This window comes from Desmodus rotundus, chromosome 3 (genome assembly GCF_022682495.2).
Source record: "Desmodus rotundus isolate HL8 chromosome 3, HLdesRot8A.1, whole genome shotgun sequence".
NCBI classification, from domain to species: Eukaryota; Metazoa; Chordata; class Mammalia; order Chiroptera; family Phyllostomidae; genus Desmodus; species Desmodus rotundus.
This window is the reverse complement of record NC_071389.1, coordinates 65,797,462-65,869,550: the sequence shown is the minus strand read 5'-3', so window position 1 is coordinate 65,869,550 and position 72,089 is coordinate 65,797,462. Positions and strand designations below refer to the sequence as shown.

At 38.4% G+C, this 72,089-nt stretch overlaps 1 protein-coding gene and 1 pseudogene across 3 annotated transcripts; one reads left to right on the top strand and one right to left on the bottom strand.

The window, feature by feature from the left end:
- Window positions 1–19,497: 19,497 nt before the first annotated feature.
- ZNF326 (zinc finger protein 326) lies at window positions 19,498–63,106 on the bottom strand. Of its 3 annotated transcripts, XM_024565403.3 has the most exons (12): window positions 62,943–63,106; window positions 60,632–60,679; window positions 55,596–55,631; window positions 55,389–55,500; window positions 52,831–53,236; window positions 50,306–50,504; window positions 41,295–41,406; window positions 37,355–37,502; window positions 36,152–36,251; window positions 33,108–33,238; window positions 31,476–31,571; window positions 19,498–22,090 (listed from the first exon to the last, which is right to left on the bottom strand). In XM_024565403.3, exons 1-12 carry the CDS (start codon window positions 62,956–62,958, stop codon window positions 21,734–21,736), a joined length of 1,761 nt encoding a protein of 586 aa, XP_024421171.2. In that variant the 5' UTR covers window positions 62,959–63,106; the 3' UTR covers window positions 19,498–21,733. The 3 variants fall into 3 exon arrangements, with proteins under 3 accessions (XP_024421171.2, XP_024421173.2, XP_045055416.2); XM_024565405.3 differs by lacking the exons at window positions 52,831–53,236; window positions 55,389–55,500 and having other exon boundaries at window positions 55,542–55,631; window positions 62,943–63,101; XM_045199481.2 differs by lacking the exons at window positions 52,831–53,236; window positions 55,596–55,631; window positions 60,632–60,679; window positions 62,943–63,106.
- Window positions 40,665–40,842, top strand: LOC112309437 (U2 spliceosomal RNA; annotated as a pseudogene).
- Window positions 63,107–72,089: the final 8,983 nt, after the last annotated feature.

Below are 72,089 nucleotides of genomic sequence, written 5' to 3'. Positions count from 1 at the left end.
TTCGAAGCCATACTCTAGGTGCTTGGGATGGATGAGTGAACAAGTGCAGACCCCTGCGCTCACAGAGCTGATACCCTACTAGGAGGCGGGAGAGCAGGCAACATAGTAAACTACATAACTTGATAGAAAGTGACAAATGCTATGAGGGAAAAAGAAAAAGTATGGCAGGAGAAAGAAGTTCACTAAACTGAACTAAAAAGGGAAATAGAGACAGACTCAAAGAGCAGGATGACAGCTAAAGTGGGGGGAGGGGGAGATTAGAGGGTGGAGGGATTGAGCAAAAACCAAAGACTCACGGACATGGACAACAGTGTGGGGATTGCTGCCGGAGGAGGGTGTAAGGGGATTAAATAGTAATGGAAAAATACAATTGAAGAACAAGTACTTAAAAAAAAAAAAATTAGAAAGAAAGAGAGAGAGAGAGAGAGAGAGAGGGAGGGAGGGAGGAAGGAAGGAAGGAAGGAAGGAAGGAAGGAAAAACGGAAGGAAGGCAGGCAGGCAGAAAGGAAGGGAGAAAGGAAGAAAGAAACTTAGTTCATGAGCCAGAAAAGAAGGATATCCAAAGGCTGGAAAACAGTATGAAAAAATGCCTGGAGGCTTAAGGAGAAGGGCACAATAAAAGATGGAATCTCACCTTTAAGTGGAACCTAATCAACAAAACAAACAAGCAAGCAAAATAGAACCAGGGACATTGAAATGAAGAACAATCTGACAGTAACCAGAGGGGAGATAGGAGGGGATAATGAGGGGAAAAAGGGGAAGGGTTTTCAGCAGCAACTATAAAGGACACATGGGCAAAACCAAGGGGGGCCAGGTTCAGGGGAGGGAGGTGGGGACGGCTAGGGGGTGGGGGAGGAATGCAGACAAATATACTCAGACAACAACAAAATTAAAAAGTAGTAATAAAGAAAGAAAGAAAGATGGCCTAACAGTGCGGTGTGACCAGAGCACAGAGCAGTATCAGAGGCGCGTAGCTGGTCCCTGCCCTGGGCCCATCCCGAGTCACACACGGGCACTGAGCGCCCAGCTGTCTGCACACCGCCCCGCCCTGCTCCTGGGACCTATGAGAGTTTGCCTTTTGTGTATATCCTCGTGGACACATATCAAGCAGTGAGAAAGGGCAGAAGTACAAGTAAAAGAGCTGAAAAAAAAAAACTGTATTGGTTTTTTTTTAACACTTAGTTAAAATTCCATAAGACATTGAGCTGACCAGTCTCTGGTGCTTATTCAAAAACGATCCAAAAAATGATCAAGCACCTGTTCCACATCAGGCACCGTGCTGGTGCTGTGGGTACAGTAACGCGCAGGTGGACGTGGCCCCTGTCCACACACCGAAGCCAGCGTAGCACAGAGAAGCAAGTCCCATGCTCTGCACAGGCCCAGCGTGACCGGTACACTGAAGGGCAGCGGTGACATTACCCAGAGGAAGACAGCACAGCCCCTCACTGGGGACAGAAATGACAAGGGCAGCCCAGACAGTAGATGGAGGCCGAGAGGTAGAAGGTCAGACTGGAAAGGACGGGAGGCACTGCAGTAGTGAGTTAGGTTAAAAACCGGAGAAATACAGGTTATATTTGTGAGCATGGCTTCCTTACCCACCCTTACCCCGGCTCGGCCTGACTTGAGGAAACCCAGCCAATAGCAGCAAGGGCTGAAAGCTGTACTCACCACGGCTGTAACTATACGGAACACCAAATGTATCTTAAAAGACGGGCCTAAATTTCTCTCTCTTTAAATAAAAAACAGTCTTCAGAATGGAGTTAGCCCTCAGGCTACAAACTGCCCCTTGCAAGCCTAACCCCACACCTTCCATCACCAGGAAAGAAGTTCTCAACTCCTTTCTGTGAAAGAGTTTGACATCATCAGCTTGGAGACAGACTCCCCCAAAGTAAACCTTAGATCCTCATGCTGCACCCAAAGACAGCAACTTAAAAAACAAATTTTGTTCTCCCACTTTAAATGGGGATTCGGTTTCATTAACAAAAAGATGCGGGGGAGGAATAAAACAACAACAAAACCTTTCTTGTGAAGTAGTGACTTGAATCTCCTTCGAAATGTGGGACTCTGCTGCCCTCTACCTTCCACCATAAAAACTGCTCAGGAGAGAACTGGAAAGCACGAAATCACTGAAGGGCCGTACCTTTCTCTCAGACACCCCCACACACATACATACCCCCCAAAATTAAACAGTTCCAAAACATCCTCTGTCATATCAACCCCGACATTACCTAAACACACACTAAACCCCGGCTACAAGACACAGCAACAAGCCCCGTGAGGCCCCACATGCAGGCCACACACACAAGGGCCCTGTGGATCTGACTCCCAGAACCGCGGGCAGAATCACCCTCAGACCTCGGCCATCACTTCATGCACGTGGAGAACTGCCAACCCTCACCACCCCCTCTCTCTCCTACCCGGATATCTAACAATGCCTTCAAACTCAGAACCATCAAAACCAAAGAGCATTTTCCCTCACAAACCAGTCAATAGAATTTCTTTCAGTGAGCTTGACTTCTTTTAACAGCACTACTATTCTCTAATCACTCAAGTTAAAAAAAAAATTATACCATGTTTGATTCTTTGTTTCCCTCTCATTGGTCCCCTGCATCAAATGAATCGCAGGTACTGCCTTCTCCTCTTAACATTTTTTCAGGTCTATTCATTGCCTTCCCTCTATTGTCACCCTGGGTTAGGCCTTCATGGGCCCTGCTATTTCTACCTGGAATGTTACACTAACCTTCTAACTGCAGTCTCCACCTCCTACCACAGTTTCTTCACTCCAGCACATCTTAAAATTGCTGGCGGATTTATCTGCCTGAAGTATACCTCTGTTCATGTCACTCCACTGTCTCCCTCTTGCCTCCGAATAAAATACAAACCCTTTACTCTAGCATTCAAGGCCTTCCTTGATCTGCCACCAGCCAATTCCACAACCATATTCAAGGGCCCTACACTGCAGCCACAAGGAAGCACTCGCTGTTCCTGGAGCAGCAGCCCCCAACATTTTGGGCACCAGGGATTGGTTTCATGGGAGACGATTTTTCCACGAACAGGGGGATGGGGGGGTGGCTTTATAGCCTGCCACCAGATGCAGCTTGTCACTTGCCCCTCACTGATACGGTTTTGATGTGACTGTGGAAGCAGTTGATTTATCAGGGTCTCTGTGCAGTCAAACCTCTCTACTAATGATAATCTGTAGTTGCAGCTGCTCCCCAGCGCTAGCATCACCACGTCAGCTCCACCTCAGATCATCAGGCGTTAGGTTCTCCTAAGGAGCGCACAGCCTAGACCCCTCGCATGCACAGTTCACGGTAGGGTCTGCGCTTCTATGAATCTAATGCTGCCGCTGATCTGACAGAGGGCAGAGCTCAGGCGGTTATGTGAGCGATGGGCAGTGGCTGTAAATACAGAGGAGGCTTCGCTCGCTCTCCTGCCACGCACCTCCTGCTGTGTGGCCAGTTCCGAACAGACCATGGACTTGTACAGGTAGATCCATGGCCCAGGGGTTGGGGACCCCTGCACTAGAGAGTCTCTTCTTTGCTTTTGTGCCTTGTTTCTATGGATATTTTTTCTTGAATACTTTCCCCCCACCATCTTCACTATCTGCAGTTCCTGTCCAAATCATTTGCATCTTTCAAGTTCTAGGTAAAATGCCACTTATCCCACAAAGCCTTCCCTCAATGCTCCAAGTGGAATAAATCTTTCTTTTTCTGAAGTCCAGTCACATTCTGTTTATATCTTCAGTTTAAATGAGCAAATGCTTACTGAATTACTGTGTACAAAAATATTATAGGTCTGGGCACACTGGGGCAAAAAAAAACAGACACAATGTCTAAACTTGTGTATCTTACAGTCCAATATTTATCATTTCTAACTTGTATTCTCTTTCTATGCATATATATACTTTCCCTTCTAGACTGAAAATTTCAAGTTTGGTGTCAGTGTTTCAATGTTTCACTCACTATTTATGCCTCTCTTATACATGGTGCCTGGCAGAGTACATTGTATATGTATATGTTATTCAATAATTATTTGAATAAATTAATAAAACCATGAAATGTTACTAGAGGTTTGAAATTGACTTCCAGTCAAGATGGTGGCATAGGGAGATATGGCTCACCTCTCCACACAGCCATATCAAAATTACAACTAAAATATAGAACAACCATCACTCAGAACCATCAGAAATGGAGTTGAATGTGGAAGTCTGACAATTATGGAATTAAAGAAACCACATCCATCCGGACTGGTAGGAGGGGTACAGACGTGGAACAGGCTAGTCCCACATCCACGTGTGATAGATAAAATCTGGGAGGGATATCTTGGGAGCGAGGAGTCACAGCCCAACACCAGGCCCCCCAGCCCAGGTACAATTTCTGGCTGCAAAAATGAACAGAGATTGAGTCAGGAAATGAAACTGCTGGAGCACCAAGCAGTTCTTCTTAAAGAACCCACACAGACTCACCCACTCAGACTCCCTCTGAGCTCCAGCACCACGGTAGCAGCTTGAAAGGCACCAGTGGTACACAGGGAGAAACTGAAGTGTCTGGATCAAGGTGAGCAGAGGCCATTGTCCCTTTTGTAAACCCTCCAACCACAGGGCTGGCAAGCCAATACCATATCCATCAACCTGGCTAACACTGTTCACCCTGCCTTAGAGATAACCTGAGACTCTGCCCCACCCAACTTACTGGCCCACCTAAGCTGCTTTTCCATATGAATGGCTGGTCTTGGCTCAGGTTTCACAACTTCCTAAATCCTCTCAAACAAGCAACAGCTGGCCTCAGTGAGCCTCAGGCCCATCACTAGCAGCAGCCAGCCTGGATTCACAGTTTGGCTTCTCCTAGGAATCTCTAAGCCCAGCAACAAGTAGCAGCCAATTCAAATTGCTTTATAGTTCAGGCAGGGTAGCCCAAGATAGAACACAGGTGGGGGTTGACCTTGGCTAGCGCCACCCAGGAAACCCCAAAGCAGCACAACCAGTGGACAGCTACAGACCATGTTAGAACACCACCAACCTGCCCTTGCACAGCTGATCCTCCATGGACGGTGAAGGTTGGTGATCAGTGGTCATAACCAGTCCATGCAACTGACTGGCCTGGGAAATTCCTCCCATTGATCTGCCAACAGCAACCAAGGCTCAACTACAAGAGGAAGGTGTATGCAGCCCATGTGGAGAGCACACTTCGAGTACCTAGCTTGGATGATAGGACAGGCTGTGCCACTGGACCCCACAGGACACCTACTACATTCGGCCACACCACCAAGATACTGAATCAAAGCAGCTCTACCTAATACATAGAAACAAACACAGGGAGGCTGCCAAAACGTGGAGACAAAGAAACATGGCCCAAAGGAAAGAACAGATCAAAACTCCAGAAAAAGAGCTAAACGAAAAGGAGATAAGCAATCTATTAGGGCAGAGTTCAAAGCACTGGTTATAAGGATGCTCAAAAACTTAGTGAGAACCTGGATTTGCAAGCTGGCACTCAACCACTGAGCCACACCAGCCAGGGCCAAGCGAGGACCTTAACAGCATAAAAAAGACCCAATCAGATATGAAGGATACACTAATTGAAATAAAGAACAATTTTCAGTAGAGTGGATGAAGCTGAGAATCAAATTAATGATTTGGCACATAAGAAAGCAAAAAAAAACCAATCAGAACAAGAAGAAAAAAGAATCCAAAAAAATGAGAATAGTGTAAGAAGCCTCTGGGAAAAGTTCAAGAGGTCCAATATTTGCATCATAGGGATGCCAGAGGAGAATAGAAAGAGCAAGAATTTGGAAATCTATTTGAAAAAAATAATGAAAGAAAACTTCCCTAATTTGGTGAAATAAATAGATATGTAGGTCCAGGAAGCACAGAGTCCCAAACAAGATGGATACAAAGAGGCCCATGACATGACATCATAATTAAAATGCCAAAGGTTAAAGATAAAGAGAGAATCTTAAAAGCAGCAAGAGAAAACCAGTTAGTTACCTACAGGGGAGTTCCCATAAGACTGTCAGCTGATTTCTCAAAAGAAATTTTGCAGGCTAGAAGGGATTGTCAAGAAATATTCCAAGTCATGAAAAGTAGGGACCTACAGCCAAGACTGCTCTACCCAGCAAAAATATCATTTAGAATCAAAGGGCAGATAAAGACCTTCCAAGACAAAAAAAAACTAAAGGACTTCATCATCACCAAACCATTATTATATGAAATGTTAAAGGGACTTATTTAAGAAAAAGAAGATCAAAACTGTGAAGAATAATGGCAAAAAATACATGTCTATCAACAATTAAATCTTAAAAAAAAAAAACTAAACAAACAAGAACAGAGATGGAATCACAGATACAGAGAGTGCTTTGATGGTTGCCAGATGGGAAGTGGGTGTGGGGGAACCGGTGAAGAGGTGAAGGATTAAGAAGTACAAACAGGATACTTATCTGGCATGGGAAGCACCATGATCAAGTACAAATAGGTAGTTAGAGAATAGCCATGGGGCTGTAAAGTACTTAGGAAATACTTACATGCATGACCCATGGACATGAACAATAGTGGGGGTATTGCCTGAGGGAGTGGTGTGTGCTGTGTGGAGGTGAACAAAGGGGGGAAATCAGGACAACTATAATAGCATAATCAATAAAATACAATTTTTGAAAATGTTACTAGATAGCTGAATTTCAGGGTTATTACTCACTTCCCTAGCTCAAGTAATTAATTAATTTTGAGAGTCTAACAACTTCTGTGGATTCCATGATTTTAAAAGTTCTTCCTCACTTAATCTCTACTCATAACAGAGTTAAAGTACACCAGTTTGGAATCAAATAGAACTAGGAATTCCAGGTCTGCTGTTTACCAGCTATGTGAACTGGGGTGTGAGAGGTCCAGAAAAAACCTGCAAGGACCCATTAAGAAAACCTTAATTGCCAAGGAAGATTTCAGTGTGGGTATCATTCAGATATGTCTCTATGGGTTTTATGAGGTCCATCCAGAAAAAGTCCAGCCATTCTTACTATAAGAAGAAAGATTTGCACAACATTGATGTAATGTGACAGCCAAGGAGAGTGGACTGGAATGCACATGTGTGAACATTGACAACTTCACTGTACTAGTCAGTGGGAGCGGTAGATGCCAGAGTGAGCACATGTACTGTGTGGCCATCTCATTCAAAATGACTGAGTAGAGGAATAAGTCGCATCAAATTTTGCATTAAGCTTAAACATTACTCTGCATAAACTATTTGGATGATTCAGAAGCTTACAGCTATGGGCAACTGGTGATTGGCAGCTTCATCACAACAACATGCCACTCATGCACCATGTCTTGTGCAGAGTTTTTTGGCAAACCATCAAATCACCCAGGTGACTCAGCCCCCTACAGTCCAGATTTGGTGCCCTGCAACTTCTGGCTTTCCCCAAAACTAAAATTACCTTTGAAAGGGAAGAGATGTCAGCCATTGATGAGGTTCAGGAAAATACAACAAGATAGCTGATAGCAATCGGGAGAATTGTGTGAGGTCCCAAGGCGCCTACTTTGAAGAGGACTGACTGAGGTGTCACTGTCCTGTGTACCCTATTTCTTGTCTCTTGTACCTTCAGTAAATTTCTCTATTTTTCATATTACATGGCTGGATACCTTCTAGACAGACCTCGTATGTCTAAAGAGAGAACTGTGAGTTAAAACTGAAAGATCTGTGTAATAGTTTGGATTACCGTTCGGCAAATAAATATGCGATCCTATCCACCTTCCACTGTGTCTGAGGGTGTCTCCCTGCCCTTTGACCTCCATCGTGGCCATGCATCTTGCTTTAGTCAATGATACATTTGAGAATATAACATAAAGAGAAGCTTGAAATATGCTACCATGATTGGGCTTGCCTTTTTGTCCATCTTTTTTGGGCTTTTTCAGTGTAAACATGACTCGGGTAACCCCGATTTAAGGAGAATGAGAGATATTTGGAAGAGAGGGGGATCAAATCTGCAGTTTCAAGCCAAACCTAGCCGAGTCCACCAAGATCAACCCATTCCCAGCCAAACTGCAGGCACATGAGTGAGGGAAAACAAACAAACAAAAACATGTATATAGTTGTGTGCCACTGCCTTTGGGGTAGAATATGCAGCATTATTATTAAAAGAATGAAAACAAATCATATCTCCAAAAACTCTGTAAGACATAGGTGTACAAATTTCCCTGCTTTTGAATCTTTCTAATGAAGTGGTGATCAATCAGGGGAGATTTGGCTCCCAAGCAAGCATTTGGCAACATCTGGACACACTTTTCATAGTCTTAAATTAGGGAGGCGTGTTACTGACATCTGGTGGGCAGAGGCCAGCGATGCTGCTGAACATCCTACAATGCACAGGACATCCCACAGGGAAGAATTTATCTGATCCAAAATGTCAATAGTGCTGAAGTTGAGAAACCTTATCCTAACATAATATGGTACAAATAAGGATGAGGTATTCTTTCCCATTTTGTCATATACCTCCGCTCACCCATGAAGACATCTGTGCATTTGTGGCAGCAAGGATTGATTGGTTATCTCGATGTGTATTTGTTGAGTGCCTACCACCATTATAAGTGCCAAGGATCCAGTGCTGAATGAAAAGGAAAACTTTTGGTCTCATGGGGCTTACGTTCTAGTGAAGGAGACAGGTGATAAGCAAATAAATAAAGTGAGTTTAGATATAGCAAACAGTAAAAGCATAAGGGGATAAAGAATGGCTATGCACAAAGTCCTCTCTGAGAAAGTTTCCGTTTAACCTCACTGAATGATGAAGAAGAACCAGCTGTGCAATGGTTTGGGAAAAGAGCATTCTGGACAGAGAAAACAGCAAATACAGTGTCTGTGAGACAGAAGCAAGTGGGATGTGTCAGAGGAGCAGAAAGAAGGCCAGTGGACCTGTGGCATAATATGAGTGTGGATCCAGGAGGAGGTGAGATCAGAAAGACACTTGCAGAATCACATATGGTATTGCTGGCGTTGTACCAAATGCACATTCAAATGAAGCTTAGAGATGCCATGTAGAGAGAGATCTCAGTTCCTGCAGTGACTGCATGGGAGTGAGTAATATTCACAAACATATGTGGGACATTCCCTGGTGTATTTGGGAAACTGGAGTGGGGTGAGGGGGGCTTTACACGGGGAGCCCCAGAGAGTAACTTAGTGAGCAGGTACAGATGAGAGCAGGAGAACTGGAATTATTTTTGTTACCATATCCAGTCAGTGCCCACAAACAAGTGACTAGTCCTAATGAAACAGGGATGCATTTGCAAATGGAGAGAGAATGCTATTTGGCACTTTTTTTTCCTCACTCAAAATCTTGTGCTTTCTTGGAATGCTGCCTCTCTAGGTCCCCAGCAAGCTCCTTGTTGGGAAGAGACCAGTTAAAGAACAGAATTCCACTTCCTCATTACTACGTAATAATCCCATCTCTGTTAACTGACGTTTCCTCCTCTAGTGTTTTGGAGTGTGGGAAAAACTAGAAGAAATCATTCGAGATCTATAGGGAACCAATCCGTGTAGCAGTGGCGAATGTAGCCCAGCCCCTGATTCAGAAAACCAGTGGGAGTGAGGCAGCACACAGGAACTGGGCCCACAGATTGGTTTTCCCCGGGGGGGGGGGGGGGGGGGGGGGGGCGGGAGACACAAGGACTGCATTGTACCTAGGCTGCTTTGAGGCTTGCTTTTTGCTAAAACTCCCTCACCCTGAATTGAGGCTGCAAATGTTTACTGTGTATCTTTAAAGTAACTTCCTAAAGTCTGTGCTAAACCTCCCAAGAATGGAGTGTAACCAGTTCAAGCACTTTTCCCCTTGCATTAGCAACATCCTTTCCTTTATTATCTGTAAAAGGTAATTACCTAAAGTGAACCTGTACATAGTAAATGAGGACCATCTTGATGTAATGTGCCCAGAAAAGCAATAAAAGCCTGTCCAGGCAAGGGTTGGGGTGCTCTGTCACTCAGAGAGTGGCCATGCCATCCCTTTTTCTCCACAGGACTTCTTCAGTCTGTGTGAATTTGTTCGTCACATCCACAACACACGGACCCCGCTGGTCGGAGTCCGCATCAAGGATCTCTGAAGCAGAGGGTTTCCCTGAAGTCCACAGAACATGTCTGTTATATGCCGTGTATCTAGAACTGGTTCTGGGCCCTACATGATTTCGATTTGTTTGAAAACCAATGTTGTCAGACAGCCCTAAGTAAGTAGACCATTCCTGAATTGTAATAGCTCTTTTAATCATCTGTAAGATTCCTAGGGACAAGGATTATGTCTATTTTGTTCATAACTCCATCTTCGGCTCCTAGCACGAGTGTCTGGCACATAGTAAGTATTCGATATATATTAGGTGAATAAATAATGCCTCATGAAAATAAAGTCTCATAGCCTTATAAAAATTCAAGAGGTGATACAAAGCAAAATAAAATAGCTGGACACATCTATTTTTATTCTATTTTTTAAAAGAAGGTCTGTATAAATTATACTTCCAGGAGAAAAATAACTGGTGCCTACCTTTGGATCCAGCAATCCCACTTCTGGGAATATATATGAAGGAACCCAAAAGACTAATTTGGAAGAATATATGCACCCCTATGTTCACTGCAACATTATTTAGAATAGTCAAGATCTGGAAACAGCCCAAGCACCCATCAGTAGATGAGTGGATAAGAAGCTGTGGCACATTTACACAGTGGAATACTCCTTGGTAAAAGAGTAAAAAAAGAAGGAAATCTTACCTTTTGCAACAGCATGGATGGACCTGGAGACTATTATGCTAAGTGAAATAAGCCAGTCAGAACAAGACAAATACCATATGATCTTCTCTATATGTGGAATCTAATGAACAAAATAAACTGACAAACAAAATAAAAACAGACTCATAGATACAGAGAACAGAGTGACAGCTGTCAGAGCAGAAGGGGGGAGGACTGAATGAAAGAAGATGAAGGGATTAGCCGAAGGACACATACACATGACGCATAGACACAGACAACAGTGTGGTGATGGCCAGAGGTGGGTGGGGGGCTGAATGGAGGTTGGCAAAGGGGAGGAAAATAGGGGCACCTGTAATAGTATCAACAATAAAAATAAAGTTAAAAAGTGAGTGGTAACATTCATTCTTCCAACCTCCTATGTGCCATGGACTATGCAGCTGCAGATAAGAAAAAAGGGGAAAAAATCCTTTCTGTATAGCAGAGGCCTAGAGCACGGAGTGGAGAAACATCTACAGCCTGGTTTATTTGTGTGTAGAGGAAGAAAAGTCAAGCAATCCAGGAATGCTTCCTAGAAGAGTTGAATCTAAGGTGGCTTTTAAAAAAATTCTAGTATCTTCTAGCAGAACATTTAGAGTTCAAATTCACACCCAACTACTTTTAATAGATCTATTAAAAGTAGATAAAAATATCTACTTTTAATATATCTGCCCGTGATTGTTATGACTAAGGTATGCTACTGGAATATATTAACTAGAGAACAGGGGTGTTGCTAAACTTCCTATAATGCACAAGACAGGCGCCCACAACAAATCGTCCAGTCCAAATACTCACAGTGCCAAGACTGAGAATCTCTGATTGAGAATGAGAGAAGAATTAGGAAGTACCATGTAAATAAAAACACAAATGCATCATTTAGTCTAAGTTTCTCTAATGCAGTTAATACGATAATAGGAGTCATTTAATTAGCTGCCTCAACTGCAAGTCAATCAAGTACAAATAATAAATCAATTAAATTTTTGTGATAAACAGAGAGTACTTAAGTCTCATGATATATATAATTCAAATATTTATATTAATCAGTCATATCCCTAGCATTGCATATTAAACCCAGGGTGAGGAAAACATGGCTTATTAGAATTCCAAATTGAAGAATGTTATACTTAAAAAGAAATTGTGGGTTCTTTCACAGCTTTCAGCTTCTAGAATGGAAACGGCTAAGCCAATTCCTTTTGCGCCTAAAATTATATTACATAGTCATATGTTCAGTATCTTTTAGCTGGATACATTTGTTCCCTATAGGAAGTTTATAACTTGTAAAAGGAGTTTTATGCAGAATACAAATTGGGGGTATTACATGAGTACCTCTGGAGGACACTGAGTTGTGCAAACAACATCACTTTATCTGACGTGGCAGCTGTGGATTGGTCCATCTGCTCACCCTAGGGTTGTCTGGAATTAGAGATCAGGGACATCACTGTCGTACCCCAGCTGCTGCAGAAAGCTACTGGAAGAAAAGGAGATTTATGAGCATTTTGGTTATACTGAACCAAGAAAACAGGAGCTATACAACAGGGAGCCTGGTGGCTCTAAATCGTAGGCATTATGCAAAAAGAAAATGCAGACTTGGGTGTCCAGGGAGTCTTCCCAGGGCTGTAGGACATCTTTGTAAAGTCTCCAAAGAATAAATTTAACAGTTATTAAAGAACACCACCCTGTTGTTGCCAGCACTGAACTTTATATCACAGAAGAGATACAAGGGATTTTCAGGAAAACACCTGTCATTTAACAGTGACAGTGACCTCAGTGCTGACAGGCAATTCAAATCCCAGTTGAAGAGAGTTCTTTAATTCTGTGGGGGCTGAGTTTGGAGCTCTAACATTAGCAGGTTACTAAACTTTTGCCAGTTCAGGACCTTGGATGCCGAAGGCAAATGTTTCTGGGAATAACTATAATTGGTTCTACTAGATGAGACACTTGTGAATTATTTCCCTTCAATGATCAGATTGTGATTTTGTTCATTTTGACCAAAGTCCTGTGCAAACCTTGCAGAGTAATGTAATCTACAAAACAAGCAATAAAAAATCAAAAATAGGTTAAAATGAATTTGAAAAAAAACCCCTACATTTCTGGATTAATTTTACATAAAGATTTACTAATCGAATGCTTTTCTCTTTTATTGCTAATTAAATATAAATAAGTTAGCTCTGATATTTAGGTAACAGTAGGAAAACTAAAATTTTGAGCCAACTAAGCACGCCACACAGTGCTAGGTGTTCACTTACACTCACTTAATTTTTGTAACAACATGCAAGGACGATAACATGATCTTCATTTTATAGATGAGAAAACAGGCTTTTCATAATTTAAATGTTTTTCCCAAGATGAACAAACCTAGAAAATGCTACAGCTGGGATATGGGGTAGGGAACAGCAGGGAAGCAAGATCTGTTGAATTCTAAGCCTGAAAAGCCGTGTTACACTATGCTGCCACAAGGAATTACATTTCTGTGTCAGACACATGAATATTAAAATCCATCACTTGAAAGAGAAAGCATTAATACTGTAAGTTGATCATGAGCTCCCCTAAGCTCCACTCCCCCACATCCCATTGCTTCCTTGATATCACCATTTTACTGTCCCACAGGCAATACCAACCTAAGATGCTTACAGATGGGCTCATCATCTCCACCAACACCAGCTGAGGAACAGTATCAATATCCACCTAGTTGCAAAGGAATATGGACTAGAAGGAAATATGCAAAAACTCTTACTAATGCTATTATCTAGGTGGTTGGATTCTAGCTTTTTTATTTCATTCTTTATACTATATCTTCCAGATTCTTCTCAAATATTTACATTATAAACATGATACATGATTATATCCTTATTGTTTTAAAAAATGGCCAAAAAAGTTTAAAAAGTCACCACTTTCCCATGCAACTTCCCTCCTCACAAGTAAACATTATTCATGTATCCATTCCGACTTTTTATTTTGTATAAATATATAGGGTGGGGCAAAAGTAGGCTTACAGTTGTGCGTACATGAAACACTATTCTTGTATTATTACTTATTAATTATTGTATTACAACTATGAACCTTTTGCCCACCCCTGTATTATCTTTTTAGCATTTCTATACAAAGTTTGGAATTTATGTAGCTACATATATACATATATCATTTTCCTAAGCAAACTTTAATACATTCACTGTACTGTAACTTGCTTTTTCCCTCTGCACAATGTATCTTGGCAATATTTCCATGTCAAAGCAGACAGATCTCTCTCATTCTTCCTAATGGCTGTTCAATGTTATGACTGTACATAATTTAATCGTTCCCCTTATGGCTGAATGTTAATGCTATTTCCAATTTCTCATTATTATAAATAATGCTGTAAAGACCATTCTTACAGATCCACCCTGTTTCAGTAATTCTTAGACACTTTTCCCCCAATCCCCCCACTCCACATTTTATTATCTCTGGGCTGCAATGCGTATTACAGTTGATGGTATCTTACCATCAATGCCAGCCAGGTGTTATTTGTTGTACAAAAATCCTTTTTTTGACACCTTCTCATAATAGGAAAAAAAGCTGATTAGATGACATAAACTACCTTTGCATTCATGTGTACGAGAGTATCTCAGGCATTTGTGATTTCAGGTAAATGGCTATTTATGAGTGTGATCAAATAGTATGTGTATTTTAAATTTTGCTAGTTACTTCCAACTTGCCTTCCAAATAAGATGAAGCAATTTATTCAGCCATTAACCATCTGGTAAAGGGTCTATTATTCTCACCAAAAGTGACTACAATAAATCTTTGAATATCAATGTAGTAATTGATATGTTGAAGCTCTTTATTATTGACTTAATCTTTGCCCCACATACACACACTGCAGATACCTTCTCCCCTTCTGTTACTCTGCTTTCAGCTTTGTCCGGGCTATGTTTCACCATGCACTAGTTTCTTTTATGTTCCAAACTTGTCGATATTTTTCCTTATGTCTGACTTCTGGGGTTTATATCTTGCTTAGAAAAACCCTATCCCAAAATTAAGATTTTCCTACATTTTAGTACTTATGTAGTTTGGGGGGTTTTAGCCTTTCTCTTTAATCCACTTGACATTTATTTTTGTGTATAGTGTGACACAGACATCTAACCCCAGTGTGGCTATTCTCTCTCCAAAATCATTCACAGGCTACTTTCTTTTACCCATGATTCAAAATTACATCTCTATCATATACTATATACATATTATGAGCATGCTACTTTAGTCTATTTCATCAATCTCTTTGATACATTATTGTAGTTTTGTTTCTAGTAAGAAACATACCCAAATTTTCCTCATTGTTCTATTTTTTCCTTGGTTACTTTGCATATGAATTTCTGAATCAGCTTAAATGGCATATACTGCTAATAGCACCCTAAATATTCATTTTCCCCTTTCTTTTTATAGCTGGAAAATGGGAATATGGAATAAATACAATTCCCAGTCTTCTTGGCAGGTGTGTTCATGTGGCTGTTTTAATTTAAACAATGGGATTAACATAGAAACCTAAGTGCAATTTCTGGGACCTGTTTTTGAAGTACAAGTGTGTGACTTTGTTACCTTCTTCCTGCCCACTGATTGGAATAGACAGGACCGCTGGAGATCAGAGGTTTTGAAGATGGGAGCATCAGTCTCTAACACCTGGAAGGGCACCACCACGCTCTCCATTGACCACCTGAGTTTTCATATGAAGGACACCTCAGTCTTGTGTAAGCAGCTGTTATTTTTAACTTGCTCTCACAGCCAACACTAATTCTAAGTTAAAAAATCCCATTGGAACTGTCAATTTATAAATTAATTAGAAGGTAATTAATGTCTTGACAAAACTGAGTTTTTAAAAACAGGAACACAGAATATCTTATCTATTCATTCAGGGGTTTTATGCCCTTCACAAAAATGTAGGGTTTTTTTCATGCAGAGCTGTACTTTCCCCCTTCACTCCTAGATAACATGGTTCAGATTTTTATTGCAAATGGGCATTTTAAAATCACATTTTGAATTGGCTGATGCTATAGAAAGCTACAGACTGGTATATGTTGAATTGTTAAACAAAACTACCTTTTATTGCTAATAGTTTTTCAACTGATTCCCTTGGGTGTACTGTCTCCACAATCATGTGGAGCCTGAAATGCTGACTGTTCTCTCCCTAGAATTTCTAGTTCTTTTAGTTAAGTGATTGTTGTATAGCCAACAGGCTTGAATCCAACTTGAATGTGGACAATTTGCTGAAGGTTTTTGGTAGCTGTCCTTGGCAAAGTTAACTATCTATTCCTAGTCTGACAAAACTTAAATCTGGAATGTGTCAAACTTTAGAAAACGTTTTTCCAGCATCTATCAAGATTATCACATGATTTTCTTCTCAGAGTTGCATTAATAGATTTCCAAATGTACTGAATTCCATTAATAGGTTGTTATATTCTTTGAATAAACCCTACTTTGTCATGACACATTCTTATGGATTTGATTTTTTTCAACAATTTACATTGGCTCCTAAGTGAGATGGGTCTGTAGTTATCTTTGATGGGACAATGAAGAGTAAAGGGTACACTAGCCTAAGCAACCACACTGAGGTGTTTCAGATTTCTGCATAACCTGGTACAACTAAAATAGGAATTTTCTAAAACTTCACAATTTTTGACTCAACTATTACAAAGAATGTTTTCTTTTATATAGATTAAATTTTTATCAATTTATTCCTATCCACTTGTTAATTTTGAGTCTATTGCATCGTGATGACAGGAGGGAGCCTGTATGATTTCTCTGTGACCTGCCTACATCATGGTCATTTTTTGTTTGAAAAGAAATACTCTATCGAAGTTTGTGAAGTGTGTGATTCAAAACCTGTGTCCTCAATTTTGAACCCTTCATCTGATAATTTCTGAAAGTCATGTTCAAATACTTAACTTTGATTGCAAATGCATCAATTTCTCCTTGCCAGTTTTTCATTACACAATTTCATGTCCTGTTGTACAGTTTTGAGTTGTCTTCCACATTTCAGAATTGCTAAAATGTGCTTATTGTGTCCTCACTTTTTAAATTTTTTTAAAATTTGTTGTTCAATTTAGTTGTCTCCATTTTCTCCCCACCACACTCCCCGACCCCACCCTCACTCTTAAAATTATAGTTTAACTCCATAGAATTCCAAATTCAAAACAATTTTCCCTAATAACTTTAAAAATAATGTTCTCTTCTAGCATATCAATGTACCAATGACAAGTCTAAGACCAATGTCACTTTTCCCCTAATAATTGTTCCTCTTTAGACATTTTGAGATTTTTATCTTTCTCCTGGGATTACAGAAATTTCATTAGGATTTATCTTAAGTGTATGTCTCCCGTTTCATTATTTTTTCTTAGCACTTTGGACTTTTAATGAAGTCAGTCATTCATTAGAATAGTTTTCACCCTACTAGTTAATTTATTTCCTTCATCATTGTGTGTCTTCTCATCTTCTCATATATACATACATAAACAATACATTCATTCACTCATTCAAAAATACTTATTGAGCATTTACCATGTACCTGACATACGTAGGCTTTCAATGATGAATTCTCTGTACTTATGGCTCCTAACCTGATGAAGTTTAATTTTAAATGGATGGAATTTTAACAGAACTTTAGAATAATGACTTCCATGCAGGAGGCCACTTTGATCTAGAACTCACCACAAAGCCTACGCTATCTCCATCTAGTGACTACTGGGCCGCAGTTCCTCCCACGCTCCCAGTCACCAGGGAGGCCATCTCCTGTCACCATCAACACCACCTCACCCTTATCACTAATACACAACTTTTTCAAATAATTAAACAAAACCCAGAAAAGTCAGAAGGGGAAATAAAATTAAAGAGAGATTAGCACAACTGTTTCCAAAGAGGCCTCAAATGGTGGCAGCACGGACTGAATTCCCCAGGGCCTGGAATCTGCCTTCCAGGCTTGCAGGCCCCTCATGGTCTACATTCCAAGCAGAGACCCAGCTATCAGAGTAGGGACCATAACTCTCAAAGAAAGTCAAATTGTTGATTTGTGACATGAACTGTAACTGTCACATGGACTAAGACACTTCTGTCAGCATGACCACTCCATTTTCTATCAGAACTACAATGGATGTCAAACTGTAATCAAAAGATCTGTCATTAATGCCTCTGAATATACATTTAAAAATGGTTAAAGTGGTAAATTTCACATATACATAAAAGTCTGTACTCAAAATAAAAATTTGGTAGGCAAAGCAAATGTTAAATAATGTAAGTCTGATAACAATAAGATAACCTAATACTATCCACCTCTACAGTAACAATAAACTTGTCAATAAAAACAGAATTCTCGAACATTTTTTAACATGCACTACTAACATTTGCCTTTGTAGTTTTTCCCATATGTGCATAACTTTTGGTATACAAATTTCTGTATATATTTTCAGTTATTTCACCTAATTATTTTAAAAGATTAATGGTTTTTTAGATGTACTATAAATTATACTATAAAATATATTTTATAATAGTGTGATATTATAAAATACAACATCTAGATGTTACACTGTAGTGAGGTTATAGTCAAGCCTCGTCAACTCTAGGAACTACTGTCTCCTGAAGCAAGATCTAAATTCAAATGTTTATGGGGACAGGCAGTTAATATAAGTAAGACTGAGATAGAAGGCTGGAGAAGCAGGCAAGGAACAAAAGACATAGAGCCATGGATGTCATACCAAAACAATCTGCATGTTATACTTACTGGTACGGAAAGCCAATGAAGTATTTCGAGTAAGTGAATGACACAGGACAGAGCTTGTTATATGGTTAAAGTACTATTCCTATTATTATTACTTCACAATATGGTTGTAAGAATTTAAAAAATCTAACGGGGAATAAAATAAAAATAAGAACAAGACCCAGTTTTCTGATTCCCAGAGATCTGTTACAGGTCATCCCAATGCTTTTGTAAAATACTATGAAGAATCGTCCTGTGCATACTCCCTAAAGGGAAAAAGCTCCTGCTTTGGTAGGCACTAGAAATTTGGTTATGAGCCCTATAAACGTTCTCAAGATGCAATCACTGACCACTACCATCAGAACCACCTGAGATACTTATTAAAAATACACCATCTCCAAAGAATATGATCTAGTAAATCTGAGATATAGATGGCCCAGATCCTCATCTTACAAAAATTTCCTACTATTGCCCCTATATTTCCTTGGAAAATCCTCTTCTAATATTTAAGGTGACCTGAACAATAAAAAGTCCATCAAGGAGAGTTGACAAGTATAGGTTACAGAAAGTACAAATATATGGAGATAGGGAAGAGCTTCATTTAAAAAAACAAAAACAAAAACAAAGTCATTATGGCTGGTGAGAACAGTATGATATAAAATTGGAAGGCCAGGCCAGGCCTGAGTGCCAGGATAAGGAGTTTGGATTGTGCAGGTACAAAAAGCAGCAGGACGCTGGCATAATCTGAATTATAGTTTTAAAAAGTTATACTTCTGTGTGGAAAACAGTCTAGCAGTGTCGGAGTGGAAGCAAGATTAGTTAATAAGCTATTTCAATAGTCCAGGAAGGAGGTGATGGTGACTTAAACTGGGTTGGTAGCAGTAGAGATGGAAGACTGGGCAGATAAATTTTAGAAGTAGAAAGTACAGACTTTCTGATAGACTGCAATTAGGAAGGGATAAAAAGGGAATATAAGACAGTCCTACACATCTGGCTTAAACAACTGTGTAAGCTGTAAATGAAATTCTTTGGTGATTAGAACTAATGTTTAGGTTTTTAATAAAGAAAACAAATAATGCTTGGAAACAAAGTTACAAAGTTATACATATTACATATATCCTTATCACAAAAGTATTGAAAATATAAACACAAAGGATCACCAAAATTAATCTGCCTGCAAATTAAACTACCTATCTACAAATTATCCAATACACATACATTTGAATTTCTGAATTACGTACAATAACACAATGCACTTTATTAATACTATGTAAACAAGCTAGTCTGAATAAAGGTTTTTACATGTTTCCCACAAAATTACTACTTAGATGCTCCTTCCTATCTCTCATTCTAAAACATTTACTTAGAATTTGTTGTGCAGGATTCTTTCTCTACAGGATTCTTTCCAAAAGTTTCTAAAAAAACAAAGCAAAACAAAACAAAAACCCTGCTCTGGCTGGTGTGGCTCAGTGGAGTGAGTGCCAGCATGTGAAACCAAAAGGTCGCCACTTTGATTCCCAGTCCAGGCACCTGCCTGGGTTGCAGGCCAGGTCCCCAGTTGGGGGCATGTGAGAGGCAACCACACAATGATGTTTCTCTCCCTCTCTTTCTCCCTTCCTTCCCCTCTCTCTCTCCCTCCCTTCCCCTCTCTCTAAAAATAAATCTAAAAAAAAATTTTAAAGCCCTACTAACTGCCAAAGGAACCTACCAAATTCTAACCCAAAGAGATCTATTCTTCTTTTACCTTAGCTCTTCCATAAATATTTTTTAAGGAGAAACAAGAAGGCAGATCAAGTCCTAATATCCTCAAAATACAAACTCCTGAGCAAAAAGGCTTTCTTTCTGAAGTCTTTTTAAAGCAAATACAGACTCCAAATATCCCCAGTCTTCAACTAACCTTATTTGGCTCCAAATCCCTGTAAGTGGATATAAATTCCTACTGTATTTTTGCAGCTGGAAAATAAGTAAATGTAGCCCACAATGATAAATCCATATTGGCCTGGGGGAAAAAATCCCTTTAAAAGCTTTACTATATGCAAAAAGAGAAATTATCTATGAAGTTCTACAAATGCCCATACAATCATCCACTCAATGCCTTAAAATTACTTAATATACCCATATATTGATTCATTTGATGCCTCAAAATTTTGAGAAGGTAATTTTACTGAAAGAGCACTCCTTTCAAAAGAGGCCAGAATAGAGATTCAAACAGAGTACTTCTTTTCAGTGACATAGTCATTTGAAAAAAGTCATCAACCTCATCTTCTCTTTTACATTACACAAGAACATATGGACTACAAAAAGTAAATACAGGAGGTAAATAGTCAAGAGAGAAATAATTCTTTTTTTAAAAAGTGATAGTTTGCTTCTTTGTTCTTCAACCAAGAACTGACATAACAAAATAACTAACACAACTATGAAAAATTATTTGTATTCAAATGTATTTCAAAAAGATTTCAAGATTTGACACAGGCACCAAGAAACGAGATGAATTAAAACAAGTATAAATAGGTCAGTTATAGACTGACCTCTATTTGAAATATGTTAAAAAATATTTAGTAATACATTTTAAAATATGATTGAGGTAAAATTTTCTTTAATTCAAGTCTTCTCAATCATCTTAAAATACTTGTGAGCTGAACTTGTGCATTAAGGCAAATCCTAATTTTAAACACTCAATTTAATTTCTGAACTGTTTCATTTAAAACTGTTAATCTAGATAGAGTTTTTGTAAAAACAAAAAAAAAAAACAAAAAAAAACAAAAAAACACTTTTTATTGCTACAAAGGGTAACATGGTCACAAAAAGCCTTAAAGCGTATCTTAAAGCAAATTACTATTCAATGTCCAATGCAGTAAAAAAATACACAGAGCACAAAATACTTGCCCAATTTATCTCTTCCAGGGTAAGTATTCAAAACATTAATGCACACTTGAATATAATCTCCCAAGAGCAGCATTTAAGTTCAAATGATTAGAATAGATATACTAACAATACACATCTGTTATCCTAACACCAATAAAGTAATAAAAATTAAGCTTAAAAATTATACAATTTATTGAATCTAAGTTTGGTGGCTATAAAAACTAAACTAATACCTTCATTTTATTAAAACAAATGCCAAACATTTAGAAATTATATAAAACAAATTTTAATGTGTGGAATGCATGCAACGTAGGTGTTAAGTCTCATTTTAAACTATTAAAATTCTTACCCTTCTCCACATTAAGACAGAAATTTAAAGCTTTTTTTTAAATCTAATACCTTATATTTAATTTTCTTCAGGTTGGTCAACAGGGGAGCTGACATGCTCTTCCTTTGCTGCTGCTTCATCTCTTTCCCCCACTCCTTCTCCTTCTTGAACTCCCTCTCCTTCCCCCACAGCCTCTCCTTCCCCAACTCTCTCTACTCCTTCACCTTCTCCCCCTTCCTCTACTTCCTCCACTTCCTCTGCTTCTTCCACTTCCTCTGCTTCCTCTACTTCCTCCACTTCACCCACTTCCTCTTCTTCTTCTTCCTCCTCTTCCTCCTCCTCTTCAATAGGTTCATCAATCTTTTCCTCCTCCTCTTCATCTCCTTCTATTTGTTGATCTTGAGAATGATCTTGAATTTCAAAAGGATTCTCACCCTAAAGAAATGAGGAGAGGATAGCTCAGCACATTCATTATGTATCAGTGAAATTTTTATACTATATCAAAACAAATATTTTTTAAAAGCTTTTTATTTCAACATATGACAAATTCACTAAATATCTGTTAAGTACGTAGTAATACCAATATGAGTATAAATATTACTGAAGTCATTACCTTATGCTCCATAAACTGGAAGGCAGAAAGGCCACATTTCCCTAACTGAATTTCTAAAAATTGTGTCTCTGTGTGTGTGTGAGAGAGAGGGGGCGAGAGAGGTGTGGAGGAAGCAAATATATAGGTTTGCACAGAAACTAAGTAGATGAAGTAAAAGATTTATTTCCTACTTAATTATACTAGTAGTAGATGCACTACTATTGTAGAATATCTTTAAAAACCTCAAATGAAAATTATGTGCCTAACTTTTTCTTTGAAAAAGTAGTCAAATCTTTAATTCACTCAACAGTCACAGATACAACTGTATTTTAGTATTTTTATTTAAATACTTGAATTCTGTATCCGGATTAAGTCTCAAAAACAACATATAAGAAGGCTACATTGACACAGTAGGAAACGTAGAGGCAATGAAGATCATTAGGTAGACAGTGTAAGACGGGTGATACATGTTAACATAAACCAGGCAGGGTGTGCAGGATAAGCTGGAGTAGCAAAACGAGAAATAACTACTGTAATAGCATAGTAAAGTGTAGAAGATGTGGTGACACCATTAACAGAATAGGTAAAATAGGATGGGAAAGGGGAAGAAGCAGGTATATGCTGTATGTAATTAGGATTTCAGAAGTCTAAATGACTAACAGGCAGCTGTAAATTTGCAACTCAGAAGAGAGTTTAAAGACATTCAGATTTGTGAATTGCTTGCAGAGTGAATAGTGAAGCCAAGATCTTAAATGGGACAGCCCAGGGAGGATGGGGCTGGGGGAGAGAGCAGGAAAAAAAGCACCTATGAAAATGCCTATAACATGGGGGCAGAATTCAGAAAAGGAACACTCGATATAGGAGGAAACCCAGGAGAGCAAAATATTAACTGGCAAAACAAAGGTTCAAGAGTAAGTGATAGATCAACAGTGTCAAGTAATGCAAACAAGAGTGGAACAGAACTGAAAAAGGTCTGTCTGTAGAACTGATAATTATACTAAAGCTTTGTGAGGGTACTTGAGGGATTTATTACACTATCCCCTTTATTTCTTAAATTTAAAATAATAAAGAATAAAATAGTAAAAATTTTTATTTGAAAACTAGGTCACTGGTAATCTTACAGCACTTTCGAAAGGATGATTTAAGTGAAAGTTAAACACCAAGAACTGCCCAAGCATTAATTGCCACCATTTCCCATGAAGCTCTCAAAAGACAAAGGCCCAGGTATCACACTCTGAGATTTTAACTTAGTCAAGTAGTGGAGCTCTTACTAAAAAATCAAATTCCTGAATCAATTTCAGACCTCTTTAATCAGAATTTCCAGGGAAGAAGTCCGGTAACCTGCATATTTAAGAAGCATTTCAGAAATATGTATCTGAAATTATTTGAAAACCCTAAGTTAGAAGGTTTTAGTAAGTGCCTAAGCAGATTTTTATTTGATTTTAGCCTAACAGGTAATTCTAATTACATATGTCCAATTGAGAACTACGAGGTTAAATGTAAAGTACCTTTTCAGGTACAACCAGAGACCAGGAAAAGTTAAGTCATTTTTAGTTTAGGGAACTCATTAGCGTTGTCTGTTTGGGGAAAATAGTAAAATAAAGAGTGGAAAAAGTCAGATGCAAGTAATAAAAGAGATAGCTAATGAAACTAACATAGATGAAGGGCAAAAAAATGGTATTTTTTGACTTCTGGCCAAAACAGAGGTGTAGGTAGATACACTCTTGCCTCCTCGCATGACCAAAAAATGGACAACAAATTTAAAAACAAAAAACAACCAGAACTGCCAGAAAATTGAACTGTATGGAAGTCCGACAACCAAGGAGTTAAAGAAGAAACATTCATCCGGACTGGTAGGAGGGACGGAGACGGGCAGATGGGGTGGAGACAACTCATAGCACGGCAACAGCTGGAGGACCTGGCAGTCCCACATTTCTGTACTGATAAACTGGGAGGAAGAACTGGGGAACAAGAAAGACCACGCAACTGAGGGTTCCAGTGAGGGAAAAGAAAGCCTCAAACCTCCGACTGAGAAAACCTGTGAGGATTGAGGTGGCAGCAGGAGAAACTGCCAGCCTCACAGGACAGTTTGTTGGAGAGACCCACAGGGTCCTAGAACGTACACAAAACCACCCACCCTGGAATCAGCACAACAAGGGCCCAATTTGCTTGTGGGTGGCAGGGGAAGTAACTGAAAGCCTGAGAGCAGACCAAGCTGCTTTGTTCCCTCTCAGACCCCTCCCCCACACACCAGCCACAGCACAGAGATGTGGGTTGTCCCGCCCTTTACAATGTAAAGGTGCACCGAGACAAAGAAATATGCCAAATGGAAGAACAGATCAAAACTCCAGAAAAAAAACTAAGCAACAAAGAGATAGCCAACCCATCAGATGTGCAGTTCAAAACCCTGGTAATCAGGGTGCGCACAGAAATGGTTGAGTATGGTCACAAAACAGAGGAAAAAGTAAAGGCTATGCAAAGCAAAATAAAGGAAAATGTACAAGGAACCAACAGTGAAGATAAGGAAACCAGGGCTCAAACCAATGGTTTGGACCAGAAGGAAGAAAGAAACATTCAACCAGAACAGAATGAAGAAACAAGAATTCAAAAAAATGAGGAGAGGCTTAGGAACCTCCAGGATATCTTTAAAAGTCCCAACATCTGAATCATAGAGGTGCTAGAAGGAGAAAAAGAGGAGCAAGAAATTGAAAACTTATTTGAAGAAATAATGAAGGAGAACTTCCCCAATCTGGCAAAGGAAACAGAATTCCAGGAAGTCCAGGAAGCTCAGACAGTCCCAAACAAGTTAGACCTAAGGAAGCACATGGGCCAAGGCACATCATAATTCCATTAGCCAAGATTAAAGATAAGGAGAGAATCTTCAAAGCAGCATGAGGAAAGGAGACAGTTACCTACAAGGGAGTTCCCATAAGACTGTCAGCTGGAGAGAACCAAGATGGCGGCGTAGGTACACACACTGCGCCTCCTCGCACAACCAGAACTGACAGAGAATCGAACAGAAAGGGGGACCAACACCAAGAAAATAGAAAATAACCATTCATCCAGACTGGTAGGAGGGGCGGAGACGGGCACCCGGGTGGAGAGGACTCGCGTGGCTGTGGCGGGACTGAAACTGGCGGAGGTGGGACAAATGGCGCAGGCAGTCTGAGCACTAGCAGACCCTGCGGCCCCACATTTGCACAGATAAACCGAGAGGGCCGGACTCAGAGTGGCGGAGAACGGGGCAGGCAGAGCAGCGGGTAGCACCCTGCGGCACCACATTTGCCCACAGATAAACGGGACAAACAGCGGGGAGCGAAGCAGACCACACAACCCAGGGCTCCAGCTCCGGGAAATAAAGCCTCAAACCTCTGATTGAAAGCGCCCCTGGGGGTTGGGGCGGCAGCAGGAGAGACTCCCAGCCTCACAGGAGAGGTCGTTGGAGAGACCCACAGGGGCCTAGAGTGTGCACAGGCCCACCCACTCGGGAACCAGCACCAGAGTGGCCCAGTTTGATTGTGGGTATCGGAGTGAAAGATTGAAATCCGGAGGAGAGTGAGGCGGGCGCCATTGCTCCCACTCGGCCCCTCCCCCTCATACAGCATCACAGGGCTGTGACCAGCATCACCCCACCCTGGTGAACACCTAAGGCTCCGCCCCTTAAAGTAACAGACGCGCCAAAAAAAAAAAAAAAAAAATGGCCCAAATGACAGAACACTTCAAAGCTCCAGAAAAAATACAACTAAGCGAGGAAGAGATAGCCAACCTATTGGATGCACAGTTCAAAGCACTGGTTATCAATATGCTCACAGACTTGGTTGAATCTGTTCGAAAAACAGATGAAAAAATGAAGCCTATGCTAAGAGAAACAAAGGAAAATGTACAGGGAACCAATAGTGATGAGAAGGAAACTGGGACTCAAATCAATGGTATGGACCAGAAGGAAGAAACAAACATCCAACCAGAAAAGAATGAAGAAACAAGAACTTGGAAAAATGAGGAGAGGCTTAGGAACCTCCAAGACCCCTTGAACTGTTCCAACATCCGAATTACAGGGGTGCCAGAAGGAGAAGAGGAAGAACAAAAAATTGAAAACTTATTTGAACAAATAATGAAGGAGAACTTCCCTAATCTGGCAAAGGAAATAGACTTCCGGGAAGTCCAGGAAGCTCAGAGAGTCCCAAAGAAGCTGGACCCAAGGAGGAACACACCAAGGCACATCATAATGACATTACCCAAGATTAAATGCAAGGACCTACATCCAAGATTACTATATCCAGCAAAGCTATCACTTAGAATGGAAGGGAAGATAAAGTGCTTCTCAGATAAGGTCAAGTTAAAGAAGCTCATCATCACCAAGCCCTTATTATATGAAATGTTAAAGGGAGTTACCTAAGAAAAAGAAGATCAAAAATAGGAACAGTAAAAATGACAGCAAACTCACAGTTATTAACGGCCACACATAAAACAAAAACGAGAGCAAACTAGGCAAACAACTAGAACATGAGGGTTGTCATTAAGGTAGCGGGAGGGGGAGAGAGGGGGAAAGGTACAGAGAATAAGTAGCATAGATGATAGGTGGAAAATAGACAGGGGGAGGGTAAAAATAGTGTAGGAAATGTAGAAGCCAAAGAACTTATAAGTATGACCCATGGACATGAACTATAGGGGGGGAATGTGGGAGGGAGGGGGGTGGGCAGGATGGAGTGGAGTGGGGGGGAAATGGGACAACTGTAATAGCATAATCAATAAATATATTTACAAAAAAAAAAAAAAAAAGACTGTCAGCTGATTTCACAAAAGAAACCTTACGGACAAGAAGGGGCTGGAAAGAAGTATTCGAAGTCATGAAAGGCAAGGACCTACATCCAAGACTACTCTATCCAACAAAGCTATCATTTAGAATGGAAGGGCAGATAAAGTGCTTCTTGGATAAGGTCAAGTTAAATGAGTTCATCATCACCAAGCCCTTATTATATGAAATGTGAAAGGGACTTATGTAAGAAAAAGAAGACCAAGAATATGAACAATAAAATGGCAACAAACTCACAACTATCAACAACTGAACCTAAAACAAAAACAAATACAAACTAAGCAAACAACTAGAACAGATTCACAGAAATAGAGATCACATGGAGGGTTATCAGCAGGGAGGAGGAGAGGGGAGAATGGGAGAAAAGGTGCAGGGAATAAGAAGCATAAATGGTAGGTACAAAATAGACAGGAGGAAGATAATAATAGTATAGGAAATGGAGAAGCCAAAGAACTTATATGTATGGCCCATGAACATAAACTAAGTGGGGGGAGTGCTGGTGGGAGGGGGATTCAGGGTGGAATGGAACAGGTGGAAATAGAACAACTATAACAGCATAATCGATAAAATATATTAAAAAAAAAAATTTAGCCCTGGCTAGTATAGCTCAGTGGATTGAGCATGGGCCTGCAAACCAAAAGGTTGCAAGTTCGATTCCCAGTCAGGGTACATTCCTGAGTTGCAGGCCAGGTCCCCAGTGGGGGGCTCATGAGAGGCAACCACATTGATGTTTCTCTCCCTCTCTTTCTCCATCCCTTCCCCTCTCTAAAAAATAAATAAATAAAATCTTAAAAAATAAAAAATAAATTTTTAAGTGGTATTTTTCTTCACAGAGAACAATAAAGGTGATGGATAGATACATAAATCCAAGTTAGAAGGAGAGAACTACGGAGCTCACATCTAATGGTCTCTATCTCCCTAAGACAAGAAATAATAATGTGGGAAGTGAGGAAAGTAAGAATGAAATCTGAGTATGTGAATAGTGGAGTAAGTTTGAAACAGTCACTATAGGAAACGTATTACAGCGATAGGTAGTAAGTAAAATTATTGTGAACTGCAGTGAAAATGTGCAAGCATAATACTGGCACAATGCCACGAAACTGTCAGCAAGACACAGTGAATAAAGCTAACCGTAGATGGAACAGTGCTGGGAACTGGTAAGTGGCAGAAGAACAAGGAAGGAATTTTAGAAGTACCCTACTGTTGTTAGGGCTGACCATGAGTGTCCAGGTCAGGGAGTAGAGAGAACAAGATGACACAGTTGGAGAACTGAGAGAAACTGATGAATTGACTACCTTCATGGGACAAAGATTAAAAAGGGTGTTTTGCCAGACTGAGAGCACTTGAAAGTGAAAGAGTTTTAGGCCATGACCAGAGCTGACCACAAACAAGAAGGTGTTCTGGGGAATACAGCAAGAAACAAAGTAGACAGAAATGTTGAACAAAGGGAATTCACTGAACAAAGTGACTTCAGTGCTTCTTGAATTTTAACGCAGATGAATAAAACAGAATCTTATTAAAATGAAGATTCTTATTCAATAGGCCTGGACATGAACTAAAAATGAAACTGTATTTCTAATGAGCTCCCAGGTAATGCCAATACTGCTGGTCCATGGATCACATTCAGAGTAACAAGGCTCTTGATGCAATCTCCTCAGGTCAGGTACTTTCTCCAAAATAGGTCCATGAGCAAGACACTCCACCAGTGATGACTTTCTCCATGAAGCAATCTTAAGTGAAGCCTGAAAACCCTACGCAAAATTCTAATTTGTATTCTTCTCTCATTAAAAATTATTTTTGTACATTATCAGAAACCATTAACTTCTCAAAAGTTTGTGATACAGCAAGGATAAAAATCTAATTTTTTCTTAATTTGGCTCCTATCTTTTAGATGCCGTATCTCCACCCAAATTGGATTTCAATTAGTGTGGCATTCGCTTTTAAAAAATAAGTGTCAAGAATGTAGTAAAGAGTGAGAAATATGTTTAACAAATCAGAAAACATGTCCCTAAGAAACAAGCTGAAAGAACTGAAATTTACTCAACGTGGAAGTCTCTTGATTGAAGGATAATTTAGTGGTCATTAAGTATTGTAGACCCTGACATACAACATACCTACTACTAAGAAGGGCTCCTCGTGGCTAACTGGGCTCAAATTAAAAAAACAAAAAAAGAAAGAAAGAAAGAACAGAGCATGGCAGCTCTGTGCTCTAGACAGGGGCCTCTCACTCAAACTGCACTTCAGAAAGAGGCCTGCACTGAACCACCTGCCTGCACTGTGTTTCTGCCATCTGTGCCAGCCCTTATAAAGGTTTCCTGGAATCCTATTTCAACCAATAGGACAGAGCCTATTCATCAGAGCTGCACAGCTCCTGCCAGTCAAAGTGACTCTATTCTGACCAATCAGGACAGTACCTTTTGGACCCATCACTACAAGGATTTAGAGCTGCAGGAGGACGGTCCAATCAGGGACTAGGGGCGGGGACTTCTGTCTATATAACCCCACTCCCCTCTGGCTCTGAAAGTGCACTTTCCCTTTCTACCAAAGACTGCATTTCACTGGCCAAGCTGAAACATGGAAGATGACTCACTGGAGCAGAGCAGACCAGAGCAGACTGGCACAGAAGGGAGCAAACCAGTGCAGTACAAAGCCAACTGCCAACGAGGAGAGAAGAGCTGTCTAGGTGGAGAGCAGAACAGCCTCAGAACTGCCTCACAGCTATGTTGTTTTCACAGCCATGCTGTATCACAATTGAGCTGTTTTGCACTGAATAAAGTTTTCTTCTTCACTGCACCCTAAATTGGAGATTCCTGTGGTCACTGAATTGGTGCCAACAACCATCAGTTGACATTCTATATCTGGCTTCTTCACAGAGCACATGGTTAACCACCACAATAGCTAAAATAAACAGAACTTCTCTAATTTATAAAATAAAGATTTAGTTACTAATGTAATTAAGAGTCTTTTATAAATCTTCAACATGACAACTCTGTTCAGTGTAGGATGATTTTTAAATAAGGTATTATTTTATAAAAACTCAAAAAGGTATTTTATAATACCTTTCAAATAAGGTATTATTTTATAAAAACTCGCCCTGGCTGATGTGGCTCAGTGAACTGAGTGCCGGCCTGCAAATCAAAGGGCTGCCAATTGAATTCCCAGTCAGGGAACATGCCTGGGTTGTGGGCCAGGTCTCAATTTGGGGGCATGCAAAAGGCAACCAATGGATGTTTCTCTTGAACATTGATGTGTCTGTCCTTCTCTTCCTTCCTCCCTTCCCGTCTCTCTAAAAATAAATTTAAAATCTTTTAAAAATTATTGAAAAAATAAAAATTTAAAAAATGAAAACTCAAAAACTAAAATCTAAAATTTATTCCTATTATTTCCTGAATAATAGTAAGTTCTTGTTTGTACTGTAGGCATTGTAAAGAAGGGTTTTGTGTAAAGAAATATTCCTCAGTACTACAGGGCAAATACTTGAGAAGCAGTGGGCCAGGTATACCTTATTGTTCACATCTGAGTTCCCTAACATTAGGGGCAAATCTTTCTCCTGGCCGCCTGATTCCATGAGGGAGCTTCTTCTGAAGCAACATAACTGACCTCTGCTTCCCCTCCAACTTTATCCAAGGAAGAGGAATGACTTATCCAATTAGCATATTTGGGAGAAGAAACTGGACATGTACAACTCATTCCCTTCTGGGTTCCTTCTTTTGGGTCTTCCTAGCAATAGAAATGATACACTCTAGACTGTTCTAGGCCACGTGGTAAACTAGGAGAAAGCTGTTGCTATCCACCTGAACCAGTAACAGAGGTTGGGGGGGGATATAACCCTATCTAATTTACAAGTGTACTGTTAGGGGGGTCCACATAATTATACATGTGAAACATATCCTTCAAATCATCCTTTTTCTAAAAATCAAGAATAAAGCTGATGCCCTAAGCAGTATGGCTCAGTTGGTTGGGCTCTCTCCCACAAAGTGAAAGGTTGACAGTTCAATTCCTAGTCAGGGTGCACGCTTGGGTTGCAGGTGCAGTCCCCAGCTGGGACACATACAAGAGGCAACCAACCTATCAGTGTTTTTCTCCCTCTCTTCCTCCCTCACTTCCCCTCTCTCCAAAAATAAATAAATAAAATCTTTTAAAAAAGATTAATGCTAACTATTGATCTTCTATCAGACTCCCGTGTATCTCTCAAATAGTTCAGAGCTAGAAAGAGGGGGAGAAATGGCTTATTGCTCTCTCCCCACCACAAATCCCACTGATTAGGAAAAACAGATGTTTTACTTACATGCAAGATATTAAGTAAAATTATTTCAAATGTTGTACATTTAAATATCACAAAGAGTTACTATGTCATCATTTAATTATTATAATACTACAACATAAGCTAAAGAGTTTATGTCCTAACATCTTACCTTAACAAAACGTTCGTATCGTGCCTTCACTATTGGATTATTTAAAATGCTTGTAGCAGTCAAGACACTCTCTCTTTTTATTTGTTCCTTATAAGCCTGTGAAAAATAGAACACACTTAAGTACTTGAAAACTATGACATAAAAAATATTTCCATAATTAAAATGACATTATATAGACAAATTCTTAAATTTAAATGATTTACCTTCTGGCAAATGAAATTATAAAGCAACAATAGCTACTATGACTGCAGTGTAAATCATCTACAGATTAAAACAATGAACTTTGATGAGCAAATCAGCTTCAACAGCACACACCAGTCAGCAGATACCTTAAGTCTAGGTCTCCTAGACAGCTGTTTTCTCTCCTTTCCATTCTACCTCCACCTCCTCCAGTGCCAACTACTCCAACTATTAATTTTCATGCTACCAAAAAAGAAAGAATAATTTTTCATACAGCTAGAGTAATTAGTCTAACTCCAGACTGTTTTATACAAAGGAGAAAAGGATAATGGAGGGAAGTTTTCAGAAACACGTATAAAGGACACATGGACAAAACCAAAGGTGCGGTAGGATCAAGGGTGGGAAGTGGGGGTGGCAGGCATGGGGGGGAAATGGAGACAACTGTACTTGAACAACAATAAAAAATGGTAAAAAAAAAAAAAAAAAGGTAAAATATGCAAGTCTAGTTTCCTAAAGTGTCAAAGAATTATCAAAAGACAATTTTTAAAAATATTATATGTGCTCAAAGTAGCTAAAAATGTCTGAAAAGGCCTGAGTTAAATGAGGTTCACTTCAATACAAAATATGAATTTAAGACCCAGGTATGTTCTATTCAAAACTTAAGTCTTTAATACTTGAACTTTTAAATTTGCTTTTTAAACAAATTTCACACAATATAAACATGTGATTTGAAATAAATTTGACTAAATAAAAGCAACCAATAGAGAAGCAGAAATATGCTAACAAAAGGAAAATACATTCTTCTACAATTTTCAAGTAAATTCTACTAAAATATTTAATAGATAGTAACTGATAATCCTACTTTTTAAATTTATTTTTCCCAACCACAGAAAAATGTTATAATCAAATCTTTCCTTTTTGTTCTAAAATACACACACACACACACACACAATCATTTTGTACTAACTTTCTAAAAACTGTTAATGAAAAGAATAGTTTGACAACAGCTGTGATTTTTCTGAATGGCTACTGTGTGCCAAGCACCACTGTAAGTGACTTTTATATATTATGTTTATTAATCTAATATTTTATATTAAGTTTAGATTTAATTTATTTAATTAGATTCAGTTGACTTATATATTTATGTTAATTAATCTAATATTTAAATGATCACATTAAAGTAGAATGATTACCCACACCCACTTTACAGATAAGGAAACTTAAGGCCAATTTGCATATTATATACTGAACCACAATTCAAACCCAGAAAGTCTGGCTCCAGAGCCCACAATCTTAACTAGTGTGCATGCTGCCCCTAGCTATCTTTACAATTATTCACACATAAGATTAACAGAATTGCACACAAGTTGGTGGGTGAAACAATGGCCTTTGAGGGACAATAAGGGATTGAAGAATAATTTAAGGGCTTCATCAGGATAGATCCAAACCCACCTGCTTCCCTTTGATATGGTCGGGAGACTTTAAGTGTTGCTGGACTGAACTATGTAAAGCAGGGATATACACACTACAAGCACTGCAGTGAACAGTCTCTACTTTCATCATGTGATCATCTGCAGTAACACCTACAAAAGAAGTGCAATTATTAATAAGAAATAATTCATGTATTATTTCAGACAAATCAAGTTTTACTATTTTGTTTCCATAATTATTTACACTCCTTCTTCCCAAAAAAGGAGGGGGGTATTTAGGTTTATGTTGAGTTTTTTTACTATATCTCCTAAATCTGCATATATAGCTTAAAAATACATGGATAAAAGATTAAAATTATAAAGTATAATTGTATTTCCTAATCATGTTATATTATCAGCACTAAAGCCTATAAGTCCATCCCCAAAAGGAAATATAAAACAAAACAGGTGTGATTTTATAGTAAAATAAGAATGTCCATGATTATGAATGTGGGTGGGTAGGAACAGGGAAAAAGATTTCAAAATTGGATTCATAAGGAACAAAGTATACATTAGATCTTTAAAATGGTAATTGAGGCTTATTACAGGTAAAAAAGATATAAATACTGGGTTGGCAACAAAGTTTGTTTTCTTCCATAAGATGGCTCTAGCAGCGCTTACTTGTCTTTAACTTCATTTGAAACAATTTTGTTAGATTGTATTGTGAAAGCTATCATATCAGCATGCATTTAAAAAAAAACATCAAAATTAGTGAATTTTTCTGTACCCATTTTAATACTGAAGATGGAAGAAAATACGCAACATTTTCAGTATACTATCCTTTATTAGTTCAAGAAAGGTAAAAACTAAATTGAAGTGCAAAAACTTCAATTTTTGCCACAAGCTCAGAGTCCCAAACAAGTTAGACCCAAGGAAGCACACGGGCCAAGGCACATCATAATTACATTACCCAAGATTAAAGATAAGGAGAGAATCTTCAAAGCAGCACGAGGAAAGGAGAGAGTTACCTACAAAGGAGTTCCCAGAAGACTATACGCTGATTTCTCAAAAGAAATCTTGTAAGCAAGAAGGGGCTGGAAAGAAGTATTCAAAGTCATGAAAGGCAAGGACCTACATCCAAGATGACTCTATCCAGCAAAGCTATCATTTAGAATGGACGGGCAGATGAAGTACTTCCCAGATAAGGTCAAGTTAAAGGAGTTCATCATCACCAAGCCCTTATTATATGATATGAAAAGTTAAAGGGAGTTATCTAAAAAAGAGATCAAAGCTATGAACAGTAAAATGACAACAAACTCACTATCCACAACTGACCTAAAAACAAAATAAAAACAAAAATAAACAACAATTAGAACAAGAAGAGAATCACAGAAATAGAGATTATATGGAGGGTTATCGGTGGGGAGGGGGTGGGGGCAAAATGTGGGAAAGGGTGTACGGAGTAAGAAGTATAAATGGTAGGTACAAAATAGACAGGGGGATGTTAAGAACAGTATAGAAAATGAAGAAGCCAAAGAACTCATATGTGCGACCCATGGACATGAACTAAGGGGGGGGGGGATGCTGATGGGAGGGGGTTGCAGGGCACAGAGGGATAAAGGGAAGAAAAAAATGGGACCACTGTAATATCACAATCGATAAAATATACTTAACAAAAAGAAAGGACAAAAGATGAGAAAAGAGAAAGGTCTAAACCATGGAGAGCTTTTTGTGTGCCATGCCTAGGAATTTGAACTTTATCCTGGAGAAAATGGGGGGAGCCATTGAAAATTCTTGAAGTTATGATGTGATATAATAGAATTAGAGGTAAGAAACTGAAAGTAAGAAAACTAGTTAGCAAAATACTGTTAATTGTCAAAAGAACATGTACAGATTTGAACAAATGCATATTTAAAAAGGAGATAAAGAAACGGTCTTGGTAGATATTTAAAAGATGAAACATAAAGGACACAATGCTGCAGATCCAGTCAAGTAAAATACTCAGGATTAACTCCCGCTTTGATGGTGGGGCCACTTTCCCACACAAATGAAAAAGGTATTTGTAGAGTTTTTGTTTTGTTTTCTTCATGGGCTGGAGGATGCTCAAAGAGAGGATAACGTTTTTGGATACGTTGATATTGTGGAACTAGTGAAGAAAGATGTGAATAGGCAGTTGGATGCATGAGATTAGAGGTCAAAAAAGAGATCGGTGCTATACATGTACTAGTAATTAACAAAAATGGTAACTTAAGCTCTATAAGTAAATGAAGTCATCTGGAAGAAATATAAAGAGAGATGATAATGGGACTAATAAACTACTGGGAAACACCAAGTTCTAGAAGCTTGATACAGAAAGAAAAACACCAAAAAGTAAAAAATGACAAGGGAATACAGAGAACATCAGGACAGTGAGATAGATACCAGAGAAACCAAGGAAGGAAATGGTTTCACAGAGAATAAAGTCACCAGTGAAAAATGTTGCAGAAGTAAGATAACTCAAAAGAACGTACAGAAGTTGGCGCTGGTAACATGTTGGAGCAGTTTTGGTAAACTAAAGGGAGCAGAAAATTGTCTACTGTGGGTAAAGGAATACATGGGAGTGAAGAAACAGAGACCAGTGTGGACTATGCTTAGAGAAGCACGGTTGTTTAAAGGGAAAGGCAGGCTTTAGGTGAACTAATGCATATTTTTATTTTCTTTTGTTCCTCTGGTTTTTTATTTGTTTTTAAGATAAGAGCTTAGGATTCCAGGAGGGAAGTAAAAGAGAAGGAAGGACTGAAAAACAGAAGAGCAAAGTCCTTGAGGAGATGAGAAGGGATATGGAAGAGAGAGTACAGATGGTAGAAGTACTTTCATCTAGACGTAAAGGTGATTTTTCCTCTAAAACTTAAGTGAAAGCTGGCAGGGTAGAAAGTGATACATTTGTAAGCATGAGAACAGGAAGTCAACTTCATTTCTGATAACCCACTCAGGGATACCACATAAAACTATGTGCTGTGTCACTCTAGTGGGCATCATTTACATTGAAATAGGTTAAGGTGTGAAATAGACATGTAAATTTCTAAAACAATTTGTTTAAATACTTACCTTCCATAACATCTTTTTCAATTATTTTGACTACTTCTGTTTGATTATTTGTCTGTTGCTTACGAATAGATGTTTTCTTGAATTTATTTACCATACACTCCTAAGAACAAAATAGGAGGAATCCAAAAAGTTATCAGTGAGCACTTGGCATGTGCTCAGCACCATGCTTAGCCTAGGAAAGGTAACAGTATGTGTTATATAAGAATATCTGTTCTCAAAAAGCTTACAATTTAGTTGAGAAGACTGTCATAAAGTACTAGGAAACTACAAAAAGTTCCCTTAGGCATACAGATTAAGAGAAATCAAAGAGAGCTGGACTACTCAAGAGGTCTCCTTTGGGCAGGTGAGTACTTAAGTCCTAAATGACAGAATCCATTTAAGGAATGAATTGCATAAAATTGTAACTAAGGGACACAATTCTGCAAGGACATGGAGGACTGAATGATCATTACATTGCTAACCTCCTAACAATTCCATCACTTCTGCCCAAATGAACTGTATGCACAATTAGCAATCCAGCTCTAGCACCTTCCTTAAGAATCCCTGACCCCAGCTATCCGCCTGTACTCTAAACCCCTTTGGCCTACACTATCATTCTTGGCCCTTCCACTGAATTGTATCATCTGTGTATGGGTGAGTACATTCTATTTCCAATTATCGTCTGTTCATTGAGTGTAGTGTCCGTGTTTTCAGTGCCTGCACAACACATTTCATAAATATTCAAGGAAAATTGTTGAACTGATGACTACACACTCATAATACAAAGCACACTAAACAGACACCTGGCTCTATGGTTCTAAACTCAGAATCCACCACTCAACTGAATAACTTAAATTGTTCTGAGCACAATCTTCCATGATAAAAAGGAGTTGTTATGAAATTCAAATAAAATATCAAAACACCATATATATAGACCCTCAGTGGATGACAGCTGATTCTACATCAATAAACAGTTGGTAAAAGAATTTTTTTCCTAACACCTCTGCCAGAAATTACTGTGAAAAACACAAAATGTTCTCTCAATTAACAAATCTAAAGTCTATTATAGAAGATAAATTTATATCTAATTCTGGGATAATTTTAAAATAACTCTTTAAAGAGTAAATTAAAATTTTAGAAACAAAGTGCGAGATGGAGAACATAAAAAAATAAGAAATTGAAACGTCAGATAAAGTGCTTTTCACTTTAAAAATAGCTACTTACATGCAAAAATTCCATAACTACTTTATCAAATTTAGTTTGTTTCTGAATATGATCTAATGTTTCCTGGTGTGAAGAACTTTCCAGATGCAATTCAATATCTTTTTCTTCAAACGTTCGAAATTTACAAAATGAACATGTGAATGCCATCCTGTAAGGGGGGGAAAAAAGTTTTTCTTTAAATATTACCTTGTTTATGTATTAAGTTCATAAAAAGATAACAATAAAATTAATTTTACTAACACAAATGATTTCCTAACTTCCATTTTATGGCTGATGTAAATAAAGCTTAAGTCAAAAAAACATCAAACAGTATTTCTTTCAGTACCTATTTGGACAACAGTGTCATTATACTACTTTGCATTTCTGGCGCACCCTGGAGCTTCTAGGTATAAAAGATGGAATCAGTGTATCTACTTAATCTAATCTTAAACTCTCAACTTCAAGCCTAGACAAGTTAAAAAGCCAAAGCAAACCTCAAAAAGTATCAATTTCCAAAGTTCCACTACTTGTTTTACAACAACTTGTTCCATCTCCTAGTTTCCAAACCACTAGACTAGTATCAACACAGCCAGGTGGAATATCAGACAGCCATAATTCAGTAATTCACTCCCTTGGAGCTCTTGGGTGATCAAAAGTCCTGCTCCCTAAAGATCACTTCGGGATGACTAACAGCCCTGTCTGGACAAATGCATGCATTTAGAGTCTCAGGAGCCATTCCCCTTTTCCTCCCATTTAACTGCTCCTGTCTTATATATTCTAGTGATTTCCTTTTCCTTGAATTATGACAACAGTTACCTAACTGGATTCTCTGTCTCCAGTCTCCATTTTCCAATTAATTCTTTACACTACTATTAGATTTATTTTCCTGGTTAAAAATAGGGGATCTGGCCCTGGCTGGCGTGGCCCAGTTAGTAGGAGCATCTTCCTGTAAGCAAAAGGTCACAGGTTCAATTTTGGCCAGGTCATGAAACCGGGTTGCAGGTTTGGTCCCTGGTTGGGGTACATACAAAAGGCAACCAACAGATGTTTCTCTCACCCCCTCTCTCCCTCTCTTCTCTCTTTGAAATAAATAAGCATGTCCTCAGGTGAGGAATTAAAAAAAAAAAAAGTATGGGATCTGGAGCCAACTGCTAGGTTATATCTAGCACCCTTGTGTGACCTTGGACAAGTTACTTAACTTCCTCTAGGCCTTAGTTTTCTTATCTTAATGAGATGAGGATTTTAAAAATACATATAAAGCCCTTAGAACAGTTCCTGACACATAGTACTTATTCAATTAATTTTTGTTACTTCCTAAAGAAGGCAACAACACATTACTGCTCAAAAGGCTTCACTGGCTCCTTAAGGCTCAAAAAAAAAAAAGTTAAAATGCTTTCAGCTGCCATTTAGAAAAGCTCTTGCACACTCACTCACGCTCGCTCTAGCTCTCCCTCTAGCTCTCTCCCTCTCTCTCTCTCTTTGGCTTTACCCACTAATACCTTTAACAATATCTGGCACATATGTTTGTCTTGATTAAATGTTTTGATTAGATTACACCTTTCAAACCACTACAAGTCATTTTCAATCTACATAGCTTTCAATTTCCTGAATATGAATGAAACATTTGTTTCTTTGCTTTTTTACCTCAAGCCATGACCACTACCTGGGCTCCCTAACAACTCTTACTGCATCCCTACCATTCCTAAATTAGTTCATATCCACTGATCCACTTCCCTGATTTTCCTGCCCTCCTATGTAGAAAACATCTCAAAAACCCATCCCTTTACATCCTCTTTATAATATTGAAAACATTCAAATATCAAAAAAATATATCACAAGAGTAGTTAGTTACTGTCAATCTCTTATCCTAACTCAAAAGTAAAAGTGCTCTGATAAATTAAAATAATTTTAGACTATTTTAAAGGATTCTTACCCTAAAATGACAATTTAATTGAACTGATACTCTTTTAGTTAAGTCTTTGGGTTTATATTTAGAATTATGGAGAAACAGCTAAATTAAAGCTCACTTATTTTCTCCAAATTACAATATATATTACACTAATATGGATCTATGATATCCAAATCTACAACTTTTAATGGGTAAAGTATTCATAGGTAAATAAATAGAAAAAATAATCTTATAATATAAAATCATCTTCATACTCCTACACGTGATACAAAGCATTCATTTCAATTCATTTCTGCTACGAAGAAACTAAGCCCATTACCCTTGTCAAAAGAAGAAATGATACCAGAGTGGGAGATACTCCCAAGGACCACAACATAGATGCCCCTTAAAACTTCTTTTTATGAGTTAATTCTTAATAAGCTTAATTTTATTGTTTCTCAGGTCCCAACAAATTAGGAGTAACAAACCACAAAGAACATAGGTAAAGGTTATTAAATCTTGACACAAAGATTAAACAAGTAATACCTAACAGACTAATATAAAAGACACTCTAATCAAACAAAAAAAATCTGGGAATCAAATGCAATTGAATTTTCTTTTACTACATTTTATATAACAAACCCATTGTATATATTAAAACCAAGTAATAACAAAGAGTATCCTGTTTAATATGGAAGAAAACTCATACATTTTTAAAATACTGCCTTAAAAAGGTTTGTAGATTCTTCTCTTAAAATGTTATCTTTTGAGTTAAGATATAGTTTTACATCTAGAAAATTCACGTAGGTGAAACATTTCATTCCTTTCATACTACAAAAACAAGTTAACTTTCATAGAGCAAAACTGTTTTTTGAATGGGAAACACTTTTTACTTTGAATTTACTTTTTAAATTTTATATTCTTCATTTCCCTAGCATTAGTAGTACCTGGGCAGATTTCAGAGGAAAAAAAGAATATCAATATTATCCTTTAAAAACAATTTCCTAGTAGTCTCTCTTTTTTCTCAACATAACTTTACATCTTGCATATACACAGTGCAGGGCAAAAGTAGATTTACAGTTGTATGTGAAATAGTTTATTATTTATTAATTATTGTATTATTTTCCATGTGAACAACTGTAAACCTAGTCTTTCCCACCCTGCATTTTTCTATTTTACCTGCATTTTCTGCATGTCGTTTCAGGCTTTATAACCAATGGCCTAAGAGCCATGAAGGGATGCGTCTAATCTTACATATACTTGGTCACACTGTATTGCTGGTATTTCTTGCACACTGGAATTACTGTAAATAATATTGTAATGGGCATCTTTTTAGATTAAACTCTTCTATATTTTTAGGCTAATTTTGGAGAGATCAAAAAGTATTACAAAATTCAAAATATTTTAAAAATGCTAAATTGCCTCCCAGTAGTTATAACTACTATCGTTTCTCAGCCTTTTGGCTAAGATCAAGTGTAGTATCTGTTCTTATCAGTTTAATAACTAGACACTCACCAGAAAATTGTAACAGTGCCCTTTGTGCATCCTAGTTAGTAAATCAGTCTTTCTTTCCTCCTTGCTAATAAAATGCTATACTACTATTTAAATTTTCAGTTTATTTCACTGACAATCACTTTCTAATGTTTCAGTATCTAGAACACCTAGTATCTACTCATTTACTCTTCTTCAGAATTTTCTTTGGAATCAGGATTGGAAAGACCTGATATATTTATAATATTTAGTTTTCCTGTCCAAGATTATCACTGTATCACCATGTAGTCCAATCTCAAAGACTGTGGTTTTCTTCATATTATGACATATATTGCTCTTTAAGAATACTGTATTTCTAGATATATTTTATTTTTGAATTACCATTATTGAATGGGACTTCTTTTTTCTTATATTTTTCTAAGTGGTAACTGTATTTAAATATCAAAATTCAAAAACATTCTTATGTATCTTTGAAGAAAACTTTTCATTTGGCACTCAGGAACTTTTCACGTTCCCATTGATTTCACTTTTCTAGAAAATGTTTTTTTAATGAGCCCAATTTTCTGACTATTAAGCACAAACCTGTATCCATCTCCATATTTCTCACTGTTTTTTTCTCTTCTGCGCCTTTGTTTCTCTCGCCGAGCTTCAATTCGCCGCTTTTCTTCTTCTTCATTTTTTGGATCAATTTTTGCTAGAATCAGACAAAAATGTGAAGACTGCAGATTACTTTCCCATTCTCCCTTTCCCACTCCCAGTTCATAAAATACAGACATACAAGGCTTATTTGGTGATAGTAGTCTAAATTGAACTCACCAAAAAAATCAGAGTTCAAGATTACCCAGTACATCTGAAACTTAATTTGAATACAATAATTATAAATTTTGCCATATTTACTTTTCACCTATGTGATTATTTGCTATATATATTTAATCTGTTCATTTTTCTTATTCTCATTTTAAACAATAATATCCATATCACCTTAAACTGCAATTTTCAACCAGTGTGCTACGAGAATTTTTAAAACATTCAATACCTGACTATTTAGTCAGGGCCACTGACCATTTTTCTCTTCAATCATCAAATTTAAAAAATGGTGTAACAGTCAATACAACAATAGCTATCTGGTGTGAATGAATAAAATTATACCTGCCCTGGCTGCTGTGGCTCAGTGAATTGAGTACTGACCAGGGAACCAAATGGTCTCAGGTTCCATTCCCAGTCAGGGCACACGCCTGGGTTGTGGGCTATGTCCCCAGTAGGGGGCGTGTGAAAGGCAACCATGCACTGATGTTTCCCTCTTTCTCCCTCCCTTCCCCTCTGTCTAAAAATAAATAAATAAGATCTTTAAAAAGATGGGGAAAAAATTGTAACTTTTTTGTCAGATCAGCAAAAAAGATATTTTTTGGAATTATTTTTGCTAGAATATATTTTTTGCTGTGCCACACAATTTAAAACGGAAATCAAATGAGAACTGGAGAGTTTTGGATACAAAAACTCATATATATTACAGCAGGTTTCCCAAAATTTCTTAAAATGTATAAATTCTAAAATAGAAGCAGATTCTTCCTTTATCAAAAACATTTTAATGCAAATAAAGTAATAAAATCCTGGTACAAAATTTACCGTTTTAACCATTTCCCAGTGAACAATCCAGTGGCATTAAGTACATTACAATGTCATGCAACCACCATCACAACTTAGTTTCAGAACTTTTTCATCGCCTCAAACAGAAACCCATACCCATTAAGTAGTCACTCCCCACTTACGCTTTCCCCAACATCCTGGTAACTACTAATCTGCTTTCTGGCTTTATAAATTTCCCTGTTCTGGATATTTTATATAAACGAAATCATACAATATATGGTCTTTTTGTCTAGTTTCTTCTTTTATTTAGCATAATGTTTCCAAGGTTCATTCACATGTTGTACCATGTATCATATCAGTACCTCCTTCCTTTTTAATGGCTGAATAACATTCCATTGTGTAGATATATCGCGTTTTCTTTTATCCATTTGCTTGTTGATAAACAACTGGATTGATTCCACCTCTTGGCTATTGTGAATAATGATGCTAGGAACATTTGTGTACGAGCTTTTATTAGAATACTTTTCTTCAATTCTTTGAGGTATGTTCCCAAGAGTGGAATTGCTGGGTCACACTGTCAGTCCATGTTGAATACTTTGAGAAACAATCCAACTGTTTCCCACAGCAGCTGCACCACTTTACATTCCCAACAGTCATGTGTGAGGGTTCCGATTTTTTCACATCCTCGCCAACACTTGTTATTTTCACTTTTTGATTGTGTACCATCTACTTCACATGGTATGAAGTATATCTCATTGTGAGCCAGTTCTTTCTTATAATACATTTAACTCAAGACTTTAAAAAAATAAAACACCTTATCTGGCCTCGGCCAGGGGGCTCAATTGGTTGGAGCATCATCCTGTACACCCAAAGGTTGCAGATTCAGTTCCCAGTCACGGCAGATATCTGGGTTGGGGGTTCAACACAAAGTCAGGGCATATACAATAGACAACCAACTAATGTTTCTTTCTCACACAGATGCTTCTTTCTCTCTCTCTCTCGCTCTTGCTCTCAAATCAGTAAACATATGCTTTGATGAAGATAAAAAAGAAATAATAGCCCTGGCTGGTATGAGTGCCAGCCTGCAAACCAAAGAGCCACCAGTTTGATTCCCAGTCAGGGCACATGCCTGGGTTGCAGGCCAGGTCCCCAGTTGGGAGCATGCGAGAGGCAACCGATATCTCTCTCGCATATCAATGTTTCTCTCCCTTTCTCCCTCCCTTCCCCTCTCTCTAAAAATAAATAAATAAAATCTCTTAAGAAATACCTAATATAAAATCATGAATATATGGGAAGTCATAAACTTGACAGTAAGCAAATATTTAAAAAGCACTTGCTATGGAATGTTTCAAAATTACATAAAATCAGTACTTTAAAATTCAATATGTAGGTCACTCATTTTATGAGTTTAAATGTATATTCTTTTTTTAACTTTTTAAAAAATGTTTATTGATTTTAGAGAGAGGAAGGGAAAATGAAAGTAACCAATGTGAGAGAGAAACATGGATTGGTTGCCTCTCATACACACCCTGACTGGAACTCAAACCCACAACCTCTGTATGTGACCTGACTGAGATCCAAACCCCCAACCTTTTGGTGTAAGGGATGGCACTCCAACAATTGAGCCACACTGGTCAGGACAAATGCATATTCTTATTAATTAACCACTTTCAATATCCTCATTCAATTTCCCCAAAACCCTCACTCTATGGAAAATCTACAGGTATATGACCTCAAACTACAAGTAACTACAATTTCCTCTTATACACTAAAGCTATTATATATGTTGAACCTCCAGCCAAATGACAGAACATGGTTCCTTTCCTACTGCTTTCCAATAAATCATATAGTCTATACTGCAAGACCTTTTATACCTGAATATCCAGCAGCTACCTTTCAAAATGCACACCTCACACCTGACAGTGAAAGGCTGAACTGACTACAGAATTCTCACTTTAGTCTTAACTTCACTCACAATTCTCAAATATTGTTAAAAAGGAAAAAGCTGGACTACATATATCTGCCTTAATGGCAAATCAGTTTCTATATCGAGTTTTGCAATATTTACTTAACTGTACCTACAAAATATATCTAGAATCTGCCCTAAAAGGATCAACTGAATTGCCTATTCTAATAATATCTAGAGTGCATAATTTGATAAGTAACAATCTGTCAATTAACACAGTATGAAAGATATCCCCACAATACACATTCTACTAACTTAATATCAGGTGTCCAGAATTCCAGAATATTGTTAAAAAAAAATAACAAATTTGTAAAGCATGGCACAAAAGTAAATTTAAGAACAGTTATTAAATTTTTCCTGAGTTCCATGTTCTAATCCATATGTTTTGAAGAAGAATCAAACATTAGTAATTTCAATTTTTTTTCAAATATGACACTTTAAGTTGTCCATAATGATACAATTAGGGGGGAATGTTGTTTCAAAAGAGGACAAAATAACACAAAGCAATTTTCTGTTACAATCACACGCAGGTTTAAGTGAAGGGTTTCTAGAGCAAGACTTGTCCTGGAATAAATCCTGGCTTCACCATTTACTCATTGTTTGACCTTCGCAGCGAGTTATTAATCTGTTCTGTGCCTGCTTTCCTCAGCTTTGGAGAGTTGATACACATACCTATACCTGAGCAGGCTGCTGTGAGAATTACATAAATAATGCACATCATATCCTTTTAACACAGAGCCTAGTATGAGGAATTTAAGTACCAGCTTACTGTTATTAATAGTAACTACAATCCCACTTTTATCAAAATGGATACATTAATCCTTGAGCAATTTAAATGAAGATGAAATTCAAAAAATAAAACAGCATATTGTGGATATCCAAAAACATATAATAAAAATGTGATTTTGAACTAGAATTTGTCTAGGCCTCCTTGTTTCTTTCCCTTCTCCTTGCTTTTATTCATAATTATTTGAGAGCTAGCACTGCTAGTTTATCACTACCAACATCAAAAGAATACAATCTAATAAATTCATTGTAATGCTCAGCAGATCTTATTTTTAAAAGTAGATGCAAAAATTTTGAAAAATTTGACCAGGAAACTTTGAAATATTCATTCATGACAATTATCTAAACTTTGTCCAGTCCCCACTAGATTATGTAATCAAATATCAATTCTAAAGAAGAGAATAATTTTTGAATCCTTGTAATATCACCTAACTTGGGAAGACAAACACTTCTCAGTCATCAAGGCAAAAATAAAGTAAATATAAACAACAACAAAAAAATTCATTCTACAGAAAAATACAGGCAAAGTATTTGTTGGATATTATTTTGTTACTACATGTTTTCATAGAGAATGCTGAAAGAAGACATGTCCTTAGCTTTTAATTATGTAGATCCTTGACAATCTTATCAAATGCACTTGGTTTTATTTAGAGATACAAAACAAAGTTTAAAAATAAAATACAGTAACAAAGAAAAGTAACAGTAATTGGCCCTCAACTGTTTTTTAACAAAAGCCTGACAGATACATTTCATATATCATATAATTCACCCATTTAAATTGTACAATCCAATGGTTTTCAGTATATTTGCAGATATGTGCGAACATTACCACAGTCAATTTTAGAACATTTTCAATACCTTGCGAAGAAACCTGGCACCCTTTAGGTATTACTCCCTATATAGCCCACAGCCCAAAGCAACCACTAATATACTTCTATCTCTAGATAGATATAGAATATATATTCTATATATATATAGATATAGAATACATATATCTATATGTATTCTATATACCATACTATATTCTATATACTCTAGATATAGAATACATATTCTATAGTTTCATATAAAAAGAATCAAATAGTATGTGGACTTTTGTGACTGGCTTTCTTTTTTTAAAATATATTTTATTGATTATGCCATTACAGTTGTCCCATTTCCACTCCATTATTCCCCTCCACCCTGCACACCCCCTCCCACCCGCATCCCCCACCACCCTTTAGTTAATGTCCAAGGGTCATACATACAAGTTCTTTGGCTTCTATATTTCCTATACTATTCTTAACCTCCCCCCGTCTATTTTCTACCTACCATTTATGCTACTTATTCTCTGTAACTTCGCGCCCCCCCCCCCCCCGTCTCCTCCTCCCACTCCCCCGCTGATAACCCTCCATGTGATGTCCATTTCTGTAATTCTGTTCTTGTTCTAGTTGTTTGCTTAGTTTGCTTTTTGCTTTTGTTTTTTGTTTAGGTTCAGTTGTTAATAGCTGTGAGTTTGTTGCCATTTTACAGTTCATAGTTTTGATTTTCTTTTTCTTAGAGAAGTCCCTTTCACATTTCATATAATAAGGGCTGGGTGATGATGAACTCCTTTATCTTGACCTTATCTGGGAAGCACTTTATCTGCCCTTCCATTCTAAATGATAGCTTTGCTGAATAGAGTAATCATGGATGTAGGTCCTTGCCTTTCATGACTTCAAATACTTCTTTCCAGCCCCTTCTTGCCTACAAGGTTTCTTTTGAGAAATCAGGTGACAGTCTTATGGGAACTCCCTTGTAGGTAACTGTCTCCTTTTCTCTTGCTGCTTGAAGATTCTCTCCTTATCTTTAATCTTGGGGAATGTAATCAGGATGTGCTTTGGTGTGTGCTTCCTTGAGTCCAACTTCTTTAGGACTGTCTGAGCTTCCCGGACTTCCTGGAAATCTATTTCCTTCACCAGACTGGGGAAGTTCTCCTTCATTATTTGTTGAAGTAAGTTTTCAATTTCTTGGTCTTCCTCTTCTCCTTCTGGCATCCCTGCGATTCAGATGTTGGAATGTTTAAAGATGTCCTGGAGGTTCCTAAGCCTCTCCTCATTTTTTTGAATTCTTGTTTCTTCATTCTGTTCTGGTTGAATGTTTCTTTCTTCCTTCTGCTCCATACTATTGATCTGAGTCATAGTTTCCTTCCCATCACTGTTGGTTCCCTGTACATTTTCTTTTATTTCACTTTTCTTTTTTCTTTAATTTTTATTGTTATTCAATTACAGTTGTCTGCATTATTTCACTTTTCATAGCCTTGATTTTTTCCTCTAATCTGTGACCATATTCAACCAATTCTGTGCACATCCTGATAACCAGTGTTTTGAACTCTGCATCTGATAAGTTGGCTCTCTCTTCGTCGCTTAGATGCATTTTTTTCTGGAGCTTTGAGCTGTTCTTTCATTTGGGCCATTTTTTTTAGTCTTGGCACATCTGTTTTGTAGTAAGGGGCGGAGCCTTAGGTGTTCACCAGGGCAGGGCATCACAGGTTGCTGTGTCGTGACACTGTCTGTGGGGGAGGGGTCCAAGAGGAACAGTATTGCTTGCTCTGCTCTCTGCTGGTTTTCAGTCGCTTCCCCCACTACCCACAAGCAAATTCAGCCCTTCTGGTGCTGATTCCTGGGTGGATGGGTGGATTTGTGTATGCTCTAGGACCCTGTGGGTCTCCAACGACCTCTCCTGTGAGGCTGGGAGTTTCTCCCGCTGCCGCCTCAACCCCCAAGGTGTTTTCAGTCAGAGGCTTTGAGGTTTAATTTCCCCACACTGGAATCTGGGTTGTCCAGTCTTTCTCACTCCCCAGTTGTTCCTCCTGGTTTATCTGCATGCGAATGTGGGACTGCCTGGTCTGCTGCCTTGCTGTGCGTCCTCTCCACGCGGCTTCCCATCTCCACCCCTCCTACCAGTCCGGATGAATGTTTCTTCTTTAACTCCTTGGTTGTTGGACTTCCATACAGTTCAATTTTCTGTCAGTTCTGGTTGTTTCTTGTTTTTAAATTTGTTGTCCTTCTTTTGGTTATGCGAGGAGGCACAGTGTGTCTGTTTATCTACTCTTCCTTCTGGGCCAGGAGTCCTGTGACTGGCTTTCTTCATTTAGCATAATCTTTTCAGAGTTCACCCTAGTTGTAGCCTGAACCAATACTTTACCCATTTTATCAATGAGATATACTCCACTGTAGGGACAGAACCCATTTGTTTCTTCATTCATCCACTGGTGGATATTTAGGTTGTTTCTACCTTTTGGCTACTGGGAATAATGCTGCTATAAACGTTTATATATGTTTTTATATGGACAGGTTTCCATTTCTCTTAGATATATGCCTAGGGGTAGAATTGGTAGATGATACGGTAACTGTTTACCCATTTCAGGAAGTACCTGTTTTCCAATGCGGTTGCATCATTTTACATCCCTTCCAGCAGTACATGAGTGATCTGGTTTCCCCTCATCCTCACAAAGGCTTGTTGTTATCTGTCTTTTTTTATTCTAGCCATCCAGGTGGGTATAAAGTGGTTTTGATTTACATTTCCCTGATAACTAATTAGTGGGCACTTTTTCACGTGCTTATTGGCTATTTGTGTATCTTTTTGGTAAAAATGCCTGGTCACACGCTTTGCTCACTTTTCAACTGGCCTAAAAATTCCTTATTTCTTTGCCCTTACCCGTGTGACTCATTGGCTGGGCATCATCCTGCAAAGCAAAAAGTCACCAGTTCAATTCCGGGTAAGGGCACATGCTTAGTTTGCAGCTTCAGTGCCAAGTCAGGGCATGTATAAGAGACAACTGATCGATGTTTCTCTCTCACATCAATGTTTCCATCCTTCTTTTTCTCCCTCCCTTCCCATCTCCCCAAAAAATTAATAAAATCTCCTAAACAAAATAATTCCTTATATCTTCTGGTTACCAGTCCCTAACCAAATACATGATTTGCAAGTATTTTGTCCCACTCTTTTGGCTGATGGTGTGCTTTGTAGCACAAAAGGTTTTTAATTTTCACAAAGTCCAATGTATGCATTTTTCCTCTTGTTACTCATGTTTTTGGTGTCCATCTAAAAGTTCCTTGTGAAATTCAAAGTCATAAAGATCTACCCCTATGTTTTCCTCTATAAGTTTTATAGTTTTTAAATATTGCATTTTAACTTTTGCATATAGCTATCCAGTTGTCCCAGAAATATTTGTTGAAGAATTTTGGCATCCCTGTTAAAAACCAGTGATCATAGGTTTATGAATTTATTTCTGGACTCTTGATTCTATTCTATTGGTCTATAATGTCTTTGTCCTTGTGCCATTACCACAGTCTTAATTACCTCAGGTCTGTATTAAGTTTTAAAATCATAAAGTATGAGTTTTTCTAGTTTGTTCCTTTTCAGGGTAGTTTTGGGTATTTTAGGTCCCTTGTAATTCTCCAAGAATTTTACAATCAGTTTGTCAATTTTTGCAAAGAAGTCAGAAGGAATGCTGATAAGGATTGTGTTGAACGTATGGATCAGTTTAGGGAGTATTACCATCTTAACAATGTTAAGTTTTCTGATCTATAAACATGTATTTAGTTTTTCCATTTAGGTCCTCTTTAATTTCTTTCAAAGAAGAAATTTAAAGTATAAGTTGTTTAAATTATGGTTTTCAAAGTGTAAGTTCTTCTTTTGTTAAATTTGTTAGAGTATTTTGTTCTTCTTGATGCTAACACGAATAAAAGTGTTTTAATAACTTCATTTTCAGATTGGCTCTCCATTCTTTAACAATGTAAAAGTGTATATATGATTGTCTCTAAGAGTCACCATGTCTAGAAGATTAAAAGCAAATTAATTTTCTAGAAGAAACACCGCCTTTCCTGTTACCAAGGACCATGAAACATTTCTTCTCTTCGTCTTCATAAAGATGATTCTATGTAAATAGACATAAAACTTCCTGAACAATACCTCCAACAATAAATATACTATAACACCCAAGAAAGGAGACTGACTCAAAATCATGTGTGAAGCCATTTAAAAAATATAGATGTTCTGACTCTACCCTAAACCAAGATTTAAGGAAAAGGGATGGAGCAGGGCATATTAATTTAAAAATTATCTTGGCAATTTTGATGTTTGTAACTATACTAGGGGATTCACAAACCTAATTTCTGCAATTATAATTATCATGCAGTTTGTACAAATATGAAAAAATTATCCAAAAGCACCAAATTTACAAAAAGGTAAAAATTATCTTAAACCATAACAATTATGTTTTCTTACTTACTAGGTGATTTGTTGAGGCTCATCTTCTCGACGGGTTTTGCTAGCTTGGGTTTCTTGATAAAGGTTCCACTGGTCTTATTAAATGGCTGCATCATTTTTCTCTTTATTCCTCTTGTAGCAGCAACTGTCACATTGGCGGATTTGTTTTGGTAGTCAACAACAATTCCAGGTCTATGAATGCTTCCAAAATCACTCATATGCTGCAAATTTGTGAAATCAAGAAATATTTATTAGCATAACATCCAAAGATAAAGAATGAATTCATATAAAATTTACATGTTATCTATCTAATAATTTTTACCTGAAAATTCCCCAAAATGTAACTAAATTTTACATGTCCACTCTGAACAGTGAAAAACTTTGTAAATTATTACATGAACTCAAATCCAGTGAATTAATGCTTTTATTCCAGTAGAAGAAATATGGATATTTCCTACCTACTTTTTATTTTTACAATTCAAAATTACTTGAGATCATAAATAGCATATGTGCCTGTCAAAATATTACCACTTGTACAACTCTCTGACAACTCCTCTTCAGAGTTCCTAGTTGGTATTTTCCCATAAAAAGACCTTAAAAGAAATCTTTATTGTACTAAATGCTGGCTTAAAACTAAGAAACACAAAGAAGAGCATATTTGAAGTTTAAAGTAAAAAAAGATCCAGAAATCATTTAGGATTTATCCCTGTTGAAAAAGGGAATGAGAAGGCGAGATGGAACATTAGTATGAAATAGGAGAGTTAAAGCATAACCATGCATCAACTTCCAAGACACACTTCAGATAAAGAATTGCATCTGACGTTCCATTCACATTCTTACCTAGAGAAACATATTCTGACCCAGAAGCCTGAGAAGCAAAAGTTTACAGATGAAGAGTCATGCAACCAAACGACTCTGTGTCCCTTCCTCTTCTCTTATCATTAACTATAACAAAATCCACTACACCAAGAGGCCACATGTCCATGGGGATTTGTTCTGCTAACCTTACTTTTAGAAGATAAAGATTGAGGAGTAATCTGAAGAGAAGGATCCAATGGGAATTGTACAAGTGAAGATTAAAAAAGAAAATCCTATTTGTTCATCTACTTCACTAACAGGAGGAAAGAAAGAAAGTCCATTCAGACTAGAATGGTGAATACAAAGCTCAGGAATACCTGGTTTTCTATTTTGAAACAAAATTGATATTTGAAGTCTCATTAAGAAAAAAATCATTTGCCTATAAAGTAATATACAGCATGCAAAATGTTAAGTGCTTTCAGATTTCACCCCAACTATTTTCAATTAACCTACAATCATAAAGTATGGTGAAATAGCAACATAATCAGTTGCTTACATGTATGTTAGGCTTATAATACCTATCTAACCTAGTAGACTTGAATAAATTAGTGTTTCCAGGTAATATATATAGTCATATCAGAAAAATCTTCATTATCTATCCATTAAAGGTGCAATGCATTTTACATAAGAGTTAACTGTTACAAATGCAAAATTCCTAAACAAGTTTGACATACTACACTGATGGACCAAAAGCCAATGAACAGTAAAAAACATGTACCCTACTACACTTTTTATCAGAAATACTTTCTTCTGCAAAGAGAATATTAAGAGCAACTGACTCAGAAAAAAACATTTCTCACATTATAGCAAAAATACAATATTCTTTATATGACCAAGCTACATAATAACTCCATAATCTACATACACTTACTAAGTAAAATTTCACATTAGTCAAGTTACCTAAGAACATAGGCATAATCTTAACACTGTATACCCTGAAATCAAACACTTGAAGACTATTATATCTGCCCATTTAAGCAATAATTTGCAAAATACTACTTCCTAGAAAGGAGCCATAAACCTGTACACATAGGAAATTATTTTTCAATAGTAAAACTAATGACACAGGAAAAATAGAACACCCAGTAATAGGACATATTGTAGGAGTGTGAGTTAGCAAAATTATACTGACCACAAGTCACTCTACAACCTATTATACGTATCAACTTCTTCACCATGTAAACGAGGCTAAACTACCCTCACCTATCACCAACTTTTAGTCTCTTGTGTTTAATGTAAAATATGGAGCTTTGAAGAAATTCTACCTGCTAGAGTTTAGCAGCAAACTATAAACATTTTATCATACATTGCACCTTTAACCTACTCGAAACTCCAAAAGGGTTCAGTTACCTTTTACAAAAATCCAGGAACTGTCCCACCAGCAAAACTGCTAGTGTTCACAAGGTAAAATGCAACTCCTTTTAACCCCTTTTAGACCAAACCTAACATCCTCACCTTTTTATTAAAGGGAGATTTGGCAAAACTTATAAACAATCATCTCACACTGCAACTTATTTTCTGAGGTGCTGGAGAAAGTCTTACAGGCAACCTAAAGATTATGCTTATGACTCAGTTTTTCTTCAAAATACACTGGGATGAACAGTGTTTATTCTAATTGAAAACCATGGTCTTGAAAGGGTTTAAAAGAGTGACTAGTGAAAAGAATCTGAAAGATTCTGTTGTACTTACTCCTCGGCCTCGGCCTCTGCCTGTTGATGGTCCTCCAAAAGCATCATAGTTTCTGCTTCCAAACGTACTTTCAGGATAAGCAGGCGTTCCTCTCCCCCGAGAGCCTACAGGTGCAGGCTTCATATGGGGTGAAGAAAAACTGCTGTAGGAAGAGTAATTCTCTCTTCCTCTGTCCTCCATAAACCCAGGCCTCAATTTTGAACGGGAGTAAGGTGCTTCCCAGCTAGACCCGCCCTGGTTTCTACCTCCGAAAGAGTCAAGGCTATTCCGGTAGGAGCTCTCAAATCGACCACCATAACTACCTCCGAAGCGGCTTTGTTCGGGTTCATTAAAACCATAGCCAGATCTGTACAGATCTCGCCCACCCAGAGAAGACCTGGAGTCGTAAGACTCATAAGGTCCAAACCTGGAAAAGTTGCACAGTGAGGGAAAAAACAAAAGTAAGCTTACTAATGTTAGACAATTCAAAAGACAAATTATCAGATGACATTTATCAACTAAAATTCATTTACACCATACTGGTTTGCACAATTCTACTTTTGTTCACACTTGATTAGGGCTGGGCAATTCAACATGAGACCAGATAGAAAGCTACCTGAGTCAGTTTTTGTACATGAATTGAGTTAAATAAAAGTTAGCTTAAAAATCTGCCTTATAGCAGCTTTTCTATTTTATTAAAAAGATTCGTCTGTAATTATTTAAGCCCAGCCCTAGTCTTAGAAAAAGTTATTTGCTGAAATTCACAAACTACTCAAACTTTCTTTGAATCCATCCCCAACATTGCAAAAAAACAAAATATTTACAGTGTTTTGGGCTTTCAATAGGGACACAAATTAAAGACTACACAGATGTAGGCTATTTGTGACACAGGAGAGACCCTTTTGCACCCTCAGTAATCTATATCACAAAACTGCTTCATAGTTTTTGTAGTAGTCAAAATTTAGAGAAGTATCTCTTGTTACAAAATTTGACAACCTGCCAAACTTTGGCTAAGGTCAATAATCAATCCTCGGTTGCTTTTCACTTACAGAATAGTAAATCTAACAAATCTAGAAGGATAAGCACATAAAATAGAACATAAAAGTAAACCACCACCAACATATATCCTCTGCATATGAATATTCAAGGCAGATGAGAAAGAATCCATTTTATACTGTCTTCAATTACTTGAAAAATTATTTCCTGGCAGGAAATTATCACATAAAACTACTCTAAAAAAAGGGGGAGCACACAGTCTCCTCAAGGTTTTAATAGTGTCAACAGAAGAAACAAATCATCTTGCCTCTCACAGATCCAAAGTATACTTGATACCTTACAACATAGTTTTATAAAGGCCCACAATTACACATGAGATAAACAATAACATCTACATAATTTATACATATTACATTTACAATGTAACAAGGCAATAACTGATATGTTAAAACATTTAAATGTTACATTACTTCAATTATTTACAGATCGCTAAATAGAAGGTACTATTTACTTCCAAATCCTAGTAACCATATAAAAATTATATTCTTTCCAACTACATTTTTCAAAACATCTCTCATATAAGCAAAATTGTCAGAACTGTTCATTTTCTTGATTTTTCTCTACTATAAACCATAGTGGCACACTCGAAGCAGAAAGAAAAGTAAGCATCATTTAGTCCATCCTTAAGGAATCCGGATCCTTCAATTTATGAAGAAGGACAATAGTTTCAAATGTTTCCTAACTAGTTTTATTGTTATTTAGTAGGAATCTTTGTGTCTCAAAAAGTAAATCCCCTTTGCCTGAAAAATGGTCAATCCTAAAGCCTGTAGTAGTTCAACTAGGTTTAAGCTTTCCACAGCATCAACAGCAAAATACAAATACATTCTAAACTCCAGTGCATTAAGCTAAGCAAAAATTGTAGTATTCATGGCTTAAACACAATGATCCTAGCCTACAGCACGAGTGCTTTGGGTGTCAACAGTACCTGCCAATAAATAACCTAGACACGATATGAAGAACATTTTCATTATTATAATATGCTCTTACTACTTACTTTAAAATTAAAATGAAAAGAATAGCTATCTTAAAAGTTTCTTAGAAACTGAATGTGGCTAGGCTAGTTCAGTTAAACCCATTCTAGTCAAAGACTATCCTGCTGCTTTATATAGCACCCAACATTAGGAAAGATTTTTCAGAAATCATTAAGAAAAAGCTTCATATATAATATTTCCAGTAACGTTTTTATATCATTTGTTCAGGACATTCTGATTGACAGGAGTTAAAACTAAAAGAAGTAAATAAAAGAAATATTCACTGCTAAAGACAGAAAATCTTAACACTATTATATAGAGAATCTTAACACTATTATATATAGTTAGTTATCTGAGGTTCCTGAAATGTCTGCCAGTGATTCTGAGATAATTTTTATAACCCTTAGTTAACATCTTTAAACATTTAAGGTGATTATTCAATAACCAAACAGTGAAGTTCAAGTATCATAACATGCCTAAAGAATTCTTAAACTAAAATATCCAGAATCTTATAGTCTTCTAACTACTTGGCCAAGTGATCAAGCAATTTACCTGCTACCCCCACCACCACCACTGTGATTGTCCATGCCATATGACTGGTTTAGGTAGGAGTCCATGGATCTTTGACCCCCATAGGATCCATGGCCATAGTCACGATCCATCCCTATAAAGAGTTTAAAAAGAAAAAAATTAAATGATGCTCACCTTTACTGGCACCCAAAAGAAGAATTTTTAGATAAATATCCTTGAATGCCAGACCTCCATAAGATCCAGGGCCATAATCACGATCCATTCCTAAAAGAGTCAATAATAAAAAATTGGTAAAATATACTGCTCTATTCGGGAATCTTTATATAAAACACAAGATATTCATATTAATCATCTGAGAAAATAACTCATCAGTAACATTAAGCTAAAGTCACACTAGACATTGAAAAAAAACACACAGATAATTTACTGAAAATTCAAATTTGCTTTAGAAACCTAATGTTTCAAAGAATGGCATTAGCAACTAAAAAGTTCTATTAGAATTATTTTCAATTTAACCAATATTTATTTGACTAGCATGCTACTATAAGGCCAGCATTAGATACTACAGAGTACATATTAATAATAAAAAGTTACTATTCTCGAGAAAAACCAGTATTTAAAAATGTCAAAAGGGAAAATTTTTGTTACAAATATAGTGTTCTGCATCAATCTGCTCTCTAAATGTCTAACGACCCAGAAGCAACCACATTTTCTATTAGCCAAATAAAGTAATTTAGTAATTACTTTATGTAGTAATTTAGTTCTATAGAAGTTTATACAGAACTTTATATAGTAATTTATATACAACTTTACTATATAAAGTAATTGAAAGTTATTTTTACAAAGTTAAAATCACAGAGTGGGGCCAATCTATGGTACTGTGCCTCTAAATAATTACTTAACAAATATTTAAATCCTCAAATACTTTGAATAAGGAAATTAATATAAATTGTAGTATTGCACATACTAAAATAGTCAAATACAATAAGAGTACTAAGAATATTTTATTACACTGCAATTCTACTTCTATTTCAAGATCTAACATAAAAAATAAATACAAGGTAATAAAATAAATTTATTAGGATTATAAAAATGACAATATTTAAAAACCATTTAGAATGTGTTTCCTATAAAGTACTTTAAAATCCTTCATTAGTAACCCTCCCCAAATTTTATGCACTAATAAATGCAATAGTATACACAGAGCAAATACTTTAATATATATTTTCTGAAACATTCAATACATTTTGGACTTCCAGTCAGATAGAAGTGTAGGTAGATAATTTTCACTGCCCTGTGCAACCACAGAAAGAATTACAACTAAATCTCAAAACAAGTAACACGCAAGCCCTGACTGGTGGAGCTCAGTGGAATGAGCGCAGGCTGTGAACCAAATGGTCGCCAGTTCAATTACCAGTCAGGGCACATGCCTGGGCTGCAGGCCAGGTCCCCAGTAGGGGGCGCACAAGAGGTAACCACACATTGATATTTCTCTCCCTCTCTTTCTCCTCCCTTTCACCTCTCTCTAAAAATAAATACCTTAAAAAAAAAGGTAACACCCAGAACAGTCACCAACCAAGGATTTAAAGAAGCCACATTGGGTAGCAAGGGAGGAGGAGAGGAGGGGCAGACTCGGACAGAAAGGCAAGAAGACACACTGTTGTGGGAAGAGGCGGCAGTGACAGCAAAATGGGCAACAGCTGTCCCACATTCACCAGCCCACATTCACGTGTGGTGGATAAAAATCAGGAGGGATACCTTGGGAGCCAGTAATCCCATCCCCAGGCTACAATGCACAGCCCAGAGTTCCAGCACCAGAATGATAAACCCCCCATAACTTCTGGCTATAAAAACCAGAGGGGGTTGGGGTAGCGTAAGACACTGCCAGATTTTCAGGAAACTCCCCTTAAAGGGCTCACAAAACATATGCAAACCAGCCCACTCTGGGATTTAACACCAGGGCAAGAGCTGGAAGGGTGTCAGTTACATATGGGGAATGGGTGAAGAGATGGGGTGAGTGCCCAGGAAACCTCCAGAAGCCAGGCAGAGGCACAGTTCCCTCACTTGGCCCTCCTCCCACACAGAGCCACAAAGCTATGAAGCAGTCTGCCCCACACTAGCAATAAACTAAGGCTCCGCCCCCACACATTTTACAAGTGACTTTTTTATAACAGGCCATGCTACTAAAACAGGGAGTCAACGCAGCTCTACCTAATACACAGAAACAAACACAGGGAGGCTGCCAGATTGAGGAGACAAAGAAATATGGCCCAAACGAAAGAGCAGAACAAAACCCAAGAAAAAGAACTAAACAAAATGGAGGTAACAAATCTATCAGGTGCAGAGTTCAAAACACTGGTGATCAGGATGCTCAAAGAACTCATGGAGTACAGCAACAAAATAAAAATGACACAGGAAGAAATGAAGGTTACAAGTAAAATAAAAAAAAATCTACAGGGAACCAACAGTGGAGGAGATGAACCCAGGATTCAAATCAATGATTTGGAACATAAGAAATAAGCATTCAACCAGAATAGCAAGAAGAAAAGAGAATTAAAAAAAACAAGATAGCATAAGGTGCCCTGGGACATCTCCAAAGGTACCAATATCCGAATCATAGGGACGGCAGAAGAAGAGGAGAAGTAAGAAATTGAAAACTTATTTGAAAAAATAATGAAGGAAAACTTCCCTAATTTGGTGAGGGAAATAGACATGCAAGGCTAGGAAGAATGGAGAGTCCCAAACAAGTTGGGTCCAAAGAGGACACCAACACAACATAATTAAAATGCCAAAGGTTAAAGATAAAGAGTGAATCTTAAAAGCAGCAAGATAAAAGCAGAGTTACCAACAAAGGAGTTCCCATAAGAATTTCAGTTGATTTCTCAAAAGATACTTTGCAGGCAAGAAGATACTGGCAAGGAGTATTCAAAGTCATGAAAAGCAAGGACCTACAACATGGATTACTTTATCCAGCAAAGCTGTCTCTTAGAATGGAAGGGCAGATAAAGTATTTCCCAGACAAGGTAAAGCTAAAGGAGTTCATCATCACCAAGCCATTACTATATGAAATGTTAAAGGGACTTATCTAAGAAAAAGAAAATCAAATCTATGAACATTAAAATAACAACAAATTCACAACAACTGAATCTAAAATAAATCAAACTAAGCAAACAACCAGAATAGGAACAGAGTCATAGATATGGAGATCATTTGAGAGTGTGACTCACTTCTCAGTGAGTCCTTTGCCAGCTACTCTAAAATTCTTCCTCACACACACAATCATCATCATCATCATCCTTCCCTGCACTATTTTTCTCCCTAGCAATTACCATCTTACATATGTTACTTCTTTACTATGTTCACTGTACATTTAATCCTACTAGACTGTCAGCTCCAAAAGGGCAGGAGTATTTGTCCATTTTGTTCACTACTGTATTGCCAGCTCCTAGAATAATATCTGATATACAGCAGTCACTCAAAAAAATATTTAAGTGAAATCAAATTATATCCCTGAAATTAAGTTCCTCATTTATAAAATGTAGATAACCCAGACCTCAAAGTGTTGTCAAGCATTTGTGTTTAACCAGAGATGCATTTCACAATCATTCAGAGTACTTTTTCATAACATACACAGCTAGGGACCATTTGCCCTACAAGATTCAAGGGGATCACCCTCATATAAGAACCACTGTTGGAGCCAAAATTAAAAGAAAAAATAGAAGTACTAATATTAGTGATAGAAATTTCTGAAGCTATTTTTGCAACACTGTACATTAAGAAAATAAATTTTTGGCCCAGCATTTCTAAGTCCTGTATTTAGACATTAAATCCAACTCTTTAATAACTTCTATGGGAGATCTTGACCTTCTATCCTTCCAAATCACTTTCTTAAGTAAAATCACTAGTCCTTCTCACTTCAGTTTAAAATCTTGGATTCATTTTTATTCACCCCTCCCAATTACCTACTCACTACTAGTTAGCCTACAAGTTCTGCTAATTTTCTCCTGAAATGTCTTAATATTTTTTAAATTACTATTTTCACCTCCAAGTCCAGGGTCTTAAAATCATTATACCTAAATTTATGAAATAGCTTTCTAGATAACTTTCTAATTTTCAAACTAACCTATATGTGGATGCAAATTAAACTTCCTTTGGTAATTTTATTAGGTCACTCTCCTGCTCAGTAAGGTAATTTTCAGCACTCAATAGACAGGATGGGGCAAAAGTAGGTTTAGAGTTATTCATATGGAAAGTAATACAATAATTAATAAATAATAATACAAGAATAAATTCTGTGTTTCATGTACTTACAGTTGTAAACCTACTTTGACCACCCTGTATATTGAATACTTCCTACATAGTGAGCGATTTTAGTACACATCAAACCCAAAGTTTCTCTAAATTCTGAGAGATGATAAACAGAAGTCAACTGGATGGTAATTATTCCCATGAAATGATATAGTCTCCTTTGTTTAGTAGTATATTTGCTTCAGTTTTATTTTATGAATGTATTATGTTCTGTACAGCAATTGAATTTTGTATTTCTCTAACAATTAGAATTTTAATTCCACTCCCTGGGGTCCTTCATGCAATGTTTTTTAAAATCTTTTTGATTTGTTCCATGTTCTTTTCTGCATAATCATCCTGTCTAGAAGAGCCTTAACTTTAGGAAACTATCAAGAGTTTGTACTCTGCATACCTCTCATGATTTTATCTAACTCTGTAGTCACAACTCCAACATCATGTTTATGTTAATAAATAACCAGGCTTTTTCATGTGCTCCTCTAGGCAGTTCTTTAAATACTGACACATTTAAACACATTAAAGCAAATGACCTCAAAAACAAGGTCAAAATATATTACAACAGAAGCAATATAGAACCAAGCCAATAATCCATTTAATCTACATTACTCAAACCAAAGCCTCTAATTCAACAAAAATATGTCAGCCGGTTTCTTGTAACTCATCACTCAGAATGCAGTCAGGGCCTTTTGGAATAAATTAAAGGAATCACAATTCAAAGAAAACAGAGTCGAGCTAATATGAATAGCCTTAACTTTTTCTAATCCCAAATTCCCTAATTCAAATACTAAATATAGTATGCTAACATTAATCCTAAGTGATACATCAAGAGAAAAAAAAAAAAAACCAACACTGACTGAAACAAGGTAGAACTGGCATTTTACTTGGTACTTTATATGCATGAAAAGAAAAACTGAAATGTATCACCTAACATTTAAGAGCAAATGAAAAAGGATACTCACCATTAAAACCCTGATAAGTATTCCTGCAAGCAGAGTGTGTGTAACAATCTATGAAGACACATTAACAGGAAAGAATTAGTGCAATATTAGCAAAAATCTGAAATTACATACCCATCTATTTAAAAGAAACACAATTTTTTACAAAACTGTCAGTGACTCAATTATTCACAAAAGTGGAGTATAATTACAAGTATTTCATATGGGAAAACATGTCTCTCTTTCTCTTCACCATCCCTAAGAGGCAGGTTTATCATCCAAATTATGGTAATGTAAAACTTAGTTTAAAACACTTAATATATAAGAACAGCCAAAAGAAAGGATCCAGTACTGATTTATACAAAGTAACAAAAGGAAAGGCAAATACATTAAATTATGTATTAAATAATGCAAATATAAGGACATCTGAGAATTGATTCCATGCAATTTATAATTTTTTCAAAGTTAATATTTATCACTTAATTTACTCTCTAAAGATTTCAGAATCTTATTTGAGAAATGTATATGCCTATATGTGTATGTGCGCGCTGTATCTATCCAGGATGTGACATAACCCAAAACCTTATTAGCAATTTCCCTGTCAAAACTAATTTAGCAATTGTCAAAGTCTTTAGTTAATTTTACTAATAAACACTGAAAGAAAGGAATTTAATACATTGGTCTTTTTGATACAACAGAATCCAGCTCCCCATGGGATCCACATGGGATTAGATTCAGTCATATTTTTAGTCAAATATCATCTCCCAAAATATAGTGTGATGGGGTGAAAATGGGGCATGAAATAGGGTATTTTACCATTTACACTGTTTGGAACTGTAGGTACATGGTGATAATAGAAAGCAAACATACAGTTTTATGATTTTTTTTCAATTCTCTACAGAAAATGGATTCCCTTAGGTGGGGATCGGCCCACTCTAATTGCTCCCCAACCCCTCCCCCACCTTAGTATCTTCGTCTGTACCTGTACCTTGGGTTTTGGTAGTCATCAAACTCTGATGTGAAAACACAGTAATACATTTTTAAATTTAATTCCCAACTCTAGCACTTCAACTATTCATACAGTTTAAAAGTATCTATATCAAAATGAGTCAAAGATCAACTAAAACAAAAACACCAGTTTGTGCTACTTAATAGCTGACCTTTCTATTACAAAGTAACTTAAAAGTATCCACAAAAGGGTTACACCAGTCCATTTTTATACACTTAGATTTGGCAGACCTCTTTGTGGCAGGAAATCAAAGATCAAAAGTTCATTTATTAACACTCACATGCTGAGATCATACCACATTCAATGTTAAAGCTTTGGGGGTTGGGTTTTTTTTTGGGGGGGGGGTTGTTTGGGTTAAAGGCTAACAACTAGTTCTTAGTGAACTGTTTTATTTAGAAATGCCTGGTTACTCAGGATTAAACCCAATTTAATCATTCAAGCCCCCGTTCACGTCTCCCTAATGCTGTCGTCGTTTTTACACTCATTTTATCTTGACACCAATCCCTATCCAAGTTGGGCAAGTTTCAAAGACAAGGTGAAGACCGAATTCTTTTACGCTGTGAGCCTGTGCAAGTGGTTGAACTGGAGCGCGAGACCGCCCAAAGGCGCCGCTGAGGTGCAGTCATTCAAGCAGCGAGCCCGAGCCGGCGGCCGCGGGCAGGTCCGAGTCGGCGGGGCCTGTGTGCCGGAACTCGAGCCTGAGTCCCCTCCTCACACAGCCCGGAGGGAGGCGCTCCGGCCCGGGCCCCCCCACGCCAGGGGCGGACGCCCAGGCCAGTCCGCGCGCCCCAAACGCCTCCCCCCGCAATCTGAGTGTGCAGATACCTGCCCACACTCTGCACTCGGAGACGCCCTCCGAACTCGTCCTAAACTAAGACGAGCAGCACTGCCGCGGGGCGCCAGCCTCCCAAAACTGCCCCTGGGCTTGAGCATTCACCAAACGGACGCCCCGGGCCGCCGCCTCGCTGGGGTGCCGGCCGAGCGAGCGCGGCCCCGCCGGCCCCCCGGCCGGGCACCGGGAAGTTGGGAGGCGCCGGATCAGCCTCCGCGCGCCCGGGCCGAGTGCAGCGGCCGCGTCCTTCCCCGCCCAGGCCGGCGCGGGCTCCCGGGTCCCAGCGGACTGCGGGCGCCGGGGGCGCGGGGGGCACCGGGGCGCGCGGTGCCCACGGAGGCCGAATCCCGGCGCTGGGCCCGCGGCGAATGCGCGGGCGGCCTCCGGGCCCGCAGAACAAAGCCCACACGGCCATCTTGAGACGGTAAACAGACCCCCAGCGCAGGCCACCCGCCTCCTGCCCACCGCGGCCACCAGCCAGGGGCGGCGCTTACCGTCCTCGAAGTCCATGGCGGAGGCTCCGGGCCGACAGCCTCGGCGGCACTGGGCTGAGTGGCGGCCGGCAGCGAGCGTCGGGGACCCGCGTCTCCACACTACAAGTCCGCGCGACCGAAAGCGACGCTACCGGCCCGGGAGCCGCAAGCCACAGCGAGGTTGGGGGTGGGGCCGGGCGGCGCTGCGTGTCGTCGTAGTTCGGCCTAATGATTGGTTGACGTGCACTAGTGGGCGGGACTTCGACTGGGGGCGGGAAGCAGGTCCGCTGTCAAGCTCCCAGGTGCTGACCCTCTTGGAGCCGCAAGGAGGAACGTAGGTAAAAGACCGGAGCGCCGACGCCGACTGGGGTCGCGGGAAAGCTAGCTACGCGTTCTGGAAGGTGAGGCTGCGGCCCGCCATGTTTGATCCTGGCAAGAACGAAAGGATCTGGTTGGAATACCTTCCTCCTGCCCAAACTGATAAACCACGTGCCGACCTTTTGCTTTTCATTGGCTGATCAGAAAACGTTAAATTACTTGGGAGTTTCTGCGGTGAAGACAGAGAAATCCGAGACTTCTCTAGGCAGAGAAGAACAGGTTGCTAAATAGGAAGTAATTATGGAAATGATTCGAGACAGGCTATTACAAAGTTCCGAATTTTGAGGTTCAAAATAAAAGGGTAAATGTTCAAAGGGAAGATTTTTGGCTGTAATCATCCAGAACTTCAAGGACAACCACGTGCAAACACACACAAGTACTATTATTGCCACTTTGGAAACAGCGTTAGGGGCAGTGGGCAAAGTTACTCACCCATGAGGCAATGTGGAAAAACACAGCTGTTTAGTTATTCGGACAGTGAGCGGCTTGAATTCCAGGTGAATTGTTTTTGTTTTTGTTTTGTCCCACCGCATAGAGCATTGAATTGATCACGGAATAAGAAACCATGGATCAAACCATTTGATCTTCGGTGTCCAAACAGTCGCTGGGACCAAGTTCCCAGAAGACAGCCTCTGGAAACAGGACTGGAGGAAAAACTCAGAGAGAACTACCATGTGCATTACTGTAGCCCCAAATATGGGCAGAATATTATTTCTTCATCACTTTCCTTCTGCTGATTGAGTTTTCCACCCTTTTCTTGTTCTCTTTTTCTCTTATACTTGTTTTGTATTCACATAAGCGGAACATGTTGAAAACTGAGCTCATAATTTCCCTCCTCAAACCTGCTCATCTTCCTTTGTGCTTTCATCTCCATCTGTGGTGGCATGAGCAGCCACCCGCTAATCCCAGCCGGAAGCCTGCAACTCATGCAGTCAGGACTCGGCCCTCCAAGACCCTCCCACACTCAATCCATACTAAAGTCTTTCATCTACTTATCACCTCATACAATTTCTTAAACTTGCCCACTCCTCTCCATCCCCACAGCCACTATTTGAGTTAGACTCTCATTTCTCTCCAGAACTATTGCTGTAGCTGCCTAATTAATTTCTCTGTCCTTTGACCTTGACATTCTCAGGCTCCTCAGGGCTGCAGTGATCTAAATGCAAATCTGAACATGTCCTCATGTGTCTCTGTCACAGATTAGGTCGAGGCAACACTCCTTAACCTAGATGGCCACTGCCTGACCTGCCATCTTTCTATGTCTCTCCCTCCTCCTTTCTCCCATACTTTCCCTTTTGATCAGCAATTTAAGACACTTGCAGTTCCCAAAACACCCCTATATTTTTTCATGCCACTGAACTTTTGCTTATGTTGTTCCCTCTGTTTGGAACACTACCTGGTTAACCGTACTCATCTTCAAAACACAACTCAGGATTTACTTCCACTAAGAAATACTTCCAGATCCCATCCCTGATACCCAGGCCAGCCAGTTTTTCTCAAATATTAATGTGCATATGATTCAGCTAGGGATCTTATTAAAACTCTGAATCACATTCAGTCAGTCTGGGTTGGAGCCAGAGAGTCTGTATTTCTCACAACCTTCCAGGAGATGCTGCTGGTGACCAGACCATACTTGGAGTAGCAAGTCCCTAAGCTCTATTTATTTATTTATTTATTTATTTTAAGATTTTTTTTTAATTTATTTTTAGACAGAGGGGAAGGGAGGGAGAAAGAGAGAGAGAGAAACATCAGTGTGTGTTTGCTTATCACGCACCCCTTACTGGGGACATGGCCCACAACCCTGACTGGGAATCAAACCTGTGACCCTTTGGTTGGAGGGCAGGTGCTCAATCCACTGAGCCACACCAGCCAAGGCCCTAAGCTTTATTTAAAGAGCCTCCTCTGAGTTCCCTGGGCTAACCTCTGTTATAACACCATCTCCCCTGCATTAAATACTCTGCTTGATTTTATACCTCTCCACACTAAAAGCTCTTTGTGATTAGAACCAAGTCTTTTTATCCTAAGTGTCAAGTTAATATGTTTACCAAGTAAAACTGTGCTCTTCCTGACATTTTAAACTTTTTTTTTCTTGTTACCCACCTCCCACTCCAATTTACCTTCTGGCTTAGGAATGAATGTGTAACCCGAGATCGTTTAGCCTTGGCAAGACTGAAAGAGAATAAACACCAGGTCACTTTGTGTGTGTGTGTGTGTCCTGGGTACACAGGGCGCATGCACACACACACCCCTTTCTTCCCTGAAAGGGAAAACTTGCAAACAAAGAACTGCCAACTCCAGAAGAAGCCTGGACTTGTCACACATGCTCAGATTATACAGGCCACTTCTCCCCTTCCTTCCTGTTTCCCATATAGGCAGTGATTTTTCACAGAGGCAGGCGGCCATACCTCAGAGACACCTCACAGTGCCTGAGTTCACCAAGCTGTCCCCTAGTTCATTTATTGAAGGAGTATTGATCAAGCACCAACTACGTACCAAACACGGTTTTCTCGCTTCATTGTTCTCTCATCTATTTCCCCACCCCTGCCGAGTGTCTAGCCAGGCTTCCCAGCCTGTTCCCACATTGTTAGGCTCAGATTTTTACCCTGAGGGGCCAATGTTTTGTACAAACTCTTATGCCTTTTCATCTTCTATATATTTCATAATAGGTGACAGGTTAGTAAATGCCAGACCAGCAAAGTCCTTCAGAAGAAAGAAGAGAATGGGGCTTTCTCTTCAGGGGTAAAGGTAAAAAGGATGTGTGAGCTGAGGTCAAGGGAGGACAAGGGAGACGGAGGAAATGAAGGGTTACACTTAGCACCTGACCCTGAGGAGGTTGTCGGGGAAATCCCACCATCCCACTCCCCAGAACCTGAGAAGATCCAGATGCGCGGACTCCCTGTGGACCCAGAGGCCCTTGTTCCTCATCTCCTAGCCTTCAGCCTACATACCTTCTACCACTACTTCACAGGACCATCTGCTATTCACTGAATAAGCCGGGGGTTTTCACATTTCTATGCCTTTACTCATCTTGTTCTCTCTGCTTCTGTGGAGTTTCCTCTGCTCCTCTGCCACTCTTCATGGTTTATTGTCAATGTTGCCTCTTTTAAAAACTCTCCCTAAGCAGAGTTATCACGGTTGGATTCTTGGTATAATTAGTGAGTTAGTTCATTATATCTGTGTCAAGCTCCTTGTTTGTACTTCTTGGACGTGGAGATCCTTCCTTTACCCCTCCATGTGGCCTGTATGCCACACACTTTCACTAAGGGGGAAGAGCATTAGCCAAATCGCCAGTAAAGAAAAGATTTAATGACACTGAAGGTGGGTACCCAGTGCTTCCCCTGCAGAAAGCCACAACATCTTTCCATTATATTGTAGGTAAATGACAGTGGGGTGACAGAGGAGTTAAATTTCACAATACTTTCCCTGTCTGCTCCAAATCCTTCTTCCTCACTGTGTCCTTTAGGGAATTCATAAATACTTAGAGAGGGGAGTTAAGAATGAAGAATTACTAATTTATAGCAAAGTAGGCAAAGCGAGCATAAACAAAGGAATCCCCGCCGAGGGCTCTGAGGACTTACCAAAGGAGAACTGGTTACAGAGCCGCCACAGTGGAAATCTGCTGAAACAGCTGCTGTGACCGCGCTGGTGGACGTGTTTTATACCAACAGAAGGATGTCTCTCTCTGGTTTTAATATACAACTTGAAAAGGGTGCAGGTGACTTTAAAAGCTAAAAGGAATAGCAATTAAAATAATAACTAAGCTTTATGAAGTTTTATTTGAACATTAATAAATGTTCAAAAGCTCTTTATATGTGTTAAGTCATTTTTTTCCTGCCCAGTAAACCTATGATGTAGGCACTGCTATCATCCCCCATTGAGATGATAAGGACACTGAGCTCCAGAGGGGAAAAGTACTTGCCCAAGGTCACACAGCTAGTGAAAGTGTAGAGCCAAGTGCAGATCCAGGCAGCCTGGCTCCAGAGCCCAGGCTGGTATCCCTACCATTCTAAAGTGCCCACTGTGCTCTACTGAGCAGCTCTTGTGTGTCAGAAATTTTGATACACACTTTACACGCCTCATTACTAATTCTTATTTAAAAAGGGAGGTTACATGTTTTTCCAAATGAGGACAATTAAAGAGAAAGTTAAGTGACTCATCCAAGACCACAAAGCAGTAATCGCTGGTTCTGTATGATACTATACGTAATACTATAAACACTATAAATACTGTAAATCCGATAGATACTATAGAGTCATGCTTAGATATTTGGTGTATGGAACCAACCTTGTAAACCCAATATCATCATCAAAGTCTCAGGTGAAAAGAAAAGGACTTAGATAATCTATAGACCATCTTGCATAATTGTCCATAATGTAGTCAGAGACTACACACCAAAAGAAATTATCGTGAATACTTTAGAGGTTCCCCATTTTGTCTTGTGCTTTTGGCTTTCCTCAAATTAGAAAAACTGAATTAGTTTTATATGCAAGGTAAAATTCCAATGCAAAGATGCTTTGAAAATGTAACAGTTAACTTCCTTCCTTGGGTACACATTATATAAAGTACTATACATTTCTAGAAAATTAGATCTATTCCCTCATAGAGCCTCAATTAAACCTCTGAATTATTGCCACTCATTTTATTAATGTTATAGCTCATCATATATTTTAATTTACTACGTAAATTAAGAGCAAGCTGGTTGTGACATCGGTCGAGCCCACTGGTTGCCAGAATTGATTTGGTGGGTCTACCGTGCTAGGAGGGTGTCCCCTTTCTTCCTGGCTCTGTCACAAGTGTCTCTCCCCAAGCTGCAAGCTTATTGAAGAGGATGATTCTCAGAGATAGAGGAGGACAAGGATCTACAGGAATCAAGTTCTTCTGCTGGAATATCAAAGGCTTTTTTGTAGCTTATCCCACCTAGCTGTGTTTCTCAGTGGAGATTTCATTTTTGGGCCTCCATCACCCTAGCACCATACCTCCCCCATGGTAGACTCTTTAAAATGTCTGTTGGCCCTGGCTGGTATGGCTCAGTGGATTGAGTGCTGGCCTGTGAACCAAAGGGTCACCGGTTTGATTCCCAGTCAGGGCATATGCCTGGGTTGCAAGCCAGGTTCCCAGTAGGGGGTGTGCAAAAAGCAACTGATGTATCTTTCACACATCTGTGTTTCTCTCCTTCTTTCTCCTTCCCTTCCCTGTCTAAAAAAAAAAAATCAGTAAAATTAAAATAATAAAATAAAATGTTCATTGAATGAATAAAAAGGAAACAGACTCGAGTTATCTCCCATATTTAGATAGCTTCAACACTACATTAAAGCAGTGTATATCAATAAAAACGCAGATATACCAAATTCAAACATGCATACATATAATCTAATCCCCTTCTTTGGAGAATCCTTACCCACCACGTACATATACTGTCTACAAAGAGAAAAAGGCACAGTCCTAGGATAGCCAGTAGAGGGCACCACACACCAAACATATATAATATTTGGCTACAGAAATTGAGCACACATTCTGGTTCCTGCTGGTCAAAGTTTTCTAAGCGAACACCAGGTAGAAAATATTCCCATGGGCCTCTGCTCTGCAGTTACCTGAATTTCTATTTTGGTTCAATTTTGAGTGTAAATTTTCCTGTTCACCTCATTTCACTAGATTTCATTTTTAGAGATCACTTTTAAAGCATGAAACAATGAAAAATGCTTGAAATTTGAAAATCAAAATACAAAATTGTATATGGAATCTTATAACAGCTATGTCAATGTTTTTTTGTTTTTTTGTTTTTTTTACAAACAAAGCATATCTTGGCCAAGAAAGAATTAAAGGAAGTCATCACCACCAAATCAGTATTACAAGAAATGTTAAAGGGACATTTTTAAGAAGAAGGGGGTAGGTTGAAAATATGAATAATAAAATGTCAGTAACTACATACCTATCAGTAATTACTTTAAATGTAAATGGATTAAATGCTCCAACCAAAAGACATGGGTGGCTGAATGGATAAGAAAAAAAGACCCTTACACATGCCATCTACAAGAGACCCACTTAAATCGAAAGACACACAGAGACCAAAAGTAAAGGGATGAAAAAAAATATTTCATGCAAATGGGAGCAAAAAATAAAAGCTGAGGTATCAATACCTATATCAAACTAAATAGGCTTTAAAACAAAGGACATAACAAGAGACAAAGAAGGGTCCAACAATTCCACTTCTGGGTATTTATCCCAAGAAACCCAAAACATTAAATCAAAAAGACCTGTACATCCCTACATTCATTGCAGCATTATTTACAATGGCCAAGACATGGAAGCACCCTAAGTGTTCACCAACAGATGAGCGGATAACGAAGTGGTGCACAAGTGGGATATGCCTTAGCCATAAAAAAGAATGAAATCTTTCCATTTGCAACAACATGGATGGACCTATGTGGAATTAAGCTAAGTGAAACAAGTGAGCAGAGAAAGACAAATTCCATATTATTTCATTTATATCTGACACCAAAATAAATAAACAGATAAATAAACAAAACAGAAACAAGCTCATAGATACAGAGGACATTTTGATGGTTGCCAGATGAAAAGGGGGGGTTGAAAGGAGGGGTGAAAGGGGGAAGGGATTAAGATGTGCAACTTGCCAGTTATAAAACCGGCCACAGTGCCGCACAGGGAATATAGTCGGTAATGTTGTGATGACTACGTGTGGTGTCAGGTGGGTACTAGACTTACTGGGTGTTCACGGCTAAGTATAGAAATGTCTAATCACCTAAAGTTAATACAATATTGTATGTCAGCTGTAATTGAAAATCTTTTAACATTTTTTAAAAGATGTATAAAAATGAAATGGAAAGAAAGATTCCAAAACATGAACAATGTTTCTATTTGTGATGACTTTTTATATGTACATAGGCATGTATGTTTCCTCTTCTACATTCTCCAAATTTTTTTAGTACTTTTATAGTGTAAATATATATGATATAAAACAAGATATAATGTTTATTAACAATCAGTGTTTATAAAAAGTTCTCTCTAACCAAATACTGTGTTTCATTCTCTTTGTAGATATAGCTATTGTTGGGGTAAGGAGGAGGAGCCTCTACTCTAGAATCATCGAGAGTCATCCAGGGCACTTTATTTTTAAATGTATGAAAAAAAAACACATGATTTTTTAAAAATTTATTTTAGAGAGAGAGAAAAGAGGTGGGGAGAGAAAGAGAAACATTGATTTGTTGTTGCACTTATTTATGCACCCAATGGTTGTTTCTTGTATGTGCCCTGACCAGGGATCAGACCTGCAACCTTGGCGTATAGGGGATGATGCTTTAACCAGCTGAGCTACCCAGAGCTAGGGTTAAGGCACTTTTTAAGTTAAGTTAATTGGGGCGACATTGCTTAGTAACATTATACAAGTGTCAAGTAAATTCTATAATATAGCATCTGTATATAGCATTGTGTGCTTACTACCCAAAGTCTAGTCTCCCTCTGTCACCATAAATTTGACCTCATTTTCTGTCTTCGTGCTCCCAGCCATCCCCTTTCCCTTCTGGAAGTGCCAAAACTGAAGTTTCACTTTGGGGATTCTGATTTAATGACGACCCTAAAATTGTTACCAATGTTGAGCAATTTCCAAGATACTCACAAAACATACTGTTGGAATAGGTTCTCTTCTGTCTCAGTAACTTGTATATTTTGAGAAGATTTGGAGTCTAGGGGAGAAAAAACTTTAGAGATTGAATAACCAATCAGTCCATGTACAGGAAATGAGGTGACAACTACACCCCGAATTAGGGCTGGTCCAGACACATGTACATCTTCCAGCTCTAAAAACCGGCTTGGTTCCAATGCTCCCTCTAACTCTGCCGCAGCCCTTGGGAGGTAATTAGCTAATAACAGTAAAGGGCTTCTAAACTAAAGCATGTCGTGTAAATGCTCAACACAGGAAGCACACAGAGGATTTCCACTGACTGCCAATACTTTTCAGCAAGGGACAGTTGATACATCTTTCAGCCAATTTCTCTTTTGCGACTGAAATCTTCCTGATCTTTATTCCAAGGGAACAAGGGAGCAAGGGAACACATTTTTTCAAATGTGTTTCCTACAAATCAAAGACATAAAAAGATTTTTTATCTCTTCATTAAAAGTGAGGTTTTTGCCTCAACAAAACACTGCATCGAAGTGTGGTTTGTGCTAATGAAGCTTAGGCAGTTGGCTGGCTTGCTGAAGTCACGGGAGGCAGGCGCTACACAAAATGGGTCATAGTAGGTGGTCCAGCATGAGTCCGGGAAACACCCTGCACATCATCTGGTTTTAAAACAAATGATTTGTGCACATGGTAATAAGTCAGACGGTAGAAAAGAACTTCCAATGGAAAGCATCAGGCGTTCCCCTTCTCCTTGCTCAGCTCCAGTTTTCTCTGCAGAGGAAAACTCTTGCTTCATCGGTGGTGAGGTCATTCGGTGTTGACTTCAACCTCGCTCCGTATCTCTCTTCTTGGATTGCCCACTGGAGTCACCATCGGTCGATTCGACTGCATGAAGATTCACAAGTATCTCATACTATCCTTCTCTTCCCAAAGTGTGATAGCAATGGTGGTGTTTTATTTCCTCTACTATAACTTAATTTTATATTTTTAAAGAAAGACTCAATTTGCTTTTAAATCCTCACCCCAGGATATGTTTATTGATTTTAGAAAGAGGAAGGGAGAAAGGGAGAGAGAGAAACATTGATCGATTACCTCCTGTATGTGCCCTGACTGGGAATCAAACCCACAAACTTTTGGTGTATGGGATGATGCAC

Excerpts from the sequence above, each read along its gene's own strand:
- ZNF326 (XM_024565403.3), bottom strand. Across the intron at positions 55,632-60,631 it reads TACTTATCAGGGTTTTAATG|GAATGGATCGTGATTATGGC; the intron begins GTGAGTATCCTT and ends TGACTCTTTTAG. Across the intron at positions 33,239-36,151 it reads TGAAAAAGATGTTATGGAAG|GTGTTACTGCAGATGATCAC; the intron begins GTAAGTATTTAA and ends CTTCTTTTGTAG.